Source organism: Macrotis lagotis, chromosome 1 (assembly GCF_037893015.1).
Source record: "Macrotis lagotis isolate mMagLag1 chromosome 1, bilby.v1.9.chrom.fasta, whole genome shotgun sequence".
Classification (NCBI taxonomy): Eukaryota; Metazoa; Chordata; class Mammalia; order Peramelemorphia; family Peramelidae; genus Macrotis; species Macrotis lagotis.
In genome coordinates, this window is record NC_133658.1 from 784,994,499 (window position 1) to 785,066,587 (window position 72,089).

The following is a 72,089-nucleotide window of genomic DNA, read 5'->3' on the forward strand; positions in this document are numbered from 1 at the left end:
TCATTGAGTGAGATGCTAGACTGAGTGCCCTTGGAGGTACCTTTCAATCTATTTATATAAACTACAGTTTTCCAAGGGGTTAGAGCTTATAAGGTTTCAAGTAATTTTTCCAGTCATGTCTGATCCTTCATGATAACATTTGAAATTTTCTTGGCAAAAATTCTGAAGTAGTTGGCCATTTCCTTCCCAAAGTTGAGGAAACTGAGGCAGAGAGGGTTAAGTGTCTTGCACAGGATCATATAACTAGTAAGTGCCTAAGGCTGGATTTGAACTTACAAAGTTGAGTCTTCCTGACTCCAGGCCTGGCATTTTGTCCACTGTGTCACCTAACTGCCCATGAAATGTATAATAAAGTTACCTAAATAAGTTGCCTACCAATCCTAACTTATGCTACAACCTAAGTTCTCTCTCTCTCTCTCTCTCTCTCTCTCTCTCTCTCTCTCTCTCTCTCTCTCTCTCTCTCTTTCATCTCCCTCCTTTCTCTTTCTCTCTATCCTGTTTCTCTTTCTCAGTCTCTTATCTCTCTCTGTCTCTCTGACTCTCTGTCTCTATTTCTTTGTTTGTTTCTTCTTCTCTGTCTCTATCTTTCTACTTCATTCTGTCTCTGTCTCCATGTCTGTATCTGTCGCTGTGTCTCTCAACATTTGAGTTGTTCTTTCCTTAGAAAGGCAAACTTTTTGGATACAGGGGAAATGCAGCTTATGTAACTTAAGTCAACCTAAAATTAGCTGCTGAGAGTATAGCCACTATTTGACAGGAAGTTTGTTAAATTTTTCCTTTGTTCATGTCAAGGGGTAGTTACCATCACACATCAATGAAAACTTTTCTGGCTCTTTCTTTTCTAAAGGAAAGCAAGGATTGTTAGGTGACAGTGGTTTCTTTCTTCCTGCTCAGATTCACCACTTGGTTTTCTCAGGAAAAGAAACTGAAAAACTCATTTCCCATTCCTTTCTCTTGTCTCTTTAGTGACTTGGCACAATGGATAGATGAAAAGACCTGGAAGTAATTGAAATCTTTTTTTTATCTGTGGCTTGTGGAAAGTAACTCCATTATATGTCTATTAAAAAAAAATGAGACATCTGGTATTTGCTAATCTCAAAACTCAATGAGTATTTTTGTGATCCTGAAGAATTGTCTTATGCATTTGCATATGAATCATTGATATTATTGATTTAGGAATTCTTTGTATGAAAATTCCTTCTACAACTTCAATTGCTCTGTAATTTTGTATTCAGAAAATCTTAGGGTTTGGAATGAAAGATTTAGAGCCCATTCTATCACCCTCAATTTGCAAATAAGGAATAAACCCAGAGGGGTTAAATGAATTCCTGAAGAATACACAGGTAGATGGTAAGGGGAAAAAATATGATTCAAATACAGTTCTTCTGACTCCAAATCTAGGACTGATTTATTATACTATGTTTCCTCTTGCCTGGGGCACTGAGAAGTTAAATGCCTTGCCTATGATCACACTGCTGATCTAATTTAGAAATAGGATTTTAATCCAGGTCTTTCTCATTCCAAAAATATCTCTCATTCCTTTAATATATATTAAATGGATGTTATATAGTATTATTATGTTATATATTATATAGATATATATCTTTTATTTTTAACATCACTTTTATATTCTAAAATATCCCTATCCCTTCTCCTGAATCATTCCTTATAACAATAAAAAGAGGAAAAATTAGTAAAACTTATTAGTACATTAACTAAACCTGGTATAATATGCAATCCACCTGCCTCTGCAAAAAAGGAAGGGAAATTCATTGTCTTTTTTCCTTCTTTGGGGCCATAATTATTAATCCTATTCATTTTCTGAATCTTAGATGAAAATAAGGTACAGTGGAAAGGTGGCTAATGGGGAAAATTGTCTGAAAATACAAAATTTCTTCAATTCCCTCATCTATTTATTGGAGTCATCTAAAACCAAGATCTCATCTGGTGTCCAGAAATGGAGAAGGGTGAACTCCTCAGTTTTTCTGAACAACATGATTGCACAGCTAAACAATTCCTACCCTATTGAGAACTCTTAAAAAATAGCCCAGAGAATTGTTTGTAACACCATCCTCCAGTGCTTTTAACATGAAAATATGATGAAATTATCTTTCATTTAGCATTCTTTTAACATACATGCATTATGTATGTATAGCTGTATATAAGTGTGCAGGTATGTATGTATATATAAACATATATGTTTATATAAGACATATAAACATGTATGTTATCTAACCATCTAGCTTAGATAAATTAAAAGAATCATTAATTGTTTGGGTTTTTTGGAAGGCAATTAAGGTCAAGTGATTTGCCCAGGGTCATAGAGCTAGGAAGTGTCTGGGATGGGATTTGAACTCAGATCCTTCTGACTCTGGGGCTGGCGCTCTTTTCATTGTACCATAAATCTATTCCAGAAGCACTAGTTGTGCCAAATATTTACTGGTTAGATGGCATAGTGAATATGGTGATAGATTTAGAGTCAAAATGACCTAGATCTGAATTCTGTCTCAGATGCTTACTAGTTCTGTGACCCTGAGCAAATCACTCAATGTGCCTAAGTTTTCTCATTGGTGAAATATGGGATTTTGAACTTGATCTGTAGACTCACTTCCAGTTCTTTTTTGTTTGTTTGTTTTTGGGTTTTTTTAGGTTTTTGCAAGGCAAATGGGGTTAAGTGGCTTGCCCAAGGCCACACAGCTAGGTAATTATTAAGTATCTGAGACCCTATTTGAACCCAGGTCCTCCTGACTCCAGGGCCGGTGCTTTATCCACTGCACCACCTAGCCACCCCTCACTTCCAGTTCTAAATATAGAGTCCAATGTAACTGAATTCTATCACATTCACTGTTACAAAACATATTTGTATGAGTCTAAAATTGGCATTGGCTTCATTCTCTAATCAACACTGAGTATTTCAAGGGAACCTACTTACCTAGCTGTTTGTGTGTGTGTGTGTGTGTGTGTGTGTGTGTGTGTGCATGTGTTATAAGAAAACCAGCCCATATAATTGAACACTTAATTCAATAAATTAAGCTAAAGAACTTGAAATAGAAAACCCATAGAACTGAGAAAAATCAGACTTAATTTCTCCATATGACTGTGATCAAGGAAGAAAAGAAAAGGAATAAATCAAAATCCATGAAGAATCCCTGGACTTATGTATTATTTTCCTTTAGTTTCTTTTCCCAAAAGTTTTTCTTAATGAGAACTTACTTATTCAATAATATGACCAATTTAAACTTTCTTAATTTCTTCTACAAGGCTATTAGTAGAAATCCTAACAATCAGACCAATGACTCAGACAGAAAGAAAAAAAAACAAGAGGAAGAGAGATAATGAGGATACAAGTCTAAGGCCTAATTGAACTCTGGTTGCATATTTATGATGTGCAAGACTTTCATTGCAAAAACCTGGATGAGGTACTAGAATTGAGATAGAGGCTTGATCTAATTCATTGTTGGCTTTATACAAACTTGTTTGGCTGCATGGGATCTCTAGTCACTCAGGCACAGGATTAATGATTGGACTGCACAAGAACTAGCATATTCCAAAAGATTGAAGGTATTAACCACCTTATAATTTTGTGCAAAAGACAAGACTACATCCTTACCTGGAATCAGAATCCAACTGGACATAGGACCAACAGACAAACCCCATCCTTTGCTTTAGACCAGCAAAGTACAAAGAAGAGAGTTTGACACACACACACACACACACACACACACACACACACACACACACAAACAGAGACAGAGAGAGAGAGAGAGAGAGAGAGAGAGAGAGAGAGAGAGAGAGAGAGAGAGATTGATTGATTATTCTGGAAAGTTGGGAAGGCATCCGTCACCCATGATAAATAGTTTCAAGCTGGTTTGCTCTAATATACAATACATTGAGTCAGTGCAAATGTCCCTAGTAATGAAGTTATACCTTAGCCCTGTTATTAATGGATTGTAGTTTTTGTCTCACAGTATCTGTGATGTGGTGTTTGGTTCTGAAGAGCTACCAGTCATTGAACAGTTGCAAACTTAGCTAGGCCATTTCAAAGTAATTTTTAGATGACATATAACATAATTCTCCCACCATTTTGAAACCTGATAAGAATGAGTTATATAGGGACATCTTACCCCAGTTATATTAACAGTGTAAGCAAGATGCAGATACTAGAGAAATGAACTTGGAGTCTAATATAAACTGCTTATGAGACCTTGGGTAAGTCATTTTGCCTCTCAGTGCTCTAAATCTAGAAAATTAGATTTGAACTTCTTCCTGAGACAGAGACTTTGCTTTACTTTGTAACCCAGTGTTTACTAATGTACCTTACTGTAGGTGCTTTGATAAATGTTTCTTGCATAAGTGATTACAGTGAAGGTGTTAATCAGTATCAGTACATGAATTTTCCTCACTTGAAAGGTCTCTATACCAATGAATAAAAGATCTATTTTCACATTGCTAATTGAACAAGAACAACAATCTTCTGTGAGTGCTCTAAGATTTACAAAGAACTTTCCTCACATCTCCATGAAACAGGTAGTGAATGTTTATTTATTTATTTATTTATTTATTTATTTATTTTGAGTTTTACAATTTTTCCTCAATTCTTGCTTCCCTCCTCCCATTCCCCACAGAAGGCATTCTATTAGTGTTTACATTGGTTCCACGTTATATATTGATCTCAGTTGAATGTGATGACAGAGAAATCATATCCTTAAAGAAGAAAAATAAAGCAAGAGATAGTAAAATGACATAATAATATAATGACTTTTATCTAATTTGATGGTAAATAGTTTTTGGTCTTTGTTCAAAGTCCATAATTCTTTTTCTGGATACAGATGGTATTTTCCATTGAAGATAGCTCAAAATTGTCCCTGGTTGTTGCACTGAAGGAATGAGCATAACAACCTTTAGCTGTTAGGGTGTACAGTGTTTTTCTGGTCCTGCTCATCTCACACAGCATCAGCTCATGTGAATCTTTCCAGGCTTCCCTGAATTCCCATTCCACTTGGTTTCTAAAAGGACAATAGTGTTCCATGACATACATATACCACAGTTTACTGAGTCATTACCCAAATGAAGGACATTCATGTAATTTCCAATTTTTTTGCCACCACAAACAGGGCTGCCATAAATGTTTTTGTACAAGTTATGTTTTTACACTTTTTTTTTATCATCTCTTCAGGGTATAGACCCAGTAGTGGTAATGCTGGGTCAAAGGGAATGCACATTTTGGCCTTTGGGCATAATTCCAGAATTCTCCCCAGAAAGGTTGGATGAGTTCACAGCTCCACCAACAATGTATTAGTGTCCCAGATTTCCCACATCCCTTCCAACATTGATCATTGTCCTTTCTGGTCAAAATGGTCAGTCTGAGAGGTGTGAGGTGGCATCTCAGAGATACTTTAATTTGCATTTCTCTAATAAGTAATGATTTAGAGCAAATTTTCATATGACTATGAACAGTTTGATTCCCTCAGCTGTAAATTTCCTTTGAGTATCCTTTGATCATTTGTCAATTGTTTTTTGAAAAGTTCACTCAGTTCTCTGTATATTTTAGAAATAGGTCCTTTGTCAGAAACACTAGTTGCAAATGTTTTCCCCAATTTACTACATTTCCTTTGATCTTGGTTACAGTGCTTTTGTCTGTGCAAAAGCTTTTTAATTTAATGTGAAAATTATCTAGTTTGTTTTGAATGATGTTCCCTATCTCTTCCTTGGTCATAAACTGTTTCCATTTCCATTGATCTGATAGGTAAACTACTCCTTGATCTTCTAGTTTGCTTATAATATTGTTGTGTATAAGATCCATTTGGGTCTTACCTTAGTATAGGGTGTGACATATTGGTCTAATCTAAGTTTCTTCCATATTAACTTCCAATTTTCCCAGTTTTTATCGAAGAGAGAATTTTTATCTCCATAGCTGGACTCTGGGTTTATCAAATAGCCGATTACTATAATCATTTCCTGCTATTGCACTTAGTGTATTCCACTGACCCCCACTCTATTTCTTAGCCATTACCAGACAGGTTTGATGATTGATGCTTTATAATATAATTTTAGATCTGGTAAGGTTAAGCCACCTTCTTTTACATGTTTTTCCATTGAATCCCTGGAAATTCTTGACTTTTTATATTTCCATATAAATTTACTTACAGCTTTTTATAACTCATTAAAGTAATTTTTTGGAATTTTGATTGGTAATGTGCTAAAAAAGTAGTTTAGTTTTGGTAGAATTGTCATTTTTATTAGCTCAACCTATCCATGAACAGTTGATGTTTGCCCAGGTATTTAAATCTGATTTCATTTATGTGAGAAGAGTTTTGTAATTCTTTTCTAAAAGCTTTTGAGTCTGCCTTGGCAGGTAGACTCCCAGGTATTTTATTTTGTCTGAGGTTACTTTGAATGGGATTTCTCTTTATAGCTCTTTCTGCTGTATCTTGCTAGTCATATATAGAAATGTTGAGGATCTATGAGGGTTTATTTTATATCCTGATACTTTGCTAGAGTTGCTAATTATTTCTGTTAGTTTTTTAGAAGACTTTTTGGGATTTTCTAGGTATACCATCATGTCATCTGCAAAAAGTGAGAGTTTTGTCTCTTCCTTCCCTATTCTAATTCCTTCAATTTCTTTTTCTTCTCTTATTGCTGAAGCTAACATTTCTAATACAATATTGAATAGTAGTGGTGATAATGGGCATCTTTATTTTACCCCTGATTTTATTGGGAATGCCTCAAGCCTATCCCCATTGCATATAATGCTTGTTGATGGTTTCAGATAGATACTGCTTATTATTCTAAGGAAATTCCTATACTCTCTAGTGTTTTTAGTAGGAATGGGTGCTGTATTTTGTCAAAAGCTTTATCAGCATCTATTGATATAATCGTAATTTTTATGATAGGTTTGTGGTTGATGTAATTAATTATACTAACAGTTTTCCTAAAATTGAAACAACCCTACACTCCTGGGCTAAATCCTACCTGATCATAAAGTATTATCCTAATGATAACATGTTGTAATCATTTTGCTAAGATTTTATTTAAGATTTTTGCATGTATATGCATGAGAGATATAGGTCTATAAATTATTTTCTTTGTTTTAACTCTTTCTGGTTTAGGTATCAGTGCCATATTGTTGTCATAGAGTTAGGCAGAGTTCCATCTTCACCTATTTTTCCAAAGAGTTTATATAGAATTGGAACCAATTGTTCCTCAAATGTGAATCCATTTGGCCCTGGAGATTTTTTTCTTAGAGAGTTCAATATAAGTTTTTAATTTCCTCTGTATTTAATCTGGGCAACTTCTATTTTTGTAAATATTTGTCCATTTCACTTAGATTGTCAAATTTATTGGTGCAGAGTTGGGCAAAATAATTCTAAATTATTACTTTAATTTCTTCCTCATTGGTGATGAGTTCACCTTTTTCATTTATGATACTAGCAATTTGGTTTTCTTTTTTATTTTTTTAATCAAATTGACCAGAGGGCTATCAATTTTATTGGTTTTTTCATAAAACCATATTTTGGTTTTATTTAATTAGTTCAATGGTTTTCTTGCTTTCGATTTTATTAAATTCTCCTTTAATTTTTAGAATTCCTCATTTGGTATTTAGCTGGGGGATTTTAATTCGTGCTTTCTCTAATTTTTTAGTTGCATATTTAGTTCATTGGTTTCTTCTTTCTCTAAGTTATTCACGTAAGCATTTAAAGATATAATATATTCCCTGAGAGCCTCCTTGAGTGTATCCCACAGGTTTTGGTATGTTGTATCATTATTGTCATTATCTAGGATGAAATAATTAATTCTTTATATAATTTTTTGCTTGATCCACTCCTTCTTTAAAATGAGGTTGTTTAGTTTCCAATTAGTTCTGTGTCTATAACTCCCTGCCCCAGTATTGCATATGATTTTTATTGCATTATGATCTGAGAATGATGTATTCACTATTTCTGCCTTTCTGCAATTGATCATTAGGGTTTTATGTCAGAGCACATTGTCAATTTTTGTGTAAGTGCCATATAATGGAGAAAAAAAGTATATTCCTTTCTGTCCCCATTCAATTTGCTCCATAGGTCTATAATATCTAGGTTTTCTAACAATCTATTTGCCTTCTTAACTTCCTTCTTGTTTATTTTATGATTTGATTTATCTAAATCTGAGACTGGGAGGTTGAGGGCTCCCACTAGTAGAGTTTTCCTGTTTATGTTTTTCTGTAGCTCTTTCAACTTCTCCTCTAAGAATTTGGAGGCTGTCCCATTAGATGCATACATATTTAGTATTGAAATTACTTTATTGTCTATGGTAGCTTTTAGGAGGATATACTTTACTTCCTTATCTCTTTTAATGTTATCTATTTTTGCAGCTATTTTGTCTGTTATAAGGAGTGCTACCCCTGCTTTTTTCACTTCAGCTGAACCAAAATATATTTTGCTCCAAATTTTTACCTTTGTTTTATATATGTATATATATATATATATACATATATATATATGTATATATATATATATATATATCTGTTTCAAATGAGTTTTTTTAAAGCAGCATAATGTAGAATTCTAGAATTCTGGTTTTTAATCTAGTCTGCTATTTGGTTATGTTGTAAGGGAGAGTTCATCTCATTCACATTCAAAGTTATAATTACTAACTCTTCATTGCCCTCCATGCTATCTTCCTTGTGTTCTCCCCTTTTATCCCTTTATCCATATTCCATAGTGTTTTGTTTCTGAATAGCGCCACTTCAATGTGTTTACCCTCTTAAATAGACCCCCTCCCCCTTTTCCCCTTTCCCTTTTCACCTTCTTCCCTCCCTTCTGTTAGTTCCCCTTTTTCTCTCCCTTCCCCCTTCCCCTCCCCTTTTCCCCTCTTAATGCTTGAAAGGTATGATAAGTTTCTTAACTTGATTAAGTGTGTCTATTTTTTTATTTTATTTTAGTTTTAGTTTTTGCAAGGCAATGGGGTTAAGTGGCTTGCCCAAGGCCACACAACTAGGTAATTATTAAGTGTCTGATGCCGGATTTGAACTCAGGTACTCCTGACTCCAGGGCTGGTGCTGTATCCACTGTGCCACCTAGTAGCCTCAATTAAGTGTGTCTAAGTTATCTTTAAGCCATAGTCTTATGAGATGAAGATTCAAGTGGTTCTCACCTCCTCCCTTCCTCCCTTCAATTACAGTAATTCTTTTGTACCTCTTGATGTAATGAGATTTGCCCCATTCAGTCTCCCTCCAACCTCCCTTTTCCTTACTACCCCCCCTTTTTAAGGAGGTATTGTTTTTAAATCATTCTATCTGAGTCACAGAAAAGTTATGAGTGTCCATCACTTCTGGCTATGTATATTCTCTCAAATAGAGTTACAATTCTCAAGAGTTATGAGACTCTTTCTCCCAAGTGGGGATATAGCCACTTTCATCTTATTGTATAGCAGTTTGCTTGTTTTTTTAAACCTTTTCATGTGTCTCTTGAGTCTCCTCTTTGATGTCCACATGTTTTTTTTTTTTTTGCAAGCAAGTGGGGTTAAGTGGTTTGCCCAAAGCCATGCAGCTAGGTAATTATTAAGTGTCTGAGACTGGATTTGAACCAAGGTACTCCTGACTCCAGGGCTGGCACTTTATTCACTGCGCCACCTAGCTGCCCCTGATGTCCACATTTTCTATTTAGCTCTGGTCGTTTCATCATGAAATCTTGGAAGTCTCCCATTTCATTAAATGTCCATCTTTTTCCCTGGAAGAGAAGGCTCAGCTTAGCTGGGTAGTGGATTCTTGGCTGCATTCCAAGCTTCCTTGCTCTTTGAAATATCTCATTCCAGTCCCTTCAATCCCTTAATGTTGTTGTGGCAAGGTCCTGTGTAATCCTTCCTGTGGCTCCTTGGTATTTAAATTTTTTTTCTTTCTTGTTGCTTGCATGATTTTTTTCTTTTATCTGATAGTTTTCGAATTTGGCCATAACATTCCTTGGTGTTTTCATTTTAGTATCTCTTTCTGGAAGGGATCGATGTATTCTTTCAATAACTACTTTGGCCTCTGGTTCCATGATATCAGGGCAATTTTCCATCACTAAATTCTGTAATATTAAGTCCAAGCTTTTTTTTTCTCTTCAGTGTTCTCAGGAAGGCCAATAATTCTCAATATCTCCCTTCTCGATCAATTATCAATGTCAGTGGTCTTGCTGATGAGGTATTTTCCACATTTTTTCTATTTTCCCCATCTTTTGGTTTTGTTTAACACAATCTTTTTGTCTCATGAAGTCATTCCATTATTTTTTTAGAGAAGATTTTTTCTTCCTTTATCTTTTGCAATTCCTTTTCCTGTTGGTCCATTCTATTTTTGAAGGACTTATCTCTTTACCCAAATGTAGTTTTGAGAGAATCAATACCTTTTTGCATTTGCCCAACTGAGGATTTGAGAGAATCATTTTCTTTTTGCATTTGCCCAATTGAAGATCTGAGAGTTATTCTCATTTTGTACTTGTTCAATTGCTTTTTCCAAGGATTTGTTTTCTTGTTGTGAGATGTCAATTTTCTCTTGAATTTCTTTTCCCCAATTTTTCCCTTTGATTTTTAAACTCCTTCCTTATTTCTTCAAGGAAGTCTTTCTAGGCTGGAGACCAATTCATATTCTCCTCAGCAGTGCTAGATCTCTCTGGGTTAGGATCTGTCACTTCTAAGTAATTCTCCATGGGCCCCCCTTTTCTCTGGCCTTTTTTCATCTTGTTTTGGTGGAGGTGGGGAGAGCTGGCTCTCAGATATTTGCTTTTGAGGATCCTAGAGGCTCTGTTCACTTGGTTTAGTAATTCCAAGGCCCAGACAGTAGGGGCAGTGGTTGCTTTCTCTGGAGTGAGGTCCTTAGCAGCAGGGTCTGAGTTAAGCTTGAAAACTGGGCTGGGGCCTATGGGAGAGAGTTAATCCTCTTTCTGTTGAGTGAGCTCTTCCATCCTGAGGGGGTGGGGATGGGATTGTTTATTGTTTGTTCTGGGCTAAGGACTCCTGCACAAGTATGGAGTTCAGATCCCTGGCCCAGCTGGTTGTTCTCCAGGCCTGCTCTGAGATTCTCTGCTGGAATTCACCCTCCCATAGCTCTTCATCCCCTGGCCAAAGACTCTACAGCTAAAGCTGAATCTGGCACCCACCACTCACCAAAGTCTCACTCTGGCCTCCCCCAGCTGCAATCCTTAGCACTGATCCTCTGCTCTCATCTCCTGGTTCACCCATGGTCCCCTGAGACAGACCTTGGTAGATATTCTTCTCCTAGCTTCTCTTTCTGGGTTTTGTTGATTGAATTTCTATTAAAAGGTTTCTCATATGTTATTTCTGAGGGGAAATAGAGAACACTGTCATAGTATCTGTCTTCTCTCCTCCATCTTGACCAGAAGTGAGTGAATGTTTTATAATACCATTTTATAGATGAGGAAACTGAGGTCTAGAGAGTGGTTGTACTTTATATAGAAATCATATAACTAGTAGTTGTCAGTGCTGAGATTTGAAACCAAACTTCCTAACTCCAAGTCTTGGTTTCTTTTACCTGACCCTAAAGAGTTTAGCTTCCTCTTTTTATTCCAATTACTTGCACATGTGTAAATAAATACATGGAATGCAGGAATAGTGACAGGATCATAGATAGAACTATGTGTACTGATCAGGTTTATCTAAGAAGGCTGGATAACTGTATGGTCTTGTTCCCTGTTAGTCTTTCAAATATTCCTATAAACTTGAATGAGGCCCACAAGACCCCTTAGGGAACAAATTTTGTCCAAGGCCAAACTCAGGAAGAATACAGGAGGCATATTTGGGTCTCTAAGCACAAAGGTATAAGTTTTGTTTGGCAGGGAGTTAGCTGACAAACATAGAAGTGCCAGCATAATAGAAGAGTTCTGGAATCTTGTTTTCCTATTTGAATACAGAGGTAAAAGAGAATGGTGATTATCCTTTGCTTCAAAGCAGGTCATCTACCTTTCAAAAAATAGCAATAAAATTACATCTATGATAGCCCCTATTCTGGACCAGAAACATGAGCTTCCCCCCGCTTCTGTTCTATTTCCTCTGTTTGAATACAATAATCTTGCTTTAACCTACACTGAAATAATAGAGATGTATTTAGAAATCCTATAATAAAGAAAAAATACAATGCTTGTCCCTCCTTTGCCTTTTATTAATTACAAAGTTTCTGTTGTCCATTGTAATGCAAGGATTACTTGGGTGGTACTTTTACCATTACCACAAAAAGAAAACCAGAGCAGCTGAACTGTGGGAGTAGAAAGACAGCTACTGTGGTTAGTGACTTGGAGAAATATACCAGCCTTTCTCTCACACTTGAGTTGCCTGCATCTAGCATGAAAAATCTGAGAGAAATAGAACTTCTTAGGTGATGGTTATTAAAGTTGGCTCCTAATATTATTCTTGCAGAATTGATTGCCTTAGACAAAGAAGAAAAATGATCAAGTTGATAATCATTTCACTGAAAAATTGTATGATTGTTCTATGAAACTTGCTCTAAGTTTCTATTGCTGTATGTTCCCAGGGAAGTTTCATATGTTATTCCATGATATAATCCTTAGGGAATAAGAGTTACTAAAGAGTTTAGCAATGGAGAACTTTGAGGGCAAGGTTCAAAGGAAGGTAGATCAAATGAAGGAATTGTATTTAGAAATACAGTTGTATTTTGCCTAGAAAAGACACTATATAGGGAATTTATTAATTATTTTAATATATTCTATAGAAGAGGCAATGGTCTTGCTTTTGTTCTTCTTGATATAAAGTGCATACACCATAATTTGTTCAGTCATTCCTCAATTGATGGGCATCCCCTCAATTTCCAATTCTTTGCCAATTCTTTGTAAACGTGGATTTTTTTTTTTACCCTTTTTGTGATCTCTTTGGAATACAGACTTAGTAGTAATATTGTTGGACCAAAGGATATACAGAGTTTTATTGCCCTTTGGACAAAATTCCATATTACTTTCCAGAAAGGTTGGATTAATTAATAACTCCACCCACAATGCTTTAGTGTCCTAGTTTTTCCACATCCCCTCCAACTTTGATGATTTTCTTTTTTTGGTCATATTGACCAATCTGAGAGGTTTGAGGTGATATACCTCAGAATTGTCTTGACATTCATTTCTCTAATCAATAGTGATTTAGAACAATTTTTAATATGATTATAAATAGAGCTTTACTTTCTTCATCTGATAATTGCCTTTCCATATCCTTTGATTACTTGATTTCTTATAAGTTTGACTCTATTATAGAAATCAGAAATCCTAGTTGTAAAAATTGCTCCAATGTAATGCATTCCTTTTATTCTTGACTGTATTGGTCTTGTTTGTGTAAAAATTTGTCAATTTAATGTAATCAAAATGATCTATTTTGTCTTTTATAACGTTCTCTATCTCTTCTTTGGTCATAAACTGCTCCCCTTTCCATAGATCTGACAGATAAACTATTCCTTGTTCTTCTAAAATGGCTTATGCTATCATATTATATGTCTAAATCATGTATTCATTTTGATCTTATCATGGTATAGGGTGGGAGATGTTGGTTTTTGCCAATACTATCTTCAAGTTTTTCCAACAGTTTTTAACGAAATGTGAGTTCCTAGCCCAGAAGCTGGAATGTTTGAGTTTTACCAAACAGATTTATCTAGTCATTTAGGATTGCAAAACAGTAGATATTAGCGGATTGATATCAGTCTAGAAGAAAATACCCGAGAAAATGACATAAATAAATTTGTTGATGACACAAAACTGTGAGGATTAGTTCTCATGCTAGACAGCAGAGGCAAGATTCAAAAGGATATTTTTGGTTTAAAATACTGAGTTGAATTAACTAAAATTAAATTTAAAAGGACAAAATCAAAAATAAAATCAAAAGGGTGAAAAAGAAGAAATGTGAAGCATTTTATTAGAAACTAACTGACTTGTAAAATAGATCAGTGAAATATAATTTAAAAATATTTACCTATTTTAAAGCCATGATCAGAAAAAGAACTTATCAAGAAATTATAAAGGAAAATTGCTCAGAAATTTTAGAATCAAAAAGCAAAATTGAAATGAAAAGAATACAAAGGTAACCTCCTTTAAAATATTCCAAAATAAAAACTTCAAGAAATGTTGTGGTCAAATTCCAAAGCTGCCTGATCAAGGAGAAAACATGACAAGAAGCCAGAAAAAAACATACAAATACCATAGAATTATATTAAGGATCACACAAGATTTAACAACTACCATTATAAAAAAAAGTGGAGGTCTTGGAATATGATATTCTGGGAGGAAAAAAAATTAAAATTACAACCAAGAATAATCTACCCAACAAAATATTGTAATTTTTCAAAGGGAGAATGAATATTTAATAAAATAGAGGACTTATTGTCATTCCTGATTAAAAAAACAGAGTTGAATAGACGATTTGACTTTCAAATACAAGACTCAAAATAAGATATAGAAAGATGAAGATTAATGATAATTCATGAGGAACTTTATAAAGTTAAATTTACTTTCCTTTATGAGAAGATGATACATCCACAAATTTTGTCAATACTAGGACACTTATAAAAAAAATCTACTTAGAAGGCAGAGGTATAAATAAATTATATTGGGATGATCTCAAAAGAAAAATAGAGAGCTGGGAAAGAAGGATTTACTAAGAGAAGAGGGAAGAGAGAAAACAAATGGAGGAAATTATCTCACATAAAAATAGTATTCAATAAAGAGTTTTTACAACAAGAGAAAAGTAGTGGAAGTGGAAAATAATTGAATATTCCTCTTATCTGAACTAATCAAAAGAAGGAAAAAGCACAACATATATAAATATTTGGTGTATTATAATAATGATAATACTATCTGTCCATCATTTTCAAAGAAGACCATGACATTAGGGAAGTGATATCATGACAAACATATGAATTATATTTGAGTAAAGGGAGATTGCTGTACTAAGTCACTAGTCTCACTTTCTCCTCCAGAGTCATCTGGATCCAGTGGCTAGATATGAATCAGGATGACTGGAGATGGTCCTGGATGTGAGGCAATCAGGGTTAAGTGACTTGCCCAAAGTCACAGAGTTAGTAAGAGTCAAGTGCCTGAGGCCAGATTTGATCTCCCATCTTCCTGACTCCAAGGCCGGTATTCTATCCTAGCTTCCTCTTTGGGGTATATAAATCTATCTTACTAAAGAACAATATATGAGAGCTAAGAGTACATTGGAATATGATAAAAGGAGGAAGAAATTAAGGGAACCAGTGGTCAAAAGTAAAAGAAACTTTTGAAGATGAAAAAATATTAAAGAAGATAAATATAAGCAGAAGAAAATAAGATAGATAAAAACACATGAACAAAATTACAAAACACTTCACCAATAAAGACAACTTGAGGGGATAGCTAGATGGTTCAGTGTACAGGAGGACCTGAGTTCAAATCCAGCTTCAGACACTTAATAATTGACCTAGCTGTAATTGCTTGGGGAAGTCACTTCATCTCATTGCCTTATAAAAATAAAAAAAATTAAAATCTTTAACTATGGGATAAATGTAAATTTCTTATGGTTAATCTGAGTCAATATAATAAAATTTTCAATTCTACCAAAATTAATTTACTAATTAAGTGCCATACTAATCAAACTACCAAAGAATTAGTTTATATGACTGGCAAAAATAATATCATATAGAAGAACAAAAGGTAAAGTATATGAAGGGAATCAAGAAAAAAATAAAGGAAGGTACCTTATCAGTATCTGATTTCAAGCTGTACTACAATAGAGTAATAAACAAAATAATCTGGTACTGGATAAAAAATATAGTGTTTGTTCAATGGAATAGATCTAAAGAAACAAACAACAGCAGCAATCATTTAATAAACTCAAAAATTCAAACAAAAACTGCTATGAAAACTGAAAAGCAGTTTGGCAGAAATTACACATAGATAAAGATCTCACATTATATATAAAGATAAGATCAAAATGGGTAACTGATTTAAAAATGAAAGGTAATGTCATAAACAAGATGAAGAGTACTGAAAAAATTATTATTTAGATCTATGCATAAGTGAAGTTTATGAACAAACAATAGAAAAGATCATGAGAAATAAAATGGCTAATTTGACTAATTAATGGATAATTTAATCAAAAAATTATACGAACAAAACCAATGCAATGAAAATAAGAAGCAAAACAAAAAACCTGGAAGGAAAGATTTTTTCCAGCAACTTTCAGAAAGTTATTTCATGAATATATAGACACTGAGTCAAACTAATCATTAAAAAGAACAAATTACCTATTTAATAAATGGACAATTGATATGAACAGACCATTTTCAGAAGAAATCAGAGTTAATAATGGCCTTTTTTTTTTGCTTTTTGTAAGACAATGAGGTTAAGTGACTTGTCCAAAGTCACACAGCTAGGTAATTATTAAGGATTTGAACACAGGTCCTACTGACTCCAGGGTTGGTGCTCTATCCACTGAACCACCTTGCTGCCCCCAGATAGTCAATTTTTTAAAGCAATCAATAAAAAATAATTATAAAAAAGTGAGCTGAGCCAAGATGGTGGAATATAGGCAGCAATCCATCAGACATTTCCCAACATCCCCTCCAAACTACTTTAACTCTTTAAATCAAATTATGGAACAGCAGAGCCAATATAAGGTCAGGGTGAGATATTTTTTTCTACCTAAGATAATTTAGGAGGTTGGTAAAAGAGTTCTGTCACACAAATGTAGTAGTCAACCTGGAGCCCTAGTGTCAGGCCGAAGAGGCAACTGAAACTGCTTCTGTAGCCATCGTGGGAGCTTTCAGCTGAAAGATGGAAAAGGGGGTTGGACACCTAGTCCTGCTAGTACTGGATATAGGAGGATCTTATTGGAAACTCTATTTCCCACACACAGTTCTGAGTTGCAGTTCCAATGTAGAGATGAACACTTGTGTGTGGTCACAAGGTAGCAAGAACCCTGGTCATAGTTATTAGGTAATGAGGTGAACTAATGCTTGTGGCTGCAGAAGAGCAGTAGACCTGGTCATAGGTCTAGGGAGAAGAGGAGAGCTAGTATTGTGGTTGCAAGGAAATCAGGGCCCTTCCTGGATAAAGACAATTCTGCAGGCCAAGAGAGCAGTGACTATACCTCTCCCCAGATCATACCACCTTAGAAACATTAAAGACAAAAAAAAAAAACCAAAAAAAACCCCAAAAAACTTGTAGACTCTCAGAAATAGCTCTGAAAACAGCAGCTTGAAAAGACTTGAAGCTTTGGACAAGTTCTCCCCATCCTCATGTGATCAGAGCCCAACTTTAATATAAAGATCATAGTTATGAATTAGACTAATATGAAATTGACCAAACTGTACAAAAAAAAAAGAACTCAACTGTTAAAAAACTATTATGATGTCAGGGAAGACTAAGATGTAAACTCAGAAGTATCTACTGGTTATCTCCTGAAAGAGATTGCAAAATAATAACTACAAAGACTATTAAAACCTAATATAAGAACACCCAGATCAAGGAGAAAATATTGCAACCATCAAGAAAGAAATCATTGAAATAATAATAAAATCAGTCATGATGCTCCAATACTTAGCAGTTTTCACAGATGCTAGAAGGGATAAGGTAAAATAGGTACAATAATAAATGATTAGTGATGAGAACTACTCCTAACGTTCTGGAGAAAAATTTGGAACTAAGGGGCCTTAGAAGTGTACATACCCTTTGACCCAGAAATACTGGCAGTAGGTCTATGATCCAAAGAGATTAAAAAAGATAAAAGATCTTATTTGGACAAAAATATTTCTGGATATCTTTCTGTTGATAAATAACTGAAAATTAAGGGATAGCAATCAATTGGGGAATGACTAAGAAAGTTATGTGATTCTGATGGAATGCTCTTGTACTATAAGAAATGACAAGAGAAGTGGTTTCAGAGAAAAAGTGATAAGACTTGAATAAACTGATGCAAAGTAAAGTAAAAAGATTTGAAAGAACATAGTATATGCTAATAGCAATGTTTTGAAGATGATCAACTGTGAAAACCTTGGCTATTCTGAATAATACAATAATTCTTGACATAGGATTCATGATGAAAAAATTATCCACCCACAGAGAGAGAACTAATAAGCTCTATGTGCAAATTAAAATATAATTTTCTCAAATTTTGCACTATGGTTAATGAACCTTTAATAAACTTAGTGACTACAATTGAAAGTGAATACCATGATTTCTACTTACAAGAAATTTTTAATTTCATGAAAAAATACCTTTAACCTTTGAAGTTTCCATAAATAAATAGATTTATTATTATTGAATTAGCAAAATTTCCTTTTGGTATGGTAGAAAATAATATCTAATATACATTTAAAATATATTTCTACTTTGGGCACCCCGAGCTCACAAGAAGTCCTAGGATTGTATCTCTTCCTTTAATTATATGAAACAAATCACAAAATAAATATGGAAACAATAAAACTATCTTTTTCACATGTGATGTTTCCATTTTCCACTTAACTTAAAAAAAGGAAAAAATCTTCTTCCCAATTCTAGCTTTTGCCCTTTACAGTATAACTATCCATACTTCTAATTTAAGAACAATTGCTCCCATAGTAACAGTCTAGCAACTTCACTTTGTGACCAATAAGTTTTTTGAAAACGTGGCTTAGGAACATATCTACTTTCTAATAGAAATTAACATTTCATAACCAAGATTAGAGCATGATTTGTGAAATAATATTTAAACAGAACTTAATAAGTTTTTAAACCAGAGATTCACATTGAATGAATCACATCACCTATTTTTCTGTTTTAAAAACAGTTCAGATAAGATGAATATATCTTTGATATTTTTCCAAAATCAAAGTATTTCCTAGTCAGTAATACTATTTTCAATCAATTCATTGTGTGTGTATATATATTTTTCTTAAAAATCACCAGGTCAATTTTTAATCAAAAGGAAAAACTGGCATCAATAGGACTTTTGGGGAGGACAAAAGATGTTTCTAATTTGGAGCTTATAATAGTTATGGGAACTATAATGAGAGAAAGCCAGATATTTCATTTTTTAACTTCAGAGAAAATTTATGATCCTATTTGAGACTTAAAAAAAGAAAATGGTTAATAAGTGATTAGAAAATCCATAACTATGAAAGTTTAAATAAAGGAGAATGAAGACATAGAAAATTCCATGAAACATAGCATTAGTATACAATATCCACTTCAATTGGGTTTGTGGGTATCACCCACTAGGGACTACTATCACTAAAGCTGCTAAGGATAATCAGCTTAAGAATGCTTAAGATTCTCTCCAAAATTTGAATTATTAAAACACTGTCAAGATGCCAAAAAACCTACCTTACCAAATATGAATATAAAGACTGTCCCTAGACTTAAAAGAATAATTTCAGTGTGGAAAAGTCCCCAAAAGATTACATTTCAGAAAAATGCTATGGAATTCCAAGAGACTTTTAAAGTAGTGGTGAAGAGAAAGAGAAAAACAAGAAAAGATAGCCTCATGGGGTTCATAATGTTTGATTACCAAAAGAATCATCATCACTTAATGCACATATTGCTTCTATATTCCATTCCATGGAGAATGATCTGTAGATTACCAGCATATTAGAGAAACTTCATTCTGTGGTTAAGTGAGGAGATGGTAAATAGTGCCTAATTTCTTTAAACAAGAAATATGACAGTAGCATACTTGCATAAGTGCCTATGTGGCAAACATTCAACCAATGATACTTGGTTGTATACCAATTATTTAATGAGGTACCTCAAAATTAGCAACCTGAGTCAGACTGAATGCCATGAATGGTTGGTTACTTAAAATCAAGAATTTGGATTTGGAAAATGGCTTTCTATTTGAAATAGCTTGTGTTTTCTGGTCCCAGATGGTTAAGACCTAGAGAAAGTTATATTCCTCAAATGAATACTATTTTCCTAGACATGGCCATGATGTGATTCACTCCCTTCACTTGAGATAGAATGGAAGACTTAAAAGTCAGAATATATACATTTCTAGAAGTTCTGGCTGGAAGTTACCATTTTTTTCCCATGACATAAAGGATTTGAGAAGTGGAAGGGACAAAAATTAAAGATATATTCATCTTATCTGATCTGTCTTTAAAACAGAAAAATAGCCATCTTAGGACAAAAATAGCCATCTTAGGACAATCTACAAATGAAAGGAAACTTACTTTAACATTTCCAGTAAGTAGTTATTTAGCTTTTGATGAGAAGGTTCTCATCTTTTTTCCTCTTTCATGAAGAACATGAATATGCTCTTGACACAGAGATTCCATCTTGAAATATAAAGTGCTCCATAGGACTATGATTTTTTTATGTAGATATAAAAAAAATAGAAACTTTGGTATGATGCATCTCATGTTATCTATCCTTTGGTGTAAACTGGAAGCATCAGATACTTTTTACTTTAATATTTACTATTCTTTTCAGGGTGGTGAGATAAAGAGTAGGATAATATTTGTGCCAGATAACAGTCTAAAAGCCTCTTTAATGTCATGACTTAGAAGATGGAGACTTTAAACTCTAGTATCTCAACAAGAGGATTCTGGTATTTAGTATTTCATCATTAGGGCAAAATTCTTCATTCATATGAGTTGTGCTGATAGACTTCCATATTTTTATTAGAATTTCCTGTAAAGGTAGATTACAATATTTCAGTTTCATATTTTTATCAAATAGATTGTCTTCATTTTTGAAGACCTATATTGTATTTTTACTATTTGAGGAAACCAGTCTATAAAATATTCTATTGATAATGTTATAAATTATGAAGATATCTGAAAATTATCACAGAGAGAGAAAATTGAGTTAAATCACTTTTAGACATTGTAAAAGACCTCTGTCTCAAGCAATAACCTGTCAGCACTAAATGAGGTCTTTCCCTTATTAGAATGAAATCTTTCTCCTTGTGTCAGTTGATGACTTCTGATTGTACCTGACAGTACCTGGTCTTCTGACACTGACAAGCCCTAGGGGAGATAGGATGACTCAGAAAATTCTTTCAAGTATGCAATATTTGCCAATTTTCTGACTCAGACACATCATGCTAAATCCCTTTGATAATCTCTGTGCTACAGACCTTGGACAGCTCAACAACACAGTCTGGCAAACAAGACTCCCCTGAGAAACTACCAAGAAAAAGAGAATAAACTCAGAGATACACAGGTGACTCTCTTGTTCTCAGACATGGTATTAACTGTCTTGTTTCTCTCTTTTTTTAACAATATATGATTCTGTGCACAAAATATCCCAGCAAGGAAAGTCCAGACTTCACTTGCTTTAATGCAAAGGTGTAGGTGTCAGCACAGAGAAAATGATACACTTCATCCCTCAGGACTATTGAACATAATTGTTGACTTTGTCAGATTTTGCCATCTAGTTGTTCTGTCTTTTTTTGTCAGGGTAAGACTTTGAAACTTTTTACCCACTGTTTACTTTCTTTGGTCAAGTGGAGTAAATTTAATCTCCTTAGAGGACAATTCTTCATGTTCAAAAACAGTGATAATATCTCTCCTGAGTTTTCTTAGCTAAATATTATGATTTCATTCAATCAATCCTCAATATGAATCTTGAATCTTCTTTCTAGTCCAATTATAACTTCTGCATATGGCTTAATTTGTTAGTGTGCCACCTATAATGTGATACCAAAACTATAATGTGATACCAAAACCAGAATACAATACATCAGATATGCTACTACAAGCTTAGGGTTCCCCTAAGTGTCATTCACTAGGTATCTGTCAGTGTATTACTTCAATATTGTGTTTTCCAATGAGTGTTATGTGTTGCAAGTTGCTTTATTGAGCTGTCTAATTTTGCAGGCACAGTGAATATTAAAGGCATTTGGTGTCATGCCTTGAAAAGTCAGCAAATATGGCATGCTTTACTATAGCTTATGAGCTTCTCTATTCCCTAGGTTAATGCCAAAGGTCCAAGTATTCTGATAGCTAAACATAAGGATGCTGCTTTCACTTCAATAGAAAGATCTTTCCTCTGTCCTACTGAGATCATTTAGCAAAGAAGGAAAATATATCATCTTCCAGAAGGGTCTGTACAATATCTAAAAGAAACCCAATTCTGATTTCACATTCAGAGTCAATATTGAATTCACATAGGATCCAGACAATTGGTACTAACTTTCTCCCTCCTTTTCAAATAAATACTTCTTGATTTTGCTTTTTATACACATATACCCAAACACATATGACACTTACATATTTATACTTGAAATACAATTTATTTCACAAAATTGAAGTAAAAGTCAAGTATTGTGGTGAATTTTTACTTTAATACAAATATGGAAATTAAATAAAATGACTTCCACAAAAAAGGGAATTTTAGCTGCTAATGCAAAATACTAAAAAAATAATATCATATTAAAGTTCTGATGTCAGCTATCTGACTCAAAGTTTAAAACTCTACTTTTACTATATTTACCTTGTACTTTGGTCAACATGCATAAGATTTCATTTTTCTTGCTTGCCACATGACCATTCTGATGCACATAAAGATTGAAGACTACTAAGTACAGCCATGCCAGTAAATTAATGAGTATTTTAAGTACCTGTTATGGGCAGGCACTATACTAAACACTGGAAGTGTAGAGAATAGAAAAAGAGACTTCTGGCCAAGATGGTGGAGAGAACACAGGCACAGTTCTAAAGTCTCCTTATCTTCCCTCATAGATAATATGAAACAAACCTCTTAACAGAAAATCAATCCACAAAACCCAGAAAGAAAAGTACCAGGAGAAGAACATCTACCCCAGGATTTGTCTTCCAAAATCTTGGGTCAAGGGAGAGGGCCTCAATCAAGGGTCACACACACTACATAGAAAGCAACCAGCACCCCCTACTGGCCAGCTAGAGATATTACACACAGTGAGCAAAACATCTACCACCCCCTACTGGCCAGTAGGAGGAGTTAGACTCAGTAAGTAAAGCATCTAGGAATACCAACACTAAACCTCTGTGAACAAGCCCCTCCCCAAGACAAGGTCTTAAGAGAATGAAGAAAGGCCAGCACAAAGGAGGGTCCACAGAAAAATTCTTGGAAGGAAAAGATACTAACTTAGAGAACTAGAACCTCTGAGAAGAATATGACCTGCTCTCCAAACCAGAAAGACTTCCTTGAAGATATAAGGAAGGAGTTTAAAAATCAATTGGAAAACTTGGTAGAGAAAATTAACACCTTGCAACAAGAAAACAATTTTCTCAAAACCTCAATTGGTCAAATGGAAAACTATTACAAAAATGGAATTAATCAATTGGAAAAGGAGTTTCAAATGGTAATGAAGAAAATTCTTCCTTTAAGAAAAGAATGGAATCTGTGTAAACTAAAGACTTCATGAGACAGCAAGAGTCTGTTAAACAAAACCAAAAAATAGAAAAAAAATAGAAGAAAATGCAAATACCTCATCAGCAAAATCACTGACCTCAAGAATAGATGGAGGAGAGGCAACCTGAGAATTATTGGACTTCCTAAAAACACTGAAGAGAGAAAAAAAGACTGGACTTACTATTACAGGATCTAGTGAGGGAAAACTGCCCTGATATCATGGAACCAGAAGCAAAATAGTTATTGAAAGAATACATTGATCCCCTCCAAAAAGAGATCCTAAAATGAAAACACCAAGGAATGTTGTGGCCAAATTCCAGAATGGTCAGATAAAAGAGAAAATCCTGCAACAATATAGATTATGCAGGACTTGGCTGCATCAACATTAAGGGATCAAAGGAACTAGAATGAGATATTCCAAACAGCAAGGGGGCTTGGAATGCAGTCAAGAATCCACTACCCAGCAAAGCTGAGCCTTCTCTTTCAGGAGAAAAGAGGACATTTAACAAAATGGAAGAATTCTGACAATTCCTCATGAAAAGACAGGAGCTAAATAGACAATTTGGACATCAAACAGGAGGTTCAAGAGACACATGAAAAGATTAAAATAAAGGGGGAGGGGTAAGAAAAAAACTGCTATACAATAAGATGAAACTGGCTATATCCCAGCATGGGAAAAAGATTCTCATAACTCTTGAGAATTGTAACTCTAACAGAGAGAATATACCTAGCCAGAAGTGATGGACACTCATGACTTATCCAAGAGACTGCTATCCAATGGGATGAAATTGGTTATAATGCTACTTGGGAGAAAGCCTCTAATAACTCTCAAAAATTGTAACTCTATTAGAGTAAGAATATACTTAGCCAGAAGTGATGGATATTCAGGATTTCCTATAACTCATAGAGAATGATTTATGAACACTTCCTCCTTAAAAGAGGGGGGGGGGGAACCAGAAGGAGATGGGAGGATGGAGGGGATGGAATGGGGTAAATTCATTACATTAAGAGGTATAAAAGACCTATTGTAATAGAGGGGAAGAAGGGAGGAGATGAAAAACACCTGAATCTTCCTCTCACCAGACTTGGTTTGAAGTTATCTTATACACACACACTAAGTTAACTTGAAAAACATCACACCTTTCAAATATTAAATGGGGAAAAGGAGAGGGGGGAACAGAGACAGGGAGGGAGAGGAAAGAGGGGAATTAACAGAAGGAAGGGCAGGAAAAGGGGAAAAAAGGAAAGAGGAAAGAAAGCAGAGGGAGCTGGATATAGGAGGGCAAACACACTGAAGGTTGTGGTATTCAGAAACAAAATACTGGGGAATATGGATAAAGGGAGAAAGGGGGGTAAGTACAAAAAGAAGAAAGATAGCATGGAGGGCAATAAAGAGTTACTAATTAAAACTCTGAATGTGAATGGGAAGAAGTTTCCCTTAAAATATAAGTGAATAGCAGACTGGATTAAAAACCAGAATCCTACAATATGCTGCTTGAAAGAAACTCATTTGAAGCAGAGAAATACATATAAAGCAAAGGTAAAAGATTGGAGCAAAATATATTTTGAAAGAATTATCTCAGACAAAGTAACTGCAAAAATAGATAGCATTAAAAGAGATAAGGAAGGAAACTATATCCTCCTAAAAGTTAGCATAGACAATAAAGTGACTTCAAAACTGAATATGTATGCACCAAAAGGGAGAGCATCCAAATTCTTAGAGAGGAAGCTAAAAGAACTACAGAAAGATATAGAATACAAAACTCTATTAGAGGGAGACCTCAACCTCCCACTCTCAAATTTACATAAATCAAATCATAAAATAAACAAGAAAGAAGTTAAGGAGGTAAATAGATTGTTAGAAATCCTAGATATGATAGACTTATGGATGAAAGTGAATGTGGATAGAAAGGAATATACCTTTTTTTCTGTAGTACATGGCACTTAAAGAAAAATTTGACCATGTTCTAGGGAATAAAAACCTAAAAATCAACTGCAGAAAGGCAGAAATAGTGAATACATATTTCTCAGATCATAATGCAATAAAAATCATATGCAATATTGGGACAGGGAGATATAGACCCAAAACTAATTGGAAACTAAATAGCCTCTTTTTTAATGAATGAGTGAATCAAACAACAAATAATGGAAAGAAATAATTCATTCAGGATAATGACAATACTGAAACAACATACAAAACCTTTGGGATTCACTCAAGGCAGCCTTCAGAGTATATATGATATGATTAAATGCTTACATGAATAAATTAGAGGAAAGAGTAAATCAATGAACTAAATATGCAACTAAAAATTAGAGAAAGAACAAATTAAGAACATCCAATTAAATATCAAATTAGAAATTCTAAAAATTAAAGGATAAATTAATAAAATCAAAAGCAAAAAGCTACTAAATTAATAAATAAAACCAAGAGTTGGTATAATTAAAAGACCTATAAAATTGACAAACCAATGGTCAATTTGATTAACAAAAAGAAAGAGGAAAACTAAATTGCTAGTATCATAAATGAAAAAGGTGAACTCACCACCAATGAGGAGGAAATTAAAGTAATAATTCAGAATTATTTTTCCCAACTCTTTGCCAATAAATTTGACAATCTAAGTGAAATGGAAAAATATTTACAAAAATAGAAGTTTCCCAGATTAAATACAGAGGAAATTAAAAACTTAAATAAACCTATCTCAGAAAAAGAAATTCAACAAGCCATTATTGAACTGTCTAAGAAAAAATTTACAGGTCCAAATGGAATCACAAGTGAATTCTATCAAACATTTGAGGAACAATTGGTTCCAATTCTAAATAAACTCTTTGGAAAAATAGGTGAAGACAGAACTCTGCCTAACTCTTTTTATGACAACATTGTGGTGCTGATACCTAAAGCAGGAAGAGTTAAAACAAAGAAAGAAAATTATAGATCTATCTCTCTGATGAATACAGATGCAAAAATCTTAAATAAAATCTTAGCAAAATGATTAGAATAAGTTGTCACTAGGATAATACATTATGATCAAGTAGGATTTAGCCCAGGAATGCAGGGTTGGTTCAATATTAGGAAAGCAGTTAGTATAATTAATTACATCAACCACAAACCTATCATAAAAATTATGATTATGTCAATAGATGCTGATAAAGCTTTTGACAAAATACAGCACCCATTCCTACTAAAAGCACTAGAGAGTATAGGAATAAATGGTTTTTCTTCCTTAGAATAATAAGCAGTATCTATCTGGAACCATCAACAAGCTTTATATGCAATGGGGATATGCTTGAGGCATTCCCAATAAAATCAGGTGTAAAATAAAGATGCCCATTATCACCACTACTATTCAATATTGTATTAGAAATGTTAGCATCAGCAATAAGAGAAGAAAAAGAAATTGAAGGAATTAGAATAGGGAAGGAAGAGACAAAACTCTCACTCTTTGCAGATGTGATGGTATACCTAGAAAATCCCAAAAAGTCTTCTAAAAAACTAATAGAAATAATTAGCAACTTTAGCAAAGTATCAGGATATAAAATAAACCCTCATAGATCCTCAACATTTCTATATATGACTAGCAAGATACAGCAGAAAGAGCTATAAAGAGAAATCCCATTCAAAGTAACCTCAGACAAATAAAATACCTGGGAGTCTACCTGCCAAGGCGGACTCAAAAGCTTTTAGAAAATAATTACAAAACTCTTCTCACATAAATAAAATCAGATTGAAATACCTGGGAAAACATCAATTGTTCATGGATAGATTGAGCTAATATAATAAAAATGACAATTCTACCAAAACCTAACTGCTTGTTTAGCAACTTACCAATCAAAATTTCAAAAAAATTACTTTAATGAGTTAAAAAATTCATAAGTAAATTCATATGGAGAAATAAAAAGTCAAGAATTTCCAGGAATTCAATGAAAAAAAGTGTAAAAGAAAGTGGCTTAGCCCTACCAGATCTAAAATTATGTTTTAAATCATCACTCCTATAAACTGTCTGGTATTGGCTAAGAAATAGAGTGGTGGACCAGTGGAATTGACCAGGTGCAATAGAAGGAAATGATTATAGTAATCTGCTGTTTGATAAACCCAAAGAGTCCAGCTATTGGGTTAAAAACTCTCTCTTCGATAAAAATTAGAAGTTAGTATGGAAGAAACTATGGAAGAAAGTTAGATTAGACCAACACCTCACAACCTATACCAAGATAAGATCCAAATGGATACAGGATTTAGACAGAAAAAAAACAATATTATAAGCAAACTAGAAGATCAAAGAGTAGTTTACCTGTCAGATCTACCCATCAGGGAAGAAGTTTATGACGAAGGAAGAGATGGAGAACATCACTAAACACAAACTAGATGATCTTGATTACATTAAATTAAAAAGCTTTTGCACAGACAAAACCACTGTAACCAAGATCAAAAGAAATGTAGTAAACTGGGGAACAATCTTTACAACTAGTATTTCTGAGAAAGGACTTATTTCTAACATATACAGAGAACTGAGTTAAATTTTTTAAAAAAGCCATTCCCCAATTGACAAATGGTAAAGGGATATGCAAAGGCAATTTACAAATGAGGAGGTCAAAGCAATACACAGTCTTATGAAAAATTGCTCTAAATCATTACTTATTAGAGAAATGCAAATTAAAGCATCTCTGAGGTACCCACCTCCCACCTGTCAGACTGGCCAATATGACCAGAAAGTATAATTATCATTGTTGGAAGGGTTGTAGGAAATCTGGGACACTATTACATTGTTAGTGGAGCTATGAACTCATTCAACCTTTCTGGAGAGAAATTTGGAACCATGCCCAAAGGGCAACAAAAATGTGCATACCCTTTGATCCAGCAATACCACTACCAGGTCTATATCCTGAAGAGATGATGATAAAGGGCAAAAACATCACTTGTACAAAATTATTCATAGCAGCCCCATTTGTGGTGGCAAGGAATTGGAAATCAAGTAAATGTCCAATTGGGGAATGGCTTAACAAACTGCAGTATATGTATGTCATGGAACGCTATTGTTCTATTAGAAACCAGAAAGGATGGGAATTCAGGGAAACCTGGAGGGATTTGCATGAACTGATGCTGAGCAAGATGAGCAGAACCAGAAAAACATTGTACACATTAACAGAAACACAGGGGTGATGATCAACCTTGATGGACTTGTTCATTCCAACAGTGCAACATTCAAGGACTATTTGGGGCTGTGTACAATGGAAAATACCATATGTATCCAGAGAAAGAACTGTGGAGTTTGAACAAACTCCAAGGACTGACTATTAACTTTAATTTAGAAAAAAAAACTGATAACATTATTAATCTTGCTATCTCTTATAATTAATTTTTTTTCTTAAGGATATGATTTTGCTCTCATCACATTCAATTTGGACCAATGTATGCCATGGAAACAATGTAAAGACTGGCAAGTTGCCTTCTGTGGGGGTGCAGAGAGGGAAGTAAGACTAGGTGAAAATTGTAAATCTCAAAATAAATAAAATCTTAAAAAAAAGAACCAACCATACCCATATCCTCTTAGTACAATCTCTTCAACTATATTCAACCCTTTAATTATCCCAAGAGAAATGCAATTCTCAAGAGTCACAAGTGTTATCTTCTCTGATAGGGTTGCATTCAATTTAATGTTTTTGACTAACATTTTGGTATTTTTTCTTCTTCCCATTTATGTTTTTATGCATTTCTGAAGTCTTGTATTTGGAGATAGAATTCTCTATTCAGTTTTGGTCTTTTTATCAAAAAATTTTGGAAATCCTCTATTTCACTGAAGATGCACCTTTTCCTGACAGAATAAGATGAATTTTGTGCAGTAGTAAATTCTTGGTTATAATTCAAGGTCCTTTGCCCTCAGAAAATCACATTCTAGGCCCTCCTGTAAGCTGATAGTTCCTGTGTAATTCTGGTTGTGCTTTCTTTGTATTTAAATTGCTTCTTTTTGACTGCTTCAAATATTACCTCCTTTATTTGTGAATTCCTGGAATTTGACTATAATAGTCCTTGGAGTTTTTATACTGGGGTTGCCTTTTGGAGGTATTCTTTTTATTCTCTCAGTGTCTACATTGTCTTCTTTGTACATTTAGACAGTTTTTGTGATTATATACTGTAAGATATTTTCTAGTATCTTTTTTTTAAAGAAGCTTCCTGGTAGATCAATAATTTGTAAATTATCTCTTCTGAATCTATTTTCCATGTCATTTGTTTTTTGTAAAATGTACTTTACGCTTTCTTCAATTTTTTCAGTTTTGTAACCTTGTTTGATGGAATCTTGGTGTCTCATAGATTCACTGTTTCTATTTGTGCAAGTTTAACTTTTAGAATTTTATTTTCTTCACTTAGCTTTTGTGTTTCCCTTTTCAGTTTGTTAATTTTACATTTCACTTAATTATATTCCTTTTCCAGTTGGTTGATTTGAGGCTTATTAGAGTTGCATTCCTTTTCCAGTTGGTCACTTTTATTTTTTGAAGAGTCACATTCTTTTTCTATTTGGTTATATTTTTATTTTCAATGGAATTTATTTCTTTGGTCTATTTTTCCATAATTTTTTCGGCATGGCTCTTGTTTCTTTTTTCCATTTTTCCTTCTTCCTCCTTTTTTTGGTTTTTAAATTCTTTTTTTAAAGCTCTTCTATGAGTTTTAGGATTTGAATCCAATTCATACTCTCCACTGTGAATTCCCATGGAGGTAATTTGTCACTGCTTCCTTCTTCTGATATGGCATTTCTGTCATCTCTATTTGCATAGTAGTTTTCTATGGTTAATGTTCTCTTAGTTTTTTACTCATTTTGATTGTTTGAGTTCTGCTCCTGGAATATAGTGACCAAGCTTTTGTTTGGTCTTGAGGCTGGTGTCTAATACCTGCATTATTACTGACCAAGAAGCTGTGTTCGCAGCTCAGGAGTTGCCTATGCTGAGGTTTGTTTCCACCTTTACATCCAAGGCTCTGTCTATATAGTGGTTTGTTTCCAACTCAGTCCTGTTTTTTGCCCCCTGTGCTGTTGCTAGCTGCCAGAATTGTGACTAAAAGCCTTTCACTGGCTTTCCCACTCTCCTTCTTAGTTGGACTTTTCTTCCCCTTTTCTCCCAAAGATTTAGACCTTCACTGAAGATCTCCTACAATATCTACAATTGAATTTTTTCCAATCTCTTCCTTTTTTTTGTGGGATCTGTAGCTTTAATGTCTGTGTAGAGATTTCATTTAGCATTGTGTAGGGAAAAGCTCTGGGATCATGCTAACATCATGCCAACATCCTGGCTCAGTCCCAGAAGTTCCATAGTTAAACTTCTATGTATTTTTTCCAACATGTCCTTTCTCCCTACCATTCTACTTTTCAATTTCTTTTTGTTTGTTGTCTTCTCCCATTAAATTGTAAGTTCCTTAAAGACAAGTACTATCGTTCCTTTTTGTATTTGTAGCCCCAGTACTTAGCACAATGTTTGGTACATTCTTTGTGGTTTTTTAAAATATTTATTAACCAAATGTAACCTTCTGAGTGGGGACAAAGCAGATTATGGAAATGTTCCCTCTTTGAAATTCTGTTTTTCTGTGGATAACATTCTTCTCTATTATTCATCTTCAGTTCCTCATCATGGGATGGAGATGACCTTTTCTCCAAAATTATGAGAGCAAAGTACAAATTTTGACAAAGATTACTAAACTGAAAAAGTTCTAAGAAGTAGTTTAAAAATATGCTATAAAAAAAATGGTCTATGAGTCTCCTATCTGAAGAGAGCCTGCTTAAATACAGAGGGGTTCATCAGGAACATAGCTAACAAGCAATAAGTTTTTCAGTCATAGCACTTATCAATAGTTGTCACCTAAATGGATGCAAAAAAGAATGGCACACAAACCAAAAGAAATCACACAGAGTTTTCAAAGTGTCAGAGCAAAAATTATTTTCAAGAATGAAGAAAGAAGGGTCCAAGACCACTGACCACAGACATCCTTTTTTGTACTAAATGTTTTGGCTGAATTCCTTGAAAACAACAGAATCAAAAAAAATTGAGAACATTTTAATCTATGGGACAAACAAAGGTATTCTTAATTAAAATTTAGGAGCCAATTTTTGCCATCAGTTTCTGGAAGATATCCCAGAAGAAAAATGTGATTATGACATAACAAAATAAATAAAAGTCAAAATGTAGAGAAACACACAGACACACAAAGACACACACACACACACATACATAGACACACACGCATGCAAAGTATGAAAGTCACTTGAGGACCAAATAACTCAAGACAAACTGACACAAATGAAACTGGAGTCATGATGGAGTCTAAAATATAGTCTTTTAGTTAGAAGAACCTTTCCATGATTCTCTCAGTGCACAGTTAATCCTAAGGAACTAGAAAAAATTTTTTTTCTCGGATTATCTTTCCCTAGGGTCCCTATTGTTTGGACAATGTCCTTTGTGCAGGTGTATTTCCTCTTTCTTTCTCTCTCTCTGCTCCAAAGGATTCTTAAAATTTCTTCCAGAAGGTCCATGATGCAGCTTGACCATTCTACTGTAATTACTAACAAGACAAGAAGATTCATTTAGACAAAACTGAAAATAAGATCTATAAGCCTCTAACAAGAGTTGGGCTCTTCACCAAGGTTGATTATTTTATTGGCAAATGTTTTTAAGCAAGCTGATGAAGATTTGAAATATATAATGCAATTATAGGTGTGCTTATGGGCAAAAAGAAAAAATATGAACATCTCATAATTGGGTTCCAGCATTGTAATGCTGAGAAGTCCCATACACATATTAATTTCAAAATCAATACTTATATAGGATTCAGTAATCTAGAAATATTTAGTACTTAAACATTTAATCAATCATAAAGTGTAATAGTATGCAAACATCATCTTAAAGTAAAAAAGATATATAGGAAGCTCACACCAGGACAAAATTTAAAAAAACACTACAGATTAAAAGAAAAAAATGACAACTATTTTCCAATGTATCCTTAAAAATTAGGTAAGCAACAGTGAAAGTCCCTAGTAGAGACTCTGTTCTCTTTTCAAATGCAAATGATATAATTTTATCTCATAGGAGGTCCCACAAATTACTTCCTTCACTCTACTAGGGACAAGCTGACTACAGTTCCTCCTCAAAGATCTAGAGGTAACTCCAAGGGGCACAAGGTTATCTTTCTTTATTGCTACTGGCCAGCTCAGATGTATTTTTCTTAATGTTACCTGATAGTAGTAAATACCCCAGTTACATTCAATCAACTTACAATGACTAGCTTTAACAAATGGGTATTTATTTCAAAGATAAAGCAGGAACAAAAGTGTAGGTATGTCCTTGTCCCAGTATCCTGGGTGATCTATACTTTATTCTTCTAATTGTTGTTAACACTTAATTCTTTGGGGCAAGTAAGCTAGTTAAAAGTTTTTACATAGTATCAATCTCACCAAGTTCTTAAACAACTGTGACATCAATGTTGATTGAGACTTTGTTTCAGTTTTTACTGGACTGGGTCCAAAAGGACATTCCTTTTCCCTTTAAATCAACTTCCTACACTGGCCAACCACAAACTCTAGCATATTATCCATGCCCAAATTCCCCACATTTGAAGCTCACAATGTCAAAACTATCTCTGATCTCCTTTACTTAGTATACAGAATAGCAACAGAAGCAACAGTAAAATTATGCACTATTAGGTAAGATTGGAATTGCCCAAAAAGGGGATTAAAAAACATGAGGCCTCTCTCCATCCAGATCTTAGTTTTTACCTCCTCAATTGAACATGCTAGGTGGAAAAAGGTATAGACCCAGGCTTTTTACATGAACCTTATTTCTATCTCTGTAGGCAAAGAGGTTCCTGTTTACTATGTGCTTGGTGTTTTTTGAAAATTCCATATATTATGATCAATTACCTATTACAGAATTACTTGGTTTTATGTATGTATGTATGTATGTATGTATGTTTAAAATTCCCCATATAGCTTGGATCTTAGACTTTTTTCAGAAACGTATATTTCCCTCCTGACAACATTTCTTTTTCTTATCTTAGCTTCACTGATTTTTCTCACAACAAAATATTTATGAAGCATCTCTCCCAAAAAAGAGAAGAAAATCTTTGAGGGTAAGAACAGTTTGATTTCAGTCATATCTACAGCTTCTAGCTTGGCATAAAAGACATAGGAGACGATCAATAAATTCTGATTAGTTGGTGAGTAATCAAATGTTCAATTTTCATTTTATGAGAACTGCTGTTTAAAAGTTCACCTCTTTGCCAGATTTGTAAAAGATACAGTATTCTATTATCCTGTATTTTTGATATGACACATCAGTTTTGATCTAATCATACAAGCGATTGATTTAAACTTACTTTCAGCCAATTTGCTTGCCAATGTTTTCAATGGTTCTTGACAGAGATTTCTGCCCTGTGATATATTTCTCAAATAAAAGGTTAGTGATTTCATTTTTTTTCTGATTGTTTCTTATCTAGTTTGTCCTACTGACATACTAATTTGTTCTTTTAATCAGTGCCAAACACATGATTACTGTTTAAAAAGTAGTCTTTGATAGGAAATCCTATTTCCCTTTTTTTTTGGCTACTTGTAATCATCATCCTTGAACTTATAGTTTTTTCATCCTTTTATATCAATTTCTTCTATTAAAAAAACTATTGATATATCACAAAAAATCTACAACTTAATTTAGGCAATATCATTTTCATTATATTAGAATCAGATTACCACGATGATTTACTATTCTTTCTATAATTTGTTATCTTTTATTTCTGTAATGACTCTTGAATGTGATGTGACTAGTAGTGTTATTCCCAGATTAATTATTTTACCTTTATTGTTGTCTTGAATTACTCTTCCTTCAACATTAATTCTTCCCTTTTGATCATTCTGCATAGAAATACAGCTGAAATGGGTGAATTCATTTTGTATACTATTATTTTACTGAAAACTTTAATCATCTCCATTAGTTTGCTGATTCTCTTGAGTTTTGTAAGTAAGCCTTCTGCAAATAAGAAAATGTCATTTTTTGATAATTTTTGGCTTAAATCTCTTTCTTTTATGTTGCTATTCTATTTCAAGTACTATTTTGAACCTTAATGGGGATATGGATCATTTATGCTATATTATCTAGCTTACTAGGACTATATTTTGTCAAAAGATTTCATGCATCTATTGCTATGATAATATTTTTGTTTATATCATTTTTGTGCTAGTTTCTTTCTTAATGTTGAATCATTTTGCATTGATGATATAAATTCATTTGAACAAATAAATATATATATATATTGCTGCTGCTTTATAACAGTTTATTTAATTTTTGCAGCATATTTGTAATCCTTTTCCATATTTCTCTTCCTCTGTTTTATCCTTGTCTGATTTAGGAGTCAGGACCTATGTCTCATAAAAGTGTTTGAAAGTATTTTCTTACCCAGTTATTAACAAGATTTTTATTGAGTATTAACCTTATTCAAATAAAAACTCGTAAATCCATTTGTCTCAGACTCTGTAACACACAAGTCCATTAATAAATAATCTATGGATTGTTTAAGTTCTAGTTCTGAGATTGTTTAAAAATGATAATTTTCTAATTCTATTCAATTTGAGAATGCTGTTTTTTTAATAATCATATTTGCCTCTTAATTCTCAATTTTCTGGTATGTAATTTAGTATAATAGTTTCTGACAATTCTATTTATTACTACTCAGTTCATTGTGAACTCATCTTGTTTAGTTTGAATTTTTCGCAATTTGCTTATTGTTCATTTTTTTTAGGTTTTTTGTGGCAAATGGGGTTAAGTGGCATGCCCAAGGCCACATAGTTAGGTAATTATTAAGTGCCTGAAGTCACATTTGAACCCAGTACTCCTGACTCCAGGGCTGGTGCTCTATTCACTGCCCCACCTAGCTGACCCATTATTATTCATTGTTAATGGTTACCTGAAGAATTATCAATTTTATTAGCCTTTTAAAAAAATCAAGTATAATTTGCTCTAAGATGTGACATAAGCACATTTGACTTAAATGTCAGATAAGTTGAAATGGGTAGCATGATTTTCATTTGCAGTATTAACTTCAATGTAAGATCCTCAAATTATTCCCCTATGAAAGATAAAAATTAATATTTCTTCTGTTTTCTACTGCATTGACTTTATAATGTAATTAATGTTTATTTTGCATTGATTCTTAGAATTGCATGCAACCACCTCACTCAAAATTTGATGTTGTCTTAGTCTGAATTTGGAGTCTGGATTTAAATATCAAAACACTCTAGTATCTTTGCTAAGAAAATCCCTAATGGAGTCAAAAAAAAAAAGTCAGAAATACCTGAAACAACAATATCTAAACTGAGCTAAAGATAAGATTAAAAAGGAATGGTGCTTTAGTTTATGCTCCAAGACCTTTGGACACTTGTTTGATAACCAGTTTAACCTGAGGCTCATTTGTCAACTAAAAACAAATGGCCAACTTAAACTGGATGCCCCTTCCCCAATTCTTCAACCCTTGCTTCGCTTTGGAAAACTAAATGTGATTTGATAGAATTGGCAGTCTTGATTTGGGCACTTCTAATTTTCTAGTGAAGATTTTTAGAGGCACAAGTGGTCTCTAAAGCAATTAACATTCTGTAATTATTAGAGACAAGATCAGTCACACTTGAAGACCAACCCATTTTCCCCAGCTGCAACCAGTAACACTTCACAACTATTCTTATTCATTCATTTCATGTATCTCAGTAAAAATGTTTTTGTTTTCTTCTGTACCATCTGGGTCTCTGACTTTACTGAGGTGCCAGAGTGAGTCATTTATATAAACAACTATATGTATCAATGTCATTAAACTGTTAGCTTGCCCTGAGAAAATGAGCCTCAATTTTCCTCACTTTCATTTTAGTCACCACACTTCTAATGACTGCCAGAACTATCCACTGGTCAGAAAATTTCTAGGCCTAAACAAGTCCATGAAGCTACCCTGATATCAATATGGTGTTTTACGATTTAAAACATTTTCTCCTGACTCACAGGATTCATTCAGGTCTAGGTTATGAAGCATTGCTTAAAAATTAAAGTATGAAGTCTACTATTTATATTTTTGAATTGTGCTTTTATCCTTTGTGGGTACCTTTTATTCTCTCATTTCTCTTCTTTAAGTACCAGTTGATTTCAATTCCTTAAGAGTTTGTAGTTTAAATATCATGAAATTAAAATGCATTGAATGCTATAGAATCTACCTCTTGTGCACCCTCCCCCCTCAAATTTTCAATGAAAAAGTAAACAGGTCTTAAGTATTCCTATTTGTTGTTGTTTTATGTGAATTGGAGGGGAGGGCCATTCAGTTCCCAACCCTAAGATCAAGAAGGAAGTGATGCTTCTCCTGGTTCACCAGCCTACTGAATGACAAGATACTTAATAGCTTCTGTGTCTCAACTGAATCTAGGCCAGGGCAAAAAAAAAAAAAAAAAGGAACTATTCCTCATTATCCAGTTCATTTTAGTCTGCTTGCCACTCAATTCCCAATGACATCTGTATTGCAACCAAAAATCTGAATGAATAGAAAATAGAATGAAAGTACAGTGTTTACTATATCCCATCCTGAATTTTCTCCCATTAAGGAAGATTTTTGGAGGGAGGGAAGAACAAGACATTTTTCCCCATACCAAAATTTCAGAATGTACCTTGCCAAACTTCTATGAATCATTTCTTTAAGCCTAAAAAAAAATTCACTCAAAAGTAAAAGGAAGAGAGATACATTCTCCAGGATACCAGTTAACTTTTTATTCATGAATCAAGATACTGTGCAATGAAGCAGATCTTATAATCGTTTTCTAATATCTATGGTGCCTTTAAGCACAAAGTAATTTCCTTCCTTATATCTCTTGATATTATGGATTTTTCTTTTTGCCTTTTCTTTTAGCAAGATTGAATCTCCTATCATTTCCTGAATTATCAAATAGTAAATTTTACTCAAGTATCTCATTTTCATTTTAAATGCATTTATATTTATCAAATATTTATATTTTATGAAGGAAATTTAACCATTCTACCATTCTCTTTCACTTAGACCATTTAATTCACTAACATTTAAAGATATTATTGTTTTATATACATGGTCTTCTGTTTTTTTATTCGATTTTTTTCCACTTCTCATAAGTTGGTCCTTTATCCCTACGATTACTGGGATCGTAGCCAATTTCTACAGGATTTCTCAAATGTCCTCTCCATGCCTCTCATATAACATATCCTTCCCACATTCCTGTACATTAAATTAATTATTTGTTTTGACTAACTAAATTTGGTCTCAATCTACCAATTATCTCTCTTTCTCTGTCTACCTGTCCCTTTCCTTCTGTCTCTGTCCCTTTCTGTGTCTATTTCCTTATCTCTCTATATATATATATTTGCGTGTGTGTGTGTCTCATTTGTTTCTTCTCTCTCACCTTCTTATATTTTTCCTCTTCCCACTCCTTAGTATTTCAAATAATAGTGTGGTTCAAAATCCTCCTTTTCTCACCTTGCATTATGCATTGAGTAATAATGATTTATGTTGTCATTTTCTAAGAGGTTTGATTTATCTTACCATTCTCCTTATGTTTATCCATATCTAGAATATTCTAAATTCTCTTCTCTTGTCCATATAATATATATTTATTATTCATTTCTGAATGAATAAAGACATCTGAAGAAGAAAATTTGAGTCCTATCTTCTATATTTTTTCTGCATTAATGCATTTATTGTTTTCATTTCATTCTTTCTTTTCTTCATTTATTGTAGGGCAATTTTATTCTATGCATAATCCCAGAAACATCAATTTATGAGGAAAAAGTTGAGGCATAGAAGGAATCATTCTGAATCATGAAGTTTCATCCTACTCCCTTGCTCTTATTATTCACATTCAACCCTCCTTAGACCATTACAGCTTTCTTCTAGGACTGTCTTTCCTTCCATTCTGAATATTGATCACTCCCAAGTGTCAATGTACCACTTTTTTATGGTGGATTACAGTTCTTGGAAGCTTGGTCTTTGTTTTGTAAAGGTATTATACTAAGATGACCATTCCACTCAATCAAAATTGCCATGTTTATTAAGCCATCAATGAACTCCCTAAGAAAAACTTTCCAGTGTCAAATGGATTCATAAGTGAATTCAACCAAAAATTCAAAGAACAGTCAGTTCTAATTCTATATAAACTATTTGAAAAAATAGGTGAGGAAAGAATTCTACCAAATTATTTCTATGACACCAATTTGGTTCTGATACCTAGACCAGAAAGAGTCAAAACAGAGAAATAAAATTATTGACCAATTTCCTTAATGAATATAGATGCCAAAATTTTAATTAAAATATTAGTAAAGAAATTAAGGAAGATATCAAGTAGAATTTGTATCAGGAATACAGGGTTGGTTCAATATTAGAAAAACTATCAGAATAATTGACCTTATTAATAACAATCCTAACAGAAATCATATGATTATCTTAATAGATGTTGAGAAAGCTTAAAATACAGCACCAAAAACACTAGGGAGCAGAGAAATAAGTGGAATATTCCTTAAAATCATAAGCATTAGCTATCTAAAACCATAAACAAGCATTAAATGCAATGGGGATAAACTAGAAGGATTCCCAATAAGATGGGGGGGGCAAGATACCCATTTCTACCACTATTATTCAATATTATGTTAGAAATGTTAGCTTCAGTAATAAGAAGAAAAATAAATTGAAGGAATTAGAATTGTTAAAGAAAAAACAAACCTCTCACTCTTTGTAGCTGATATGATGGTATACCTACAGAATCCTAGAAAATTATCTAAAAAACTACTGGAAACAATTATCAACCTTAACAAAGTTGCAGAATATAAAATAAACCCACATAAATTATCAGCATAACAGCAGTAAGAGACAGAAAAAGAAATCTCATCTAAAATAACCGCAGACATCATAAAATACTTGGAAGTCTACCTGCCAAGGTAGACTTAGAAACTATATGAAAACAACTACAAAATACTTTTCACACAAATAAAATCAGAGTTAAATAACTGGACAATGTCAACTGCTCATGAGTAAGCTGAACTAACATAATAAAAATGACAATTCTATCTAAATTAAATTACTTTTCAGTGCCATAGAAATCAAACTTCCAAAAATTATTTTAGTGAACGAGAAAAAATAGTAACTAAATTCATATGGAGGAACAAAAGGGTCAAGAATATTGAGAAAATTAATGGAAAAATGCAAAGGAAGGTAGCCTAGGCAAAACAGATCTAAAATTATATTATAAATCATAAGTCTTCAAAATTAGTTGGTTCTGGATGGCTAGGAATAAATCAGGGGCAAAAAAACTAGCAGTAAATGACCATAGTAATCTACTGTTTAATAAACCCAAAGTTTCCAGTTTCTGGGATAAGAACTCATTCTTCAATAAAAATTGCTGGGAAAACTGGAAGATAGTATAAAAGAAACTTAGACCAAGACCAACATCTCACACCCTATACCAAGATCAGATTGAAATGGGTATAGAATTTAGACATAAAAGGTAATATCCTAAACCAATTAGGAGGACAAGAAATAGTATACTTGTTAGATCTATGGAAAGGGGAGTAGTTTATGATCAAAGAAGAGATAGAGAACATTATAAAAACAAACTGGATAATTTTAAAATATCAAATTTTTTAAAAATTGCACAAACAAAACCACTGCAATCAAGATTAAAGGGAATATACTAAGTTGGGAAACAATTTTTACAATGAGTGTTTCTGACAAAGGACTCACTTCAAAATATATAAAGAACTTAGGCAAATTTATAAAAAAAAATCACTGTCCAATTGATAAATGGTCAAAGGATATGGCAAGGCAATGCTCAGAAGAAGAAATCAAAACTACCTATAGTCACATGAAAAATTTCTCTAAATATTTATTGATTAGAGGAATGCAAATTAAAACATCCCTTAGGTATCTACCACCTCATATCTTAAATATTTGATAATATAACTAGAAAAGAAAATAATCAATGTTGGAGGGGATTGTGAGAAAACTGGGACACTAATGAACTGATGGTGCAGTTGTGAAATGAGTCAACCTTTCTAGAGAGCAATTTGTAATTATGCCCAAAGGACAATAAAAAGATGCACACCTTTTGTTTCCAGAAATACTGCTACTGGCTTTGTATCCTGAAGAAATGAAAGAGTAAAAATACCACATGTACAAAAATATTCATAGTAGTTCATTTTGTAGTGGCAGAGAAATGGAAATTGAGTTGATGCCAATCAACTGGGAAATGACTGAAAAAATTGTGTTATATGAATGTCATGGTACATGTTGTTCTATAAGAAATCAATGTAACATTAGAAATGCTAACTGTAGCAATAAGAGAAGAAAAAGAAATTGAAGGAATCAGATTTGGCAATGCGGAAGCAAAGCTTTCACTCTTTGCAAATGATATAATGGTATAATTAGAGAACCCAAGAAAATCATCTAAAAAACTCCTGGAAACAATTAACAGATTCAGTAAAGTATCAGCATACAAAATAAACCCATATAAATTATCAGCATTTTTATATATGAACAACAAAGCCCAAGAGTAAGAGATTAGAAAGAGAAATTCCATTTAAAGTAATTGTATGAACACAATTAAAAAGCACTTCTCACCCAAATAGTCAGATCTAAATAATTGGAAAAATGTCAAATGCTCATGTTTAGGTCGAGCTAATATAATAAAAATGGCAATTATATCCAAATTAAATTACTTATTAAGTGCTATACCAAACTACCAAATAACTACTATAGCAACAAAATTCATCTAGAGCAACAAAAAGATAAGAATAAGGGAACTGATGAAAAAATGTAAAGGAAGGTAGCTTAGCTCCATCAGATCTAAAACTATACTATAATGTGGCAGTCATCAAAACTATCTGGTACTGGTTAAGAAATAGAGTAATGGATCAGTGGATTAGGATAGGTTCAAAAGAAACCACAGTAAATGACTATAGCAATCCACTATTTGACAAACCCAAAGACACCAGCTTCTGGGATAAGAACTTACTGTCTGAAAAAATTGTTGGAAAACTGGAAAATAGTATGGCAAAAACTTGGTATAAACCCACATCTCACACTTTATACCAAAATAAGGTCAAAATGGGTATAGCATTTAGACATAAAGGGTGACAACCTAGATAAATTAATAGACCAGGAAATACTCATCTATCAGATCTATGGAAAGGGGATAAATTTATGATCAAATGAGAATTAGAGTACATTATAAACTTCAAAATGAATGATTTTGACTATATTGAATTAAAAAGGTTTTGCACTACTAAAATCAATGCTGCCCAAATTAGAAGGAAAGCAGAAAGCTGGGAAGCAATCTTCACAACATGAGTTCTGATAAAGGTTTCATTTCTAAAATAATATAGAGAATTGCATCAAAATTATAAGGTTACAAGTCATTCCCAATTGAAAAATGATCAAAGGATATGAATAAAGTTTTCAAATGAAGAAATTAAAGCTATATAAAATCATATGAAAAAATTCCCCAAATCATTATTGATTAGAGAAATGCAAATTAAAACATCAATGAGGTATCGACTCACACTTGTGTGTTGTGGCTTGCTTCACCTTGGGGCCCTAACAGTGACGACCTCCCTCCCAAAGGGGAGCTGAGAATAAGGAGTCAAGTCACACTACCTTATGCCTCCAGCTCAATTTTATTACTGCTTAGCTTGTACATAAATATACTGTTAGGTCTTCCAGGGTAGAACAAAGAAAAATGAGTAAATGGGGGTATATGACAAGCAGTTATACATGCAGCATCTTGCATTACAGGATAAAGGAGTACATTAGGGGGGGAGGTGGTAAAACACAGCTGTGTCCTGTGCCCTTGGGCCATGGGGCAGAAAGACCAGTGCCCAAGGACTCTGGCACACCTTAAGTCTCAGGGCAGCATGACAGCTTCTGCCAGGTGGCAGTCTGTTAGAATAGCCTGTGTTCCCACACCTGTCAGATTGGTCAAGATGAGAAAAAGGGAAAATGATCAATGTTGGAGGCATTGTGAGAGATTCATGCATTCATGTATTGCTGGTGGAGCTGTGAACAGTTATAAATGAGCAGAATCAGAGGAACATTGTACTCACCAACAGCAACATAGGGGATTATCAACAATTATGGACTTGTTCATTTCAGCAGAACAATAATCAAAGACAATTTAAATACACTTATAATGGAAAATACTGTTTACAGAGAAGGAACTGTGGTGTTTAAAAGAAGAACAAAGCTTGTTACTTCAATTTTTAAAAGTTGTCCTATGCATTGTGTGATTTTTTTTTCTTTCTAATGTTTTCTTTCTTCCATTTGACTTTTCTTCTTCTCTCACAACATGATCAATATATTTTTATTGTTTGGCTTGGTTATAAATATAGAGCCCATATCACATTTCTTTCTGTCGAGAGAAGTGGGGAGGGAATAGAGGAAGGAAGAAATATGTAAAACTCAGAACCTTGCAAAAATGATTGGTAAAAACTATTGTTGCATGTAGTTGGAAAAACAAATAAATATTAGAAAATATACAAAAAGAAAAAAAACACTGTTATGTTCACCATTAACTCATGGAAATATACTTTAATATCAGCCTCTTATTTCTCCTGATGCTTGTCCTTCATTTTCAAAGAATACCATGATATCAGGAAGGGGATGACATGAGAAGCAAATGAATTGAATTTGAGTGATGGGTGGTGCTGTGCTAAGTCATCACCCTCACTTTCTCCCAGATCCATGAATCCAGTGGTCATATACGGATTAGAATGATTGGAGATGGCCCTAGATGTGAGGCAATCAGGGTTAATGACTTGCCCAAGGTTGGATTTGAGATTGGATCAGATTTGAATTTAGGTACTCCTGATTTCAGGGCCTGTGTTCTACTGTCTAGCTACCATTATTTTCTTTTAGGGTGAAATCAGTAACTCAGTTGTTCTTTTCTTTAAAAAAAATATTTTTATTTTATTCATTTTTTCTAACTCCATGTAATGGTAGTTTTTACCAATCAATTTTTTTTCAAGATTTTGAGTTTTACAACTTTTCTCCCTCCTTCCCTTCCCTCCCTCTCTCCCTGATAGAAAATAATCTGAAAATAACTCTATATTTATAACCATGCTAAACAAAGATTGATAATGAACATGATGTGAGAAAAGAATGATGTCCAAATTAAGAAAATTAGACAGAAAAAAATAGCATAATACAAAAGGCACCTATTTTTTATTGTTTGCAAGGCAATGGTGTTACGTGACTTGCCCAAGGTCACATAGCTATGTAATTATTAAGTGTCTGAGGTCAGATTTAAACTCAGATCCTCCTGACTTCAGGGCCAGTGTTCTACCCACTAAGCCACCTAGCTGCCCCCATAAGACAACTTTTAAAAATTGAAGTTTTGGTTTTTATTTAAATTCCATCATTCCTTCTCTGAATGTGGTTGATATTTTTCATCTTAAGTATTAAAATTGTTATTATTATAATACTACTGAAATGAACAAGTCCATCATGGTTGATGACATCACCCCATTGTGCTGTTAGCATGTAAAACTGTCTTCTGTTTCTGCTCATTTCACTCATCATCAATTCATGAAAATCTTTACAGGTTTTTCTGAAATCCCAGCCCTCATGATATCTTAAAGAACAATCATATTCCATCAAATACACATACCACAATTTGTGCAGTCATTTTCTCATTGCTGGGCATCCCCTCAATCTTTCAATTCTTTTGCCACTATAAAAAGAGCTACTTTGGATATTTTTGTACATGTAGAATTTAACACTTTTTCAAGATCTCTTTAGGGTACAGACCTAGTACAATAGATTAAAGGTCAAGCACAGTTTTATTGTTCTTTGGGCATAATTCCAAATTGCTCTCCAGAAATGTTAACCCAATTGTTCCTTGCTTTTGTTCTTACTCTATTTTCCCTCATTTTCCCTTCATGTTCTTCATTTGAGCCACTTCTTTCTGTTATTTCTCCCACCCAAAAATGATGATTCAAATTCTTCCTCCTCTCTTTCTCTTTACTTTAGTTTTCATTAAAGTCTTATTAAAGCTCATTCCGGACAAGATGGCAGAGAGAAGACAGGCAAAGTTCTAAAGTCTCCTGATCTCTTCCACATCTATCATATGAAGCAAACCTCTTAACAGAAATCTGACCCACAAAACCCAGAAAGAAAACCCAGGAGAAAGAACATCTACCTCAGGATCTGTCTCCGGCAACATCACTGGCCAAATTCGGGCAGGTGAGTCTGGGCTCAGAGGGAGGATCAGCCCCGGATGAACCAGATTAAGTGCTCAATTGGAACCATGAATCTGAGGGCCTGAGAGCCAGACCTGCTGGATCAGCTGTGTGGCTAGATGGCAGGGGCTTGAGTCAGCTAGGGAGCAGAGGCACTGGTGTTGGTGCTGTCCCCCTGGAGCTTACAGACAGGGCTGGAGGAAGAGTTCCAGTGCAGGAGAGCTGCGGACACCATCCCTGGGCTCTCTGCTCTGAGTAAATCTGAGTCCCCTTACAGCTCAGACCTCTTCCTGGAACAAATGCAGACTACTTCTGCCTCAGGCCCAGGTGTATGAGCAGAAGAACCAGCCCAGCTGAGGAATGACCTCAGGCCAGGGTAAAGTCCACCTTTGATTGAAGGCAAAAGAATAGCTCCAACTCCTCCCTTCAAGCAAAGGGAGAAGGCCTCAATCAAGGTCACAGACACTCCAGAAAAAGCAACCAACATCTCCTACTGGCCAGCCAGAGAAACTACACTCAGTGAGCAAAGCCTTTAGCAATCCCAAGACCCTGTGAACCAGCCCCTCCCCAACTCAAGGTCTTAGCAAAATGAAGAAGGGTCAGCAGAAAGGTGGATCCATAGAAAAATTCTTGGAAGGGAAAGACCCTAACTCAGAAAGACCTAGAGCCTCTGAGGAGAATATGATCTGGTCTTCAACACAGAAAGACTTCCTTTAAGAAATAAGGAAGGAGCTTAAAAATTTGGTCGAGACAATTAATACCTTGCAACAAGAAAACAAAACCTTGGAAAGTACAATTGGACAAATATAAAAGCAGAATAAATCTCTTAGATCCTCAACTGGACAAATACAAAATGAGAATTATTCTCTCAGATCCTCAATTGGGCAAATGCAAAAAGAAAATAATTCTCTCAAAATCTCAATTGGTCAAATAGAAAGCTCTTTCAAAAGTAGAATTGACCAAATGGAAAAGGAGTTGCAAAAGGTTAATGAAGAAAACTCCTGCCTCCAAAAATGAATGGAGTCTAAAGAAACTAATGACTCCACGAGACACCAAGAGTCAGTTAAACAAAATCAAAAAATAGAAAAAAAATAGAAGAAAACGTAAAATACCTCATCAACAAAATCACTGACCTTGAGAATAGATCGAGGAGGAGCAACCTAAAAATTATAGGACTTCCGGAAAACATTGAAGAGAAAAAAGGCCTGGATTTAATATTACAGGATCTAGTGATGGAAAACTGCCCTGATATCACAGAATCAGAGGTCAAAGTAGTTATTGAAAGGGTACATCGATCCCCACCAGAAAAAATCCTAAAATGAAAACACCAAGGAATGTTGTGGCCAAACTCCAGAACTATCAGATAAAAAAGAAAATCCTGCAAGCAGCCAGAAAGAAACAATTTAAACATCTAGGAGCCACAGTAAGGATCATGCAGGACCTGGCTGCATCAACATTAAGGGATCGAAGGGCATGAAATGAGATATTCTGAAGTGCAAGGGAGCTTGGAATGCAGCCAAGAATCCACTTTCCTGCAAAGCTGAGCCTTCTCTTCCAGGGAAAAAGATGGACATTTAACAAAATAGAAGAATTCCAAAAATTTCTGATGAAAAGACCAGAGCTAAACAGAAAATTTTTGACATCAAACAGGAGGTTCAAGAGACATATGAAAAGGTTAAAAGTGGGGGGTGGGGTGGTAAAAGGAAAAAAATGCTATCCAGTAAGTTGAAACTGGCTATATCCCAGCATGGGGGAAAAAGATTCTCATAAATCTTGAGAATTGTAACTCTAACAGAGAGAATATACCTAGCCAAAAATGATGGACATTCATGACCTATCCATGAGACTGCTATCTAAAGAGATGTAACTGACTTTAACCCCACTTGGGAGAAAGACTCTAATAACTCTCAGGAATTTTTACTCTATTCGATAGAATATACTGAACTAGAAGGGACAGACATTCAGAATTTTCTATGAATTAGATAGAATAATCTAAAAAACACTACCTCCTTAAAAAGGAGAACAGGAAAGAGATGGGAGGAGGGCGGGGATTGAATAGGGTAAATCTCTTTACACTAAGAGATACAAAAAAACTTATGGTAATAGAGGGAAAGAAGGGAGCAAATGAGAAACACCTGAATTTTCCTCTCAACAGACTTGGGTTAAAGTCAACCTACACATACTCAGTTAACTTATAAAACATCTAACCTTTCAAGTATTAAAAGGGGAGAAGGGGAGGGGGGGATGGAGGAAGGGAAGGGGAGTGGGGGAAAAAAGGGGGAAATAATAAAAGGTAGGGAAGGAAAAAGGGAAAAGGGGAGGGGGTGATATAGGAGGGCAAACACACTGAAGGGGGTGGTATTCAGAAACAAAATACAAGGGAATGTGGATAAGGTGGGAAAGGGGGGGAATACAAACAGAGGGAGGATAGCATGGAGGGCAATAAAGAATTAGTAATTATAACCTTGAATGTGAATTTGATGAACTCTCCCTTAAAACGTAAGCAAATATCAGAATGGATTAAAAACCAGAATCCTACAATATGCTGCTTACAAGAAACTCATTTGAAGCAAAGAGATACAGATAGAGTAAAAGTAAAAGGTTGGAGCAAAATATATTTTGCTTCACCTAAAGTTAAAAAAGCAGGGGTAGCAATCCTTATCTCAGACAAAGCAGCAGCAAAAATAGATAGCTTTAAAAGAGATAAGGAAGGAAACTTTATCCTCCTAAAAGGTACCATAGACAAGAAAGTCATTTCAATACTGAATATATATGCACCCAGTGGGACAGCACCCAAATTCTTAGAGGAGAAGCTGAAAAAACTACAGGAAGTCATAGACAGCAAAACTCTACTAGTGGAGACCTCAACTTCTCACCTCAGATCTAGATAAATCAAATCATAAAATAAACAAGAAAGAAGTTAAGGAGGTAAATAGATTGTTAGAAAAATTAGATATGGTAGACTTATGGAAGAAACTGAACAGGGATAGAAAAGAATATACCTTTTTCTCTGCAGTACATTTAAATTATACAAAAACTGACCATGTACTAGGACATAAAAACCTAATGATCAACTGGAGAAAGGCAGAAATAGTGAATACATCTTTTTCAGATCACAATGCAATAAAAGTCATATGCAATACTGGGCCAAGGTAATATAGACACAGGAAAAAAATGGAAACTGAATAACCTCATTTTAAAAAAATGAATAGACCAAAAAACAAATTATAGAAAGAATTAGCCATTTTTATCCTAGATAATGATAATAATGAAACAACATACCAAAACCTATGGGATTCATTCAAAGTGACTCTCAGGGGATATATTATAGCTCTAAATGCTTACATGAATAAATTGGAGAAAGAGGAAATCAATAAACTAAACATGCAACTAAAAGAATTAGAGAAAGAACAAATCAAAAATCCCCAACTAAATACCAAATTAGAAATTCTAAAAAATAAAGGAGAAATTAATAAAATTGAAAGAAAAAAATTATTGAATTAATAAATAAAACCAAAAATTGGTATTATGAAAAAACCAATAAAATTGATAAACCTCTGGTCAATTTGATTAAAAAAAAGAAAGAAGAAAACCAAATTGAGAGTATCATAAATGAAAAAGGTGAACTCACCACCAATGAAGAGGAAATTAAAGTAATAATTTGAAATTACTTTGCCCAACTCTATGCCAATAAACGTGATAATCTAAGTGAAATGGATGAATATTTACAAAAATATAAGTTGCCCAGGTTAAATGAAGAAGAGATTAAATACCTAAACAACCCTATCTCAGAAAAAGAAATGCAACAAGCCATCATTGAACTCCCTAAAAATAAATCTCTAGGGCCTGATGGATTCACAAGTGAATTCTACCAAACATTTAAGGAACAATTGGTTCCAATTCTACATAAACTCTTTGGAAAAATAGGGAAAGATGGAACTCTGCCTAACTCTTTCTATGAACCCAATATGGTGCTGTTACCTAAACCAGGAAGAGTTAAAACGAAGAAAGAAAATTATAGACCTATTTCCCTGATGAACATAGATGTAAAAATCTAAAATAAAATCTTAGCAAAACAATTACAAGTTATCACCAGGATAATACATTATGATCAAATAGGATTCATCCCAGTAATGCAGCATTGGTTCAATATTAGGAAAACTTTTAGGTATAATTAATTATATCAATAACATTACTATCAGAAATCATATGATCATATCAATAGATGCTGAAAAAGCTTTTGACAAAATACAGCATCCATTCCTATGAAAAACACTGGAGAATGTAGGAATAAATGGACTGTTCCTTAAAATAATTAGCAGTATCTATCTAAAACCATCAACAAGCATTATATTCAATGGGGAGAGGCTAGAGGCATTCCCAATAAGATCAGGAGTGAAACAAGTGTGCCCATTATCACCACTACTATTCAATATTGTATTAGAAATGTTAGCATCAGCAATAAGAGAAGAAAAAAGAAATTGAAGGAATTAGAATTGGGAAGGAAAAGACAAAATTCTCACTCTTTGCAGATGACATGATTGACTACCTAGAGAACCCCAAGAAATCATTCAAAAAACTACTGGAAACAATTAGCAATTTTAGCAAAGTTGCAGGTTATAAAATAAACCCTCATAAATCCTCAACTTTTCTGTATATGTCTAGCAAGATACAGCAGGAAGAGCTAGAAAAAGAAATCCCATTCAAAGTAACCCCAGACAATATAAAATACTTGGGAGTCTATTTGCCAAGACAGACTCAGACTCTTTTTGAAAATAATTATAAAACACTTCTCACACAAATTAAATCAGATTTAAATAACTGGGCAAATATCAACTGCTCATGGATAGGTAGAGGTAATATAATAAAAATGACAATTCTACCACAACTAAACTATCTGTTTAGTGCCCTACCAATCAAAGTTCCAAAAAAAAATACTTTAATGAGTTAGAAAAAAATTGTAAGTAAATTCAAATGGAGAAATAAAGTCAAGAATTGACAGGAGCTTAATGAAAAAAAATGCAAAAGAGGGTGGCTTAGCCCTACCTGAACTAAAATTACATTAAAAAGCATCCATCATCAAAACTGGTTGGTATTGGTTAAGAAATAGAGTGGTGGACCAGTGGAATAGACTAGGTGTAAAAGCAGGAGATGATTATAGTAACCTGCTGTTCGATAAACCCAAAGAGTCTAGCCATTGGGATAAAAACTACCTCTTTGATAAAAACTGCTGGGATAATTGGAAGTTAGTATGGAAGAAACTTAGATTAGACCAACACCCAACACCCTTTACCAAGGTAAGATCCAAATGGTTCCAGGACTTAGACATAAAAAACAATACTATATGCAAATTAGAAGATTAAGGACTAGTTTACCTGTCAGATGTATAGAAAGGGGAGCAGTTTATAACTAAGGAAGAGTTGGAGACATCACCAAAAACCAATTAAATGATTTTGATTCCATTAAATTAAAAAGCTTTTGCACAGATAAAACCAATATAACCAAGATCAAAAGAAATGTAGTAAATTGGAAAACAATATTTACAACTAATGATTCTGACAAAGGGCTCATTTCTAAAATATACAGAGAACTGAGTCATATTTTTAAAACAAAAAGCCATCCCCCAGTTGACAAATGGTCAAAGGATATGCAAAAGCAATTTACAGATGAGGAGATCAAAGCATTCCATAGCCATATGAAAAAATGTTCTAAATTATTAATTATTAGAGAAATGCAAATTAAAGCTTCTTTGAGGTACCACCTCACACTTCTCAGATTGGCCAATATGACCAGAAAGGATAATGATCGTTGTTGGAAGGGTTGTGGGAAATCTGGGACACTATTACACTGTTGGTGGAGCTGCGAACTCATCCAACCTTTCTGGAGAGCTATTTGGAACTGCGCCCAAAGGGCAACAAAAATGTGCATACCCTTTGACCCAGCAATACCACTACTGGGTCTATATCCTGAAGAGATGATGAAAAAGGGTAAAAACATTACTTGTACAAAAATATTTATAGCAGCCCTGTTTGTGGTGGCAAAGAACTGGAAATCAAGTAAATGTCCTTCAATTGGGGAATGGCTTAGCAAACTGTGGAATACTATTGTTCTATTAGAAACTGTGGAATAATATTGTTCTATACATGGAATACTATTGTTCTATTAGAAACCAGGAGGGATGGGATTTCATGGAAGCCTGGAGTGATTTGCATGAGCTGATGCTGAGTGCGATGAGCAGAACCAGAAAAATACTGTATACCCTAACAGCAACATGGGTGTGATGATCAACCTTGAAGGACTTGCTCATTCCATCAGTGCAACAATCAGGAACAATTTTGGGCTGTCTGCAAAGGAGAGTGTCATCTGTATCCAGTTAAGAAGCTGTGGAATTTGAACAAAGTTCAATGACTATTCCCTTTAATTTAGAAAAAAAAACAGATGATATCTTATTGTCTGATCTTGTTACCTCTTAGAATTCTTGTCTCTTCACTAAGCATATGATTTCTCCCTCATAACACCCAATTTGGATCAAGGTACAACATGGAAACAAAGTAAAGACTGGCAGATTGCTTTCCATGGAGGGGTGGGGGGAGAGAAGTAAGATTGGGGGAAAATTGTAAAATTCAAATAATATCTTTAATAAAAATTAATAAAAAATAAAATCTTATTAAATTAATATTTCAAATTCATTTATACTTTGATTCTGCTTAATTTTAATGATTTATTTATTTTCACATTATTGTAACCTATTTGCAAATATACATTAAACCCTCTTCCCACCAAAAACAATAGAGAAACCTCAAGTAAAATGAAGTGAGACAAAAAAATAGTTGTATTTCAGTCTCTGTTCAGGTATCACTGAGTCTGACACTGGGATGGGTTTCCATGTTTATCATAAGTCCTTCAAACAAGTTGCTTCAATTATTTCTCCCCCCCAACAATTGCTATTGTTAACTATGTCATCTACTACCCTCTCCCCCTCCCCCGTCCCCCTTCTCCTATCCCTTTCCTCTCCTTTTTACTCTGTGGTAAGATTTCTATACTATATTGAATGTGTACGTTATTTTCTCTCAGCCATTTCTGATGAGAATGAAGGCTCCCTCATTCCTCCTCACCTTGCCTTCCTTCCACTCCATTGCAAAAGCTTTTTCTTTACCCTTTTATATAAAATATCTTAGCCCATTCTAGCTCTCCTTTCTCTTTCTACCAATACTTTCCTTTTTCACCCATTAACTCTGTCTTTATACTATATTATACCATTTTATTCAACTCCCTTCTCTGCTTTGTCAATATATGTTCTTTTTAACTGCTCATAAATGAGAAGGTTTATATGAGTTATCTATATCATCTTCCCATGCAGGAATAAACACAGTTCAGCATCATTAAATCCCTCATAATTAGTCTTTCCCATCCACGATCTCTGTGTTTCCTCTGAACCTGTACTTGGAGATTAAACTTTCTGTTCAGTTCTAGTCATTTCAACAGGAAAATTTGAAAATCCCCTGTTTCATCTAATGTCCATCTTTTCCCCTGAAAGAGGAAATTCAGTTTTGATGAGTAGTTGATTCTCTGTTATAATCCAGGCACTTTTGCCTTCTGGAATATCATATTCCAAACTCTATTAGCCTTTAATGTAGACATTGCCAAATCCTGTGTAATTCTGTCCATAATGCCATAGTAGTTGAATTGTTTCTTTCTGACTGCTTTATTTGACTTGGGAGTTGTGGAATTTGGCTCTAATTTTCCTGGTAATTATTTTTTTGGGGGGTATAGGGATTTCTTTTGGGAGGTGATCACTAGATCCTTCAATATCTATTTTACCCACTGCTTCTAGGATCTCAGGGTAATATTGCTGGATTATTTCTTGTAAAATGAAATTTAGGTTCTTTTCCTAGACATTACTTTCAGGTAGTCCAATAATTCTTATTTATCTCTTCAGGATCTGTTTCCAGGTCAGTTGCTTTTCCAAAGAGATAATTCACATTTTCTCCAAGCTTTTCATTCTTTTGGTTCTGTTTTACTGTTTCTTGATTTCTTACAAAGTCACCAGCTTTCTTTAGCTTCGTTCTACATTTGAAAGAGTTATTTTCTTCAGAGAACTTTTTTAATCTCCTTTGCCAACTAGCCAATTCTGCTTTTAAGGTATTCTTCTACTAATGTGCCTTTCAGATTCCTTTGTTCCATTGGACCTAAGCTGGTTTTTGACATTTTATTTTCTTTGGGGTTTTTTTGGTGTCTCTATAATGCTGCTGACTTGGTTTTCATAATTTTCCTGCATTTGCTCTCATTTCTCTTCCAAAATTTTTATCTACCTCCCATACTTGTTTTTCTTTTCTGTTTTTTAGGGGGTTTTTTGCAAGGCAAATGGGGTTAAGTGGCTTGCACAAGACCACACAGCTAGGTGTCTGAGACCAGATTTGAACCCAAGTACTCCTGACTCCAAGGCAGGTGCTTTATCCACCACACCACCTAGCCACCCCCCATACTTGTTTTTCAAAGTCTTTTCTGAGGTCTTCCATAGTCTGACACCTTTTCCTATTTTTCGTGGAGGTTTTAGATCCAGAAGCTTTGACCATGTCATATAAATTTTGATCCTCATTGGATCAAATAATTTTCTATATTCAGATTCTTCTTTTTCTATTGTTTGCTAATTTCCTCAGACTATGACTGACTTACAGAACTTCCAAGAAATGGAAGGTTTTGGGCGACACCCACCCAGGGACTTTAATTCCTCCAATGTCTTATGAGACTCTCTAATTGTTCTCCTGGCCTGTGCTCTAGTCTCTGGATGACCACAAGCTCTCCCCTTCCCCTGGAGCTATGAGGGTCCCTGGTCCTCTATGGTAGTATGGGGGCCCGGACTTGGTCCTGGTTCTGAATATGTACAAAGTAGCAGAATCCAGCCCAATGGATAGCAGAGAGACCTCTGCAGTCTCTCCCCACTCCATTACCATCTGTGGACTGAGCAACTACTGGGTGACTCTATTGGTTCCCATGGTACCCTGAGACCAGCACTGGCCTGGCCTGCATTGACTCCACGCTCACTCTGGTACAACAGAGTTGTTACACCAAACCTCCAAATTGTCCCCAAAGATTCCCCAAGAGGTCTGGAAAGCACTCCCACTATTACAGAACCAGGTACCCTCAGAGGCCCAGGCATCTCATGGGCTGTTCCTAGAAGAGTGGAGAGGGTTTGCTCTGGTGCAAAACAGTTGGTTCCTGGACTGTGCTACAGCTTTTTCCAACCTCTAGTCTTCATGGAATAGACCTTTCCTGTTGTGGCTTGCTTCACCTTGTGGCCCACAGTGGCGACCGCCCTCCTGGAGGGGAGCTGAGAATAAGGAGTCAAGCCACTACTGCCTTATGCCTCCTCTTTCTGTAAGTTCTGCCCCTCTAAAATGAGGTTAGAGTCATACTTTTATGAAGTTTTGGGGGAAATAGTTTCTGGAAATTCCTGCCTTCATTCATTTTTCTTAGCTCCATCCCCACTTGTTTAAATTTTTTAATGAAAAGAATCTTTTCTAAATTTTAATGAACTGGTACAAAGTGAGAAGAATGAGGGGAAAGTTGTACATAGTAACAGCAATGTTATATGATTTTAAATCATGAATGACATGGTTATTCTCATCAATACAAGAATCCAAGACAACCTAAGGGATTAATGGTGAAAAAAATGCTGTTCGCTTTCAGAGAAAGAATTGATGAACAGAATTAAGCATAATTTATTCACTTTATTTTTGTTCTTTTTTGTTATATTTATTTGGAGATATATTTTATATGATTTCATTTGTATAATTGAGATCATATTTCCGAGCTCTCAGTGAATAGAATAGGGAAGGAGAGGATTCAGAACTAAATTTTTTAAAATAAGTAAGTTATAAATTAGATTTTTTAATTCTTCTACCAAAATAATAAAATGGTTGATTATATTCCTTAGGGTTTTTTTCATGATAACAGTATTTATTTGCCTTTCTTGTATTTTTTGGTGTTTTTGCAAATCAAATATTGGGCTCCTTTTTGGTTTTTCTTGAAGGAATAGTCCAATTGCTTTTCTTTTGATGAATGTTGTACATAATGTTACCTCAGGGTATACACTAATTTCCATTAGAAAAAAATCATATTTTTTGACTAAACAAGAATTAGAGCATATTATAAACAGTAAAATGAATGATTTTAACTATATGAAATTTAAAATGTTTATACTAAAAAAAAATCAGTGTTGCCAAAATTAGAAGAAAAGCAGAAAGCTGGGAAATATTTTCCACAACTAGGAGTTCTGATAATGGTCTCATTTCTAAAATATAGAGAGAATTGCATCAAATTTATAAGGTTACAAGTCATTCCCCAATTGATAAATGATCAAAGGATATGAACAGATAGTTTTCAAATGAAAAAATTAAAGCTATATATAATATCATATGAAAAGTGCTCCAAATCATTTCTGATTAGAGAAATGCAAATTAAAACAACGATGAGGTATCACCCCACACCTACCAGGATGAGAAAAAGGGAAAATTATCAATATGGAGATATTGTGGGAGGATTGGGACATTGATGCATTCCTCATAGAGTTGTGAATGGATCCAACTTTTATGGAAAGCAAATGGAATTATGCCCAAAGAGCAATAAAACTGTTCATACCCTTTGACCCAGCAATTCCAATTCTACATCTATATCCAAAAAAAAATTACAAAAAAAGGAAAAATTCCTACATGTTCCAAAATATTCATAGCAGGTCTTTTTGTAGTGGCAAAAAATTGGAAATTGAGGAGATGCTCATCAATTGGAGAATGACTAAACAAGTAATTAGTATGTGAATAGTATGAAATTTTATTGTTCTATAAGAAACCATAAATGGACTTATGGGATCCAATGCTGAGCAAAAGGAACAGAACCATGAAAACAATGTACACATTAAGAACATCATTAAGAGGTGAACAAACTTGATGGAAGAAGCTCCTCTCAGCAGTTCAGAGAGCTATGACAACCATATTAGACCAGCTATGAACAATATTATCCCCATCCATAGGAAGAAAAAACAAAACACAGACACAAACACACACACACACACACAAATAACCCTTCAGATTCTGATGAACACTTTATAAAAATGATCTCTTCTATATCTCTTTCCCGTAATCCTAATTCCTCATACTGAAAATAACTAATATGTAAACATGTTTGTCAAAAATATGTAGGTACAATGCTAATCTGACTATTCACCATTGAGGGGAGGGGAGTGGGAAGGGAGGTTAGAAGGAAATTTTGTAACTTAAAAATATATATTTGCATATGGATGAAAATAAATTTTTAAAAAAATCATATTTTGGGCACAGTTAGGTGGCACAGTGAATAGAGCCCTAGAATCCTAAGGACTTGTTTTCGATTCCTACCTCAGACACTTGATACTTGCTAATTAGTCATGTAACTTTGGGCAATTCAATTAACTTCATTGTATCACAAAAAAAAATCATATTTCAATACTCTCTTTGATTTATCATGGATGCAGAGTAGTCTTAAACTATTCAGACTAATTTTTATTGATAACTACAGGACTTTTCCCTCAACAGTTTATAAAATCTGGTTTTGTGAATTCAATTTCAGTGATATGATTATTATATGGTTTGAAGTTTAGAGGTTTTTCTATCAATAATCTGTGTATTCCATCACTCAGTATCTTGCTATCTGGTTTTACATGTTCTAGGCAAATCAGTTGTACTTCTTCAAGTTTTATATTCAGGATTTAAAATTGCAATTTTTTTGTTTGGGGGAACCCTGTTATTCTTAAATGTCTTCTTTGAATTATAAGGATTTTATGTTTCATTTTTTAATTATGTTAAATTTTCTTCTACTTCTATATTTTTAATTCTAAGACTATTATTTTTTCCAATGTTTTTTATTTTGCAAAAATTTTCTACATCATATCCTAAGTTTTCTGTACTAATAGTTGCATCACTTACGAAATCTCTGGTTCCTGTAAAACAAGAATTCAAAATTGTATTTATCTTATTAATTCTTGAATTTTTCTTTTTCTTTTTATATTATCCAAAAGGAATTTGCAGAATTTATCATCTTGACATTTATTTTTGGATAGTTTTTGATTGTTTGTTTCTTTTATTTTAAAGTATAATAAATACTTGCATTGTACATTTTTCTATAATTTTTCCCTAAACTTTTAGTGCAAATTTACCTTCAAAACAATCTATCACTTTTAATTCATTTTCAATATAACTATCATCATAATATAGTCTTATTTATTCTAGACATATTGACCAAGAAATCTCCATTTCCTTCAAATATTCCATATATCAGTAAGTTAAGATAGACGACAATGTGAGGGAAGGAAAGGGAAGTATTCCCCCCCAGTAAATTGACCTTGTTCAGTCTATACAGTTTTATTCAACTGACCATTTTTAGGACATCATGATTATCATTACTCAAAGAATTGATTAACTTGTGACATTGCTAATCCAATTTAATTGTGTAAGAGTCCAGATTAACTAGAAATACTTCTAGAATTTAATTAACATATGGTAACTCCTTTAATTCTATTGAATAATGGCACAAACTTGACTCATAGTTTTGTGCTGAATCTAAAGCCAGCTTTAGAGCCCCCACAAATAATGAAACTTCCCATTTGAAAGTGGGAGGGATTCCAAAACTCCTAAGTCAAAGAGAAAATATTACAAGCAGTCAGAAGGACACAATTCAAATATCGTGGAGCTGCAGTCAGGATCAAACAGGACTTAACAGCAACTACATTAAAAGCTCATAGGGCTTGGAATATCATATTCTGGAAGGCAAAAGAGCTTAGAATGCAACCGAGAATCACCTACCCAGCAAAACTGAACGTCCTCTTCCAGGGAAAAAGATGGACATTCAATGAACAGGAGAATTCCAAATGTTCCTGTTGGAATGGACAGAGCTGAACAGAAGGTTTGATCTTCAAATACAGGACTCAGGTGAAGCATAGAGAGTGGAGGAGAAGGGGAAAATATGAGGGACTTAATGATTATGAACTACATGTATTCCTGAATAGAAAGATGATACTGATAATACTCATATGAATACTGATAATACTCATATTAACCTTCTCATTTAATAGAGCAGGTAGAAGGAGTTTTTATAGATGAAGCACAGGAGAAAACTGAATTTGAAGATATATTGTAGTGTAAAAATGGAGTCAATAGATAAAAGGTAATTGTAATGGGAGAAAGAAAAAGGAGAGGAGGACTAGACTAAGATATTTCATATAATAAGATATTTCTTTATTACAATGAGCTATTGCAATGATATGGAAAGGGGAAAGGCAAGGGGGAATGAGGGAATCTTTGCTCTCATCAGAGTTGGCTAGGAGAGGAAACAGCATATATATATAATCATTGGGGTATAGACATCGGGAATAAGAAGGAGAGAAGGGCAACAGGGGAAGGGTGGGATATAAGTGATGGAGGAGAGGATGGACGGTGGGGGGGAGAGTGGTCAGATGTAACACATTTTCTTTTATATTTCTTTCAAAGGGCTGGGATTGGATGGCCTGTCCAGGACCATAGGGCCAGGGGGATGCTGAGCCTAAGGGGTGGTATGTGGACTCGGGGCCTCTTGGCCCCAGGGCTGGGGATCTTTCCACTGCACCACTCAGCTACCCTACAGCAGAGACAGAGTGAAAGGAGAGAGAAAATATAGTACATGGTAATGGAGACGTACGAATGGAGGGAGCTGCGATCAGCAATGGCAACAGTGGAAAAATATGGAAGTAACTTTTGTGATGGCCTTATCATAAAGAATGTGATGCACCTGTGACAGAGCTGGTGGTGTTGGAACATAGACTGAAGCACATTTTTTATTGTTATTTTTTTTGGGGGGTTACAGGGCAAATGGGGCTGGGTGGCCTGCCTAGGGCCACACAGCTGGGTGATTTTTGGGTGTCTGGGGCCAGATTTAGACCCGGATGATCCTGGCTCAAGTGCCAGTGCTCTGTCCACCACCTAGCCATCCCTACTATTATTATTACTATTTTATCTTATGGGGGGTCTTCTTTGGTTTTTTGCAGGGCAATGGGGTTAGGGTGGCTTGCACGGGGTCACACAGTTGGGTAATTGTTGGGTGTCTGGGGCTGGATTTGGGCCCAGGTGCTCCTGGCTCCAGGGCCGGAGCTCCATCCACTGTGCCACCTGGCCATACCTACAATTATTATTATTTTTTATTTTTATTTTTATTTTTTTTTACTCCCTTTTACTTTATCGCTCATGCAAGTCTATATTTTTTTGGAGGAGAGAGAGTATTATGTTTACTGTTTAACAAGAATATTTTAGTAATGTATACAAAACATTTGTACAAAGTAAGAAATAAATAAATGGGGAAAAAAGATTAAAAAAAGAAAGTGAGAGGGAGCAAGGAAGGAAAGAGTGAAAGGGAGAGATGGAGGGAGAAGGGAAAAGAAAGTAAAAAGAAGGAGGAGGAGAAGGAGGCAGAAGAAGAAGAAAGAAGAAAGAAGAAGCAGGAGGAGGAGAAGAGGAGGAGGAGGAGGAGAAGGAGATAAAGAAGAAGAAGAAGAAGAAGAAGAAGAAGAATCAAATAACTTGGGCATGTTGACATATGGGAGTTTAAATACATATAGATATATACATACATATATATATATATATGTGTGTGTGTGTGTGTGTGTGTACATATATATGTAGACATATACAAATTCATGTATATAAACCTACATATGCATGCATTTATCCACACACATACATATACTCATACATGGACAGACACACACACACATTGCCTCATAGTATAGCTATAGAATGTGCAGAAAAAAGGGTGCATAGAATATATTCAAGTATGTCTAATGCAAAGAAACAGTGCTTTTTAATCAAATATGAATCACTCAAATCTCCCTCAATACACTCAAATTCTTGATCAGTTCCTGATCTCCCATTTCAACTATCTTCCTGGACCTCTACACCCATGCAGTAGATTTTATGACTTCTTGGGAAAAATGCTGGCAGCACAACTGAATCTGGTGCTAGAATTCTACTCAATCCTGAGAGCAAGTCACTTTTTTTTTTATTTTACCCACTTGAGCCAAGTATAAGGCAGGACATGCCCATCTTACAGGAATATTCATTTTCATATTTACTCTGTACTGTATATGTAGGGAAGGTTTTATTCAAAGGAAATATGCCTCAATTTGGGGAAATGTTGGATAAATAATTATGAATAAATAGTTCAAGTTAAATTTATAAAAACTTTAGTGCATACCAAAGGTAACATTTAATTCATCAAACAATTGTCAAAGGAAAAATGACACGTGTTGGAGGGGATGTAGGGATACTATGTCAATGATATATTGTTGATAGAGTTATAAATTGATACAACCATTCTGAAGAGAAATTTAGAACTGAGCCCAAAGGGTTATAAATATTTCCACATCCTTTGACCCAGCAATACTACTAGTAAATCTGTATCCCAAAGAGATCATAAAAAAGGAGAAAAGGGCCCACAAGTATTTACAGCAGCTCACTTATGGTGAAAAAGTATTGGAAATTGAATGGTTGTCTATCACTTGAGGAATAGACGAACAAGCAGTATATGATTGCAATGGAATACTATTTTTCTGTTTTATTAATATTTTGTTTTCCAATTATATACAGTACTAGCTTTTTGTAAGGTTTTGAGTTTTACAATTTTCCCCCACCCTTCCTTCTCTCACCCCATTCCCCCACAAAAGGCAGTCTAATAATTTTTACATTGTGTCCATGCTATACAGTGTTCAAAATTGAATGTGTTGAGAGAGAAATCATATCCATGTGGAGAAAATAAAATATTAGAGATAGCAAAATTATGCAGTAAATAAGACACCTTTAAAAAAATTGACCTTTGTTTAAACTCCACGATTCTTTCTCTGGATACAGATGGTATTCTCCCTCTCAGGTACTCTAAAATTTTCCCTGATTATTGCATTGATTTAATGAGCAAATCCATTAAGTTTGATCACCAGCCCTATGTTGCTGTTATAGTGTACAATGTTCTACTGGTTCTGTTCATCTCATGCAACATCGGTTCATGCAAGTCTTTTTAGACTTCTCTGAAAACCCATCCCTCTTGGTTTCTAGTAGAAAAATAATGTTTCATAACATACATAAAGAACAATTAGTTCAGCCATTCCCCAATTGATGGAAAATCACTCAATTTCCAGTTCTTTGCTACCACAAACAGAATTGATATGCATATTTTTTGGACAAGTGATGTTTTTATCCTTTTTCTTGTTCTCTTCAGTAGTGGACTGCTGCTGGATCAAAGGGTATATATATTTTTATTGCCATTTGGGCATAATTCCAGATTGCTCTCCAGAAAGGCTGGATGAGTTCACAGTTCTACCAACAATGTATTAGTGTCCCAGATTTCCCACATCCCTTCCAACATTGAACAGTGTCCTTTCTGGTCATATTGTCTAATCTGAAAGATGTAAGATGGTACCTCAGAGCTGCTTTAATTTGCATTTCTCTAATCAGTAAAGATTTAGAGTAATTTTTCATGTGACTATGGATAGCTTTGATTTCCTCATCTGTAAATTGCCTTTGCATATCCTTTGACCATTTGTCAATTGGGGAATGGCTTATTTTTTTTTATAAATTTGACCCAATTCTCTGTATGTTTTAGAAATGAGGGGGAAGAGCCAAGATGGCAGCATGAGAACAGGAGCTTTCCTAGGAGCTCTCTCAAAAATATTCCAAAAACCTTAAAATTGTGGTTCTAACTAAATTTTTGAGAGACAGAACCCACAGAAAGATCCAATGAGGCAATTCTCCAGCCCAAGGTAGCCTGTAAAATCATGGGGAAACTCTGTTCCACAGGGTAGAGGGAGCAGAAGTACAACCAGCATTATCACACCAGAATGAAGGAGCTCTGGTCTTCTAGGAACAGCCCTGTGGGAGTCTGGACACCTGGGTCATGGGGAGCTCTGATGCCCAGCAGCAGAAGCAGTTTCCTGACCTGGCAACCCAGGGAACACAAAGTATAACTTGGAAGATCAGCCGGCAAACCTCTGCCAGAATGAGTGGGAGCCAGTGTGGCCCTCAGCAGCCACCAGCATATAGCTTTGGCCCTCAGGGCAGTCCAGATCCCAGGAAATGCAAGCAGGCACACAGGGCCACCCAGCAGCTGCTCCCAGAGCACTCATGCCACAGAAGGTAAGGAGGTACAGGCAGTCTGTAGATATCTCTCCTCCTGCCCTGAGACAGGACTCTTGTGCTTTGTTCATATTCAGACCCTGGCTGCAGTCTGGGAGCCCCCTATTGCCATCCACAGACTAGAGCACAGGCAGGAAGGAGAGCAGTCAGAACCTCACTTTCTAAAGTCCTTGGAAGGGTGTCCCAATAACACTAAAAAGCTTAGGAAGTCCCCAAAACCAAGGGACAGGCTGGGGAAATGAGTAAACAGAAAAAAAGGAACCTGACCATAGACAAATACTTTGGTCCCAAGGAGGACCAAAACACAGATTCTGAAGAGGAGAAAGTACGAGCTTCTGCATCTAAATCCTCCAAGAAATATAGAAGTTGGTCTCAGCCTATTTCAGAGCTCAAAAAAGATTTTGAAAATCAAGTAAGGGAGGTAGAGGAAAAATTGGAAAGAGAAAGGAGGGAGATGCAGGAAAAACATGAAAACCAAGTCAACAGCCTAGTCAAGGAGATCCAAAAAAATTCTGGAAAAAATAACATACTAAAAACTAGTTTAGGTCAAATGGAAATAAAAACAGTTCAAAAAGTTAATGAAGGGGTGGCTAGATGGCACAGAGGATAGAACACCTGCCCTGAAGTCAGGAGTACCTGAATTCAAATCTGGCCTCAGACACTTAATAATTACCTAGCTGTGTGGCCTTGGGCAAGCCACTTAACCTCATTTGCCTTGCAAAAATCTAAAAAAAAGTTAATGAAGAGAAAAATACCTTAAAAAAGCAGAATTGGCCAGATAGAAAAGGAGGTGAGAAAGCTCTCTGAAGAAAACAAATCCTTCAAATGTAGAATGGAGCTAAAGGAAGCTGATGACTTTGTGAGGAATCAAGAAACAATAAAACAATATCAAAATTATGAAAAACTAGAATAAAACGTGAATTATCTTGTTGAAAAAACAACAGATCTGGAAAGCACATCTAGAAGAGACAATTTAGGGGCAGCTAGGTGGCACAGTGGATAGAGCACTGGCCCTGGAGTCAGGAGTACCTGAATTCAAATCCAGCCTCAGGCACTTAATAATTAACTAGCTGTGTGGCCTTGGGCAAGCCACTTAACCCCATTGCCTTGCAAGAGAGAGAGAGAGAGAGAGAGAGAGAGAGAGAGAGAGAGAGAGAGAGAGAGAGAGAGAGAGAGAGAAAATTTAAAAATTATTGGGCTACCTGAAAATCAAGATAAGGGAACAAGTCTTGACTTCATTTTTAAAGAATTTCTACAACAAAATTGCTTTGATGTCCTAGAAGCAGAGGGAAAAATAGAAATTGAGAGAATCTACCAATCTCCTACTGAAAGAGATAAAAATAATAACTCCCAGGAATATTAAGGTCAAGGTCCAAAACTCCGAAGTCAAAGAGAAAATACTACAAGCAGCCAGAACAAAATTCAAATATTCCAGGATTACCCTGTATTTAGCAGCATCCACATTAAGGGCTTGTAGGCTTGGAATATAATACTCCGGAAGGCAAAAGAGCTTGGCATGCAATCAAAAATCAATTACCCAGCAAAACTGAACAACGTCTTCCAGGGGAAAAAATGGAATGAAATATTGAAATAATGTTCCTGTTGAAACAACCAGAGCTGAACAGAAAGTTTGATCTTCAAGTACAAGGACTCAGGTGAGTCATAGAGAGGGTGGATAAGAAGGGTAAATTATGAGGGACTTAATGATGATGAATTGCATGTATTCTTGCATGAGAAGATGATGCTGATAATATTCATATGAACCTTATCTTTTATTAGAGCAGTTAGAAAGATCTTTTATACTCAAGACATGAGAGAGTTGAATTTGAAGATATAATATATTTTTAAAATGGAGTCAATGAGTGAAAAGGAAATGTACTGGGAGAAAGGAAAGGAGAGGTAGAATAGACTAAGAAATTTCATGTAAAAGAGTCAAGAATTGGCTTTTGCAATGGTATCAAAGGTAGGAAGGTGAGGGGCAATAAGGGAGCTTCATTTTTACTTTTTGCAAGGTGGTGGGATTGGATGTTCTGTCCAGAACCATGGGGATGGGTGGGTGCTGGGTCTCTGGGATAGGATGTTGGCTTGGGACCTCTTGGACTCAGGGCTGGTGCTCTGTCCTCTGTGCCATTCAACTATACCACAACGCACTTTTTATGAGGGATAGATTGAAAGGAGTGAGAAAATATAATAATTGGTAGTGGAGAGAAATAGATGGAGGGAATTACAATCAGCAACATCAATTGTGGAAGTTACTTCTCTGAAGAACCTATGATAAAGAATGTAGTCCACCTATACCCCATTGAGAGAGAGCTGATGGTATTGGAATACAGACTGAAGCACATTTTTTTCTATCACTTTATTCTCATGAGATTTTTTTTATTTTTGTTGGGAGAAGGAAGATTATTTTTACTCTTACAATAAGAGTATTTTAGTAATGTATGAATAAATAAAAAATTAAATTATAAAAATAATGAGTCCTTTGTCAGAAATACTAGTTGTAAAACTTGCTTCCCAATTTACTACATTTCTTTTAATCTTGGTTATAGTGGTTTTGTTTGTGCAAATGCTATTTTTTTCTATTTAGAGTGGTTTTTATTTTTTTAATTTTTATTTATGTATTTATTTATTTATTCTTATTTTTGTACAAATGATGTTTTTATACATTATTAAAATATTCTTGTTCAACCCCCTCCCAAAATATATAGACCTGCATGAGCAATAAAGTAAAGAGAAAAAAATTAAAATTAAAAATAACAATAATATAATAATAACAGGGGCAGCTACGTGGCACATTGGATGGAACACCGGCCATGGACCCAGGAGCACCCAAGCCCAAATCCGACTCCACACACCCAGCAATCACCCAGCTGTGTGACCCTGGGCAAGATACCCTGACCTCACTGCCCTGCAAAAGCAAAAACAACAACAACAACAACTAATAATAATAATAATAATAATAATAATAGTAGTAGTAGTAGTAGGGGCGGTCAGGTGGCGCAGCAGACGGAACACCGGCCCTGGAGCCAGGAGCACCTGGGTCCAAATCCAGCCTCAGACACCAAACAATCACCCAGTTGTGCAGCCCCAAGCAAACCACCCAAACCCATTGGTCCTACAAACCACGCCCCCAAATAATAATAATAATAATAATAATAATAACAATAATAACGAAATGTGCTTCGGTCTGTGTTCCAACACCTCCAGTTCTGTCGCGGGTGGATCACATTCTTTATAAGTCCATCACAAAAGCTACTTCCATATTTTTCCACTGTTGCCATTGCTGATCACAACTCCCTCCATACATACTTCCCCATTACCATATTCTCTATTTTTTCTCTCCTTTCACTCTGTCCCCCTTCTTAAATGTGCTTTAGGGTAGCTGAGTGGTGCATCAGGCAGATCCCTGGCCCTGGGGCCAAGAGGCCCTGAGCCCACAAACCACTCCTTAGGCCCAACATCTACCTGGCCCTGTGGTCCTGGATAGGCCATCTAATCCCAGCCCTTTGCAAGAAGTAAAACAGAAAACATGTTATATCTGACCAATCTCCCCCCATGTTCCACCCTCTCCCCCCATGGTCCACCCTCTCCTACATCACTAACATCCCCCCCTTCCCCTGTACCCCTTCTCTCCTTCTTACTCCAGATATCTATACCCCATTGAGTATATATGATGTTTCCTCTCCTAGCCACTTCTGATGAGAGCGAAGATTCCCTCATTCCCCCTTGCCTTCTCCCCCTTCCATATCATTTCAATAGCTCATTTTAATAAAAAAAATTATTATATGAAATATCTTAGCCTATTCCACCTCTCCTTTCTCTTACTCTGATTACATTTCCCTTTTAACCATTGACTCCATTTTTACACTAAATTATAACTTCAAATTCAGTTCTCTCCTGTGCTTCATCTATAAAAGCTCCTTCTACCTGCTCTATTAAATGAGAAGGTTCACATGAGTATTATCAGCATCATTTCTCTACGCAGGAATATATATAATTCATCATCATTAAGTCACTCATATTTTACCCTTATCCTCCACTCTCTAGGCTTCACCAGAGGCCTGTATTTGAAGATCAAACTTTCTCTTCAGTTTTGGCCATTTCAAAAGGAACATTTGAAATGCCCCTGGTACATTGAAAATCCATCTTTTTTCCCTGGAAGAGGACGTTAAGTTTTTCTGGGTAGTTGATTTTTGGTTGCATTCAGAGCTCTTTTGCCTTCCAGAACGTTATATTCCAAGCTCTATGAGCCCTTAATGTAGTTGCTGTCAAGTCCTCTGTGATCCTGACTGCAGCTCCACAATATTTGAATTGTGTCCTTCTGGCTGCTTATAATACTCTCTCTTTGACTTGGGAGTTCTCGAACTTGGCTATAATATGCCTGGGGGTTAGTTTGTGTGGATATCTTTCTTGGGTAGATTAGTGGATTCTCTCAATTTCTATTTTGCCCTCTGTTTCTAGGATATCTGGGCAATTTTCCTGTAGGAATTCTTTATAAATGATGTCAAGGTTTTTTTTCCTGATCATGACTTTTTGGGTATCCCAATAATTTTTAAATTATCTTTCCTGAATTTGTTTTCCATATCAGTTGTTTTTTCAATGAGATGTTTCACACTTTCTTCTAATTTTTCATTTTTTTGGTTTTGAAGTATTGTGTCTTGATTTCTCATAACCTCTGCAGCTTCCCTCAGTTCCAGTCTACATCTGAAGGATTTGTTTTCCTCAGAGTTTTCTCATTACTTTTTACATCTGGCCAATTCTGCTTTTTAAAACATTCTTCTCCTCAATAACTTTTTGAACTGTTTTGTCCATTTGACCTATGGTAGTTTTTAACATGCTATTTTCTTCAGCATTTTTTTTTTTGGATTTCCTTGACTAAGCTGCTGACTTCTTTTTTTATGTTTTTTTCCTGGATCTCTCTCTCATTTCTTTTCCCAATTTTTCTTCTAGCTCCCTCGTTTGATTTTCCAAATCTTTTTTGAGCTCTGTCATAGCCTGAGCCCAATTTCCATTTTAGTTTGAGTCTTTGTACTTCCTCATCTTCAGACTGAATATTTTGATCCTTCTTGGGATCATGGATAATGTATTTCTCAATGTTGTTCCTTTTTTTCTCTGTTTACTCATTTCCCCAGCCTGTGCCTGGTTTTGGGGTGCTTCCTGAGCTTTTGAGTATTATTGGGACACTCCTCCACAAGGATCTCCATGTATGAAGCTCTCTCTGTCTTCCTTCCTGGTCTGTGAATGACCACAGGCGCATCCCTCTGCAATGGAGCTGAGGTCAGGGGTGGGGGCTGCTCTTCTATGGGGGGCCTAGGCTGTGATCAGGATCTGAATGTGGTCAGAACTCCAGAGTCCTCTTCCAGGTACAGAGGACAGACCTTGGAATTCTCTCTGCGCTCCCCTACCTAGGCTAAGCACTCAAGCATTTTCCTATATATTGGGATGTATCCTTTGTGCAGTTTCAGTGGGGATAGTGGATATATTCTCATAGTTCACCAGTACAAAAGCACAGATGGCCAAGAAAATTAATATTCAAATCACAACAGAACCTTGATTTCCTTTATCCTCTTAGGATGTGTTCCTGATAGTTCACCTGGCTCCAACATCTCTGCTGAACAGGTGACTTGACTAAATTTCCTGGTCTGTTTCTATGTATTATTCAATTTATGAGAATAGAGTTAATTCCCTCTTGATTTCTAAATAACTTCTTATTTTCTGTCTCTTGTTTTGACTAAAGGGAAGTATTTCACTTTAATGTCTCCTACTAAGTTAGTATCTCTTTTGAAAGATACCATAACTGATGTAGGCTAAGGGAGAAAGAATAAAACCCTCTATTCTAAGAGGAAAGAAATGATTCCCTCTTGGGAAATGGGTTCTTTCCCCAAATCAGGCTTTCTTTTTTACTTCTAGAGCTCACATTGCTAACATCTTGTCTGCAGGATTTATTCCGTTTATAGACTGTGTTGTATTTTTTAAAGTTTTATTTATTTATTTAAGGTAATGGGATTGAGAGTGACATGCCTAAGGTTACATAGTCAGGCAATTATTAAGTATCTGAGGCCGAATTTGAGCTTAGGTCCTTTTTCTCCACTGTGTCCAGTGCCAGTGCTCCATCCATTGTGTCAACTAGCTGCCCCACTGTGTTGCATTTTTTAAAACATCCTTGGAGAGGGGAATGCATAACTTCCCTATCATTCTATCAAGGAGAAATTTTTTTCATTTCTCATATAGTGATAAGACAGTTTAGACAAATCTTTGCATCTGTTTATGAATTCTGTTGCCTGCTCTTATTTCTGTGATTTCATCTACTGATATTAGATGAAATGAATTTATAGGGTATCCTGTTTACCACCATAACTACAGAGCAGATAATCATTTTTGTGTAACATTTTATAAGTGTATGTATATGCATATATATGTACATATATATTTTTATATAATATATGTATTTTTGTATGGGTACATGTATATGCCAGAATCCATAGAGTAGTATTTTGTTAAACCTATATCTTTTATGAGGATATATGTATGTATATATATATATGTATGTATGTATGTATGATAAGAATAGCTGACATTTGTCTTCAAAGAGGACCATGTCACACATATGTTATGTTTATTATAATAAGGGGAATGTTGTGCAAAGATGCTTTCTCACTGCCTTTTCCAGAACAGATTCACCTTTTGGTCTGATTGATGGGAAACAAGACTTCCAGTTATATCTAGATGCTATAGGAGTTCTTGGACTTATAATTATGACTTCTCTCCCATATACAGCAAGATATCAAGCAAAGCGCAAGTTTATGATTTTCCAGCAACAAACTGACAACTTCAGAGTATATCCAGACTTGAATCTTGATGGTCTAATCATTAGAATAATGGTTTTATACTCAATGATATGGTATGATTAGCTATAGGCTCCCAAAAAACTTTCAACAATAGGACAAAACTAGCTTGCCACTGGCTGCTCTGCTCTGAGAGTACACTCCCCTGAGTTGGAACTCACTAGACATTTGAAGAATCACAATGTTTTCTAAGATAAAAACCCCCTTTATCAGGGTGAACCCAGTCCAGGATATCCCTGCCCTTCCCAAAGAAAAGAGAATTCTCCTAGGAGCTCCCTTGAATCGGTGGTGTTTTTACACTGGACTCCATGAGGTGCCACATTCACCACCCCAGATTTGGGGATCTGAACCTCACTCCCTTTCAATCAGCTGAGAACAATGGAGGCCATATCTCATCCCTTCAGAATGTCATGAGTTTGTATCTCTAGATTGATTGACCCATTTTTAGATGCTACTCATGTGGAACCCTTCTCTACTTTGTTCTTCATACACACATTTGTATGTGTGTGCATGTATATGTATGGGTGTACAGAACCAAAAAGAGAAAATACTACAAGTAGTCAGAAAGAAATAATTCAAAAAGTGTAGTCATAGTCAGCATTACATAAAATTTAGCAGCTACCATATTAAAGAAGTGGAGAGAGAGAGAGAGAGGGAAGATTGTGGGAAAGGGCAGTCAGAAACAACACACTTTTGAGAAGGGACAGGGAGGAAGGAGAGAGAGAACAGAATAAATGCTGTTGGGAGGAATAGAATGAAGGGAAATACAACTAACAATAGCAACAGTGTGAAAAATAATGCAGCAATTTCTCTGACAGACTTATGATAAAGAATGCTATACAAATGCAGAGTTGATGATACAAGACCAGAGGATACTTTTTTCTTTGTCACTTTATTTTTCTTGAGGTTTCTCTTTCTTGGTGGGGGTGGGGGGTAATTCTTACTTTTACAACATGATTATTGTAGTAATGTGAAAAAAATAAATAAAAGTATAGTGCTTAAAAAGAAGTAGAGAGGTTCCAATATCATATTCTGGAAGGCAAAAGAACTAGGAAAACCTAATTAAAATCCTTTGGGAGGGAAATAGGCATTTAATGAAATGTGGGATTTTCAAGCATTCCTGATTAAAAAAAAGACTAAAGAAATATATAAAGTTTGATTTTTAGTTATAAATTTCAAGAGAAAAATAAAATGTAAGCATGAAAAAATAATAAAGGGATTCCACAAAGTTAAACTATGTACATTCTGATATTGGAAGATAATGTAGGTAATGCTTAAGAACTTCATCATTATTAGGGTACATAGAAGGTATCTGCATAGAAAAAGACAAACTGATAATGTTGGAATTACCTAAAAAATATGCATGAGAAAGAGAGATGAAGGGAGAAGAGCAAAGAAAAATAAGAGAAATTCCATATAAACAGGACATTCAAGGAAAATTTTTTACAATGGAAAGGAAAATAGGGCATGCATAGCATTTAAAATTCATTATCATTTGAATTGCTTCAATGAGAGAAAAGTAGATAGATAGATAGATAGATAGATGTGTATACATAGATAGATAGATAGATAGATAGATAGATAGATGCATATATATGTAAGAATGTATAACTGATTGAGCACGGAAATCTATCATTCCCAAGCTGGAAGTAGGCAATAAATGGAATGAGAAGATAACAAAAGGAAGAAAGAATTAGGAGGAAGTAGTCAGAAGCAAACAGATTTTTGAGGAGGAACAGGGTAAAAAGAGAAGGAAAAGGATAAGCAGATTAAAATAAGATAGAATATAATACATAATTAGTAATCATAACTGTAAATGTGATAGCAAAATGGATTAGAAACCAGAATCTAACAAAGAATGCACAAGAGTTAAAATACTGGTGGGAAGAGAAGTTATTACACCATCTAAAGTTTAAAAAAAAATGACAAAGGTATCAACCATGATCCCAGACAAAAGAAAAGCAAAAATTAAAAGGATAAGTTGAAAAACAAAATCTTGCTAAAAGTTACAAGACAATGAAGTAACAACAATATTAATCATATGTTCCTCAAATGGCATAGTACCCAAATTTCTAAAGAAACTTTCCCATCTGAGAGCTAGATAAATTCAATAATGAAATAAATTTAAAAAGAAGTTGAAGAGATGAATATAATACCAGAAAATTGGATGGGCATAAAAAGAAGTTACCTTCTTTTTCAACTATACATGACATGTTCAGAAAAACTGAACTGTATTAGTGCATAAAAACACCACAAATAAATGAACCAAAATCAGAAATGCTAAATGAACATTTTAGGCCATAATGTAATAAATTTATGTTTAATAATAAAATTAAATTTAAATTTAATAATACAATTAAAATTAAAAAATAAAAATTATATTTAATAATAAAACTAAATGCTATAGAAGCATAGTTTAAAAGTTAATCAGAAAATAAATACTACATTTCTAAAGAATGAAAGGGATAAAGAGTAAATCTCATAAAAACAAATAATTTCATTTAAGATAACAATGATAGAATATACCAAATCTGTGGGATTCAGTCAAAGCATATATATATATATATATATATATATATATATATATATATACATATATATGTATATATATATGCATGTGTGTGTGTGTGTATACTTAAAGAAGAGAAAGAACAAATCAATAAATTAGGCATGCAACTAAAAAACTAGTAAAGAAACAAATTCAAAATTTCCAATTAAACAACAAATTGGAAATCCTGAAAATCAAAGGAGAGAGTAATAAAATTGAAAGAAAAAAATCAAGTCATTGAACCAATAAAAAACTAACAACTTATAGTTGATTTTATTTAAAAAAAACAATAAGAGGAATGAAATAAATTCTGGAGGTGAAAAGTCAAAACAAGTTTAAGTGAGACATTTCTCTAGCCTAAGACAACTTAAGAGGTTGACATTGACTCCAGAGGGGGGCACAGGCCTATAATGATGTGGCAACGGTTGCAGCAGTGGACCATAGGGGCAATTGCAATAGTTGAAAAAGCAACAGTCTCTTGCAAAGCTCTCAGCAGAGATACTAGATAACTGAACAGAAAGACTACACGGGATTCCTGGGCAATGGGAGCAGGAACAGTAAGTATTTGGCAACTCTGTGCTAAGATGGAGAGAAAAAACTGTAAGTAGGTAAAACTGAAATTTGATTTTAATTCAATTTTGTTAAACTTTAAGCTTGATTTAATATTTCCTTAAAGGTAAAGTTTTTGTCTTGTGATTTTCTCCACCATTTAACCTCATCTGCCACCTACCTTCAGAAAAACTTGAATCACATTTCTTGGTTTTTAAGAAGGGGATTTCAGAAGGTGAGTTCCAAATGATGTAATATCAATTCTGACTAAGGTTTTGATTAGCTAATCAGAAGAAAACATACCTATGTTGCTCAGTAATTATTTCTGTCAATTTGATAATAATTATAAAAGACCCTGTCATACCTAATTCAGGGTCATTAGTTTAGAGAATCCATTGACCAT